Here is a 72,089-nt window from a genome sequence, read left to right as displayed (position 1 = left end):
CCGGTATTAGACCTTCCCAGCAATGGCCCCAAACCCCTCAACTCACCCGCAAAGAAGTAGAACACCCCCACAAGTGCAGAGTCTTTCTTCATTGGGCGTAATCCAGCCATCTGCTTTGAGGGAAATAGGGGTCTGGAGGAGGAGGATAGAGGAGCATGTTCTTGTGAACTTGTGAACCTGAGGAATGCACACTGCGGCACCTTCAAATCAATAAGCAAATAAGCGAAGACAGTTCTGCTGATGGGCTTGTTTTTGTGATTAGGTGATTAAAGGTTTTCTTTATATAAATTTTGCAAAACAAAGAAAGACAGACACACAGGAATAAAAGTGAATAAGGACGAAAAAGAAAGTTATTGGTTCATTGGCTCATTTTCAGTGCTCGGTGTCAGGGAAGAAGAGTTCGTCCTCATACTCTGCGAATTCAGGCGGGAGTAGGTCACCTAACAGAGAAGAACTTCCCTCATCTAAGTTGGTGTCCTCCTTTATAGCCAGGTTGGAGATCTCTGGCCACAATTCTTTTTTCCCATGCCAATACGCCAATGGGTCATCATGAACATAGACCTCTGTTGAGTCATTCAGATAGTCCTGCACCATCGTCTCAAGGTTCTCCACGGTTCCTCCACTTTGCTTACTTTTTGCTGGGACCTTTTGAGAAGCAAACCCAAGCTGAGTTAGCCAATCCTCTTCTTTACACAATGTTACTGTTGTGTCTGGTGCAGATGATCCGGTTGCTGGTGTCTTTAATGGCTAAGAGGGAAAATCACTCACTTCTGCCACAGCCACAGGTGCAGAAGTGGATTCTTTTGATTCCGGATGGCCTGCTGATGCTGATGTACCTTTTTCCATCAATTTCCTGCCATTCTCTTTCAAACCGAGTGGCTGACACAGCTAGCCAACATTTGTACTTTGTAACTTCTGCGTCATCAAAAGGAAAGAATACTCTGCCTGCCAGTGCCTTTTTGTACCGTGGATCCAGAATAGTAGCACAAATGTAATGCTGTTCTGTGTGGATCTTTTGAAGACGTTCATCGCAAAGTACGCGCTCTAATAATTTCTCCACCAAATCAAAAGCTTCTTGCTTTTTTTCATCTTTTTGAAACGTAGAAGACACCGCCTTCAGTTGGTGCTCTAGCATGCGCAACAATGGGATAGCTTTTCCCAAATTATAGTCCTCCCTGCTGACTGCACGCGAGAAGACCTCAAAAGGACGAAGCATGTCTGTCAGGCTTTGAACTAGCTTCCATTGCTCCTCATGTATCCTCAGGTCCTTCATAGCTGCACCCTGTGTAAAGAAATACTGATCGACTTCCGCACACTGCTCAAACAGACGCTCAAGCATGTAGAAGGTTGAGTTCCAACGTGTTGCCACCTCCTGGATGAGTGCTTTCACTGGCAGTTTACGTTGATGTAGCAGGCCCCTCAGATGCTTCCGGGCCTTAAAAGAATGGCTGAAATGTGTGCACATTCTTCGGCAGGTGGTCAGTAACTCGCACACTGGACTTTCTTCACTCAAGAATTTTTTTAACAACCAGATTTATACAGTGCGCCAAACACGGCACTCTGAAATAGTTACCCATATCCATTGCCTTAACTACATTGGCGCAATTATCCGTGGAAACATAACCAATCTTGCGTTTTCTTGGGGACAGCCATTGAAAAACGTTTGAGTTAAACTCCTGCAAAATGTTTTCTCCTGTATGACTTTTCTCCATGCCAAACATGGCTAGTGTTGCATGTTTCTGAGTAGCTTTAAAAACGTTGTCCAGGTCAACACCTGCCCTTAGCTTTGCTGTAACCCCTTAAAAAGAGACCCAGTGTGCAGTGATGCACATGTAATCAGTGGCTGCGCAACTGATCCACATGTCTGTTGTCAGATGTATAGTGTGAACAGCACTCTTCTGCAAAGCTGCCCCAATCACCTCCAGCACATCTTCATGTAGTGCTGGAACCGCAACTCTGGCAAAATAGAACCGGCTAGGAACCTTCCATTTAGGGCAGAGCGTTGCCACTAATTCAAGAAAACCAACCCCTTCCACAAAAGAAAAAGGGAGAAGGTCCAGAGCTAGCATTTTAGCCAGCTTAGTGTTATACAGACGCGGCATTGGGTGGTTGCGTTCAAATGGCGCATCTGAAAACAACATGCTTCTAATGGTGGGCTGGACCATGATTTTACGGGATGGTGATGATGATGAGTTCTTCGACCCAGTTACGCTCGGTGATGATGAACTTTTTTGCATTGGTGTCTCACTCTCTCCCACACTCTTAGTGTGACACATATATCTTGCAGGGGGTGTGCAGCTGTGAAGAAATGTTTGACGCTTCTTCCTCCTTGTCATAATCAGATGAAACATCAACGGATACAGTTTGTTGACTTGCAATTTGGGCTTCATTGATCTCCTTTAGGTGCGCATGCCATTTGACAGTGTGCTGTCTCTCAAGATGACCTCTCTGGCCTCCGGTACCATAGTTGGTACCAAGCTTACCACGACTAACTGCAAGCTTACAAATGGTTTTCCCTTGTTGTGCTAACACTAAAGAAGTCCCAAACTGCGGACTTCAAATGTCTGTGGGGGGCGGAGGAGGCGATACTGGTCATGCTAATGCCAGATGAAGTGGAGGATGTGTTTTGACGAACTTTACTATGTTGTGCACTTGCAGCACCACTAATTGAAGAAATGGAGGTCGAGGTGGATGGAGGTCCCTTCTGGCGAGAAAATATGGAAGCGGTAGGTGGTGGTGTACCAGTTAACTGCATTGGTGGTGGTCCCATTGCCTCGTCGACAACATCACTCTCAGCAGATTTTCGGGCTAGGGTAAAAATGTCTGTTTGCTGCATGCCCGCTGGGGCTGCAGTGAAGTCTATGATGACTGCGTCGTCGTCGTGAGAGTCTTCATCACACCAGTCTCCTTGGTAAGTGGCGCCACCTGCTCCTTACTGGCAACTTTCTTGCTGGAGGAGCTATGGGGAACTTTTTTTGGGGCCATCAGAACAGCAGGTCGCAGTTGCACGAGTTGCAGAGTTGTCTTGTCTGTGACCTCACGTGACGTCGCGTGACGTTATGCTGCACACACCACTGCAGGACTTCTTCCTGGCACTGGTGGTTCTCTTGTGCACCTAAAAGAAATGGAAGACAGAGGAACATCGGTTATACACCCCAAAAAGTCGAAAAACACACAAAAATCAGCACAATCCCATGCCATCCATGCCCTCAATGATGTTTAAATTCAAGACACTCTCACGCAGCAGCTGTACTGCAATAGTATAGATGTCTCCCTGAGCACATTTTTGTGCTGGTCCTCCAGCAAGTTTTCTCAAAATAAGTGTTAAAAAATCCAAAAATTAATTCATAAGTGCACACGTGTACACTACCGAGAGTGACTCGTCAGAAACTAGCCGAGAATCATTTCCCTGATGAAGGCGGGAGACCCTGCCGAAATGCATTGGATGTCATAAATTGGGAATTGTTATTATTTGGACATTAATAATGTAGAAGTGCTAATAAAGATACTTATGAATTAATTTAGGATTTTTGAACACTTATTTTGATAAAACTTGCTGGAGGACCAGCACAAACTTGTGCTCAGGGTGACAGCTATACTATTGCAGTACAGCTGCTACGTGAGAGTATTCAGTACGTTCCAGGCGGGGAACGATACCCTGGTTGCATGGAAAAATACAAAGCTTTGGACTAAGCGGTGCACAATCCTACACCTTTAAGCCTAAATTCAAGACACCCCACAGAAAGACTTGGCCCATGCACCACTCACTACCCCTGGGCATAATGGATGAAAGCTAGGCAAAATAGGTGCAGGCCTGAGAACACTGCCTGCCTTCAAAATGGCCCCTTGCCCCCCAGCACATGGCCAGGGCCTGCCTGTACCAGAACTCAAAATGGCCCCCACCCACATGGCCAGTCCCCATCAACACCCCAAAAAATCGAAAAACACACAAAAATCACCACAATCCAATGCCATCCATGCCCTCCATGATGTTTACATTAAAGAGACCCAACAAAAAGATTCAGTCCATGCACCACTCACTACCCCTGGGCAAAAGGCCCCAACTGCAGCCCAAAAAATCGAAAAACACACAAAAATCAGCACAATCCCACGCCATCCATGCCCTCCATGATGTTTAAATTCAAGACACCCCACAGAAAGACTGGGCCCATGTACCACTCACTACCCCTGGGCATAATGGATGAAAGCTAGGCAAAATGGGTGCAGGCCAGGGAACACTACCTGCCTTCAAAATGGCCCCTTGCCCCCCAGCACATGGCCAGGGCCTGCCTGTACCAGCACTCAAAATGGCCTCAACCCACATGGCCAGTCCCCATCAACACCCCAAAAAATCGAAAAACACACAAACATCACCACAATCCAATGCCATCCATGCCCTCCATGATGTTTACATTAAAGAGACCCCACAGAAAGACTCAGTCCATGCACCACTCACTACCCCTGGGCAAAAGGCCCCAACAGCAGCCAAAAAAATCGTAAACCACACAAAAATCAGCATAATCCCATGCCATCCATGCCCTCAATGATGCTTAAGTTCAAGACACCCCAAAGAAAGACTATGCCCATGCACCACTCACTACCCCTGGGCATAATGGATGAAAGCTAGGCAAAATAGGTGCAGGCCTGAGAACACTGCCTACCTTCAAAATGGCCCCTTGCCCCCCAGCACATGGCCAGGGCCTGCCTGTACCAGCACTCAAAATGGCCCCAACCCACATGGCCATTCCCCATCAACACCCCAAAAAATCGAAAAACACACAAACATCACCACAATCCAATGCCATCCATGCCCTCCATGATGTTTACATTAAAGAGACCCCACAGAAAGACTCAGTCCATGCACCACTCACTACCCCTGGGAAAAGGCCCCAACAGCAGCCCAAAAAATCAAAAACCACACAAAAATCAGCACAATCCCATGCCATCCATGCCCTCAATGATGCTTAAGCTCAAGACACCCCAAAGAAAGACTATGCCCATGCACCACTCACTACCCCTGGGCATAATGGATGAAAGCTAGGCAAAATAGGTGCAGGCCTGAGAACACTGCCTACCTTCAAAATGGCCCCTTGCCCCCCAGCACATGGCCAGGGCCTGCCTGTACCAGCACTCAAAATGGCCCCAACCCACATGGCCAGTCCCCATCAACACCCCAAAAAATCGAAAAACACACAAACATCACCACAATCCAATGCCATCCATGCCCTCCATGATGTTTACATTAAAGAGACCCCACAAAAAGATTCAGTCCATGCACCACTCACTACCCCTGGGCAAAAGGCCCCAACTGCAGCCCAAAAAATCGGAAAACACACAAAAATCAGCACAATCCCATGCCATCCATGCCCTCCATGATGTTTAAATTCAAGACACCCCACAGAAAGACTGGGCCCATGCACCACTCACTACCCCTGGGCATAATGGATGAAAGCTAGGCAAAATGGGTGCAGGCCAGAGAACACTGCCTGCCTTCAAAATGGCCCCTTGCACCCCAGCACATGGCCAGGGCCTGCCTGTACCAGCACTCAAAATGGCCCCAACCCACATGGCCAGTCCCCATCAACACCCCAAAAAATCGAAAAACACACAAACATCACCACAATCCAATGCCATCCATGCCCTCCATGATGTTTACATTAAAGAGACCCCACAGAAAGACTCAGTCCATGCACCACTCACTACCCCTGGGAAAAGGCCCCAACAGCCGCCAAAAAAATCGAAAACCACACAAAAATCAGCACAATCCCATGCCATCCATGCCCTCAATGATGCTTAAGTTCAAGACACCCCAAAGAAAGACTATGCCCATGCACCACTCACTACCCCTGGGCATAATGGATGAAAGCTAGGCAAAATGGGTGCAGGCCTGAGAACACTGCCTACATTCAAAATGGCCCCTTGCCCCCCAGCACATGGCCAGGGCCTGCCTGTACCAGCACTCAAAATGGCCCCCACCCACATGGCCAGTCCCCATCAACATCCCAAAAAATCCAAAAACACACAAAAATCAGCACAATCCCATGCCATCCATGCCCTCCATGATGTTTACATTAAAGAGACCCCACAGAAAGACTCAGTCCATCCACCACGGAGTACCCCTGGGCAAAAGGCCCCAACAACAGCCCAAAAATCGAAAATTCCAAAATTGTAGTTGCAGCAACTGTAATGCCCCAAACAAACTTACTTGTGAAATTTCTAATCCAAAAGTGATCCAAAGAAAGTCAAAAAGGCCTCAAATCCAAATATCCAGCAGCATCCACAAAAAGTAATCCTTCCAGGTCAAGATCCAAATGAAAGTGACCAGGACATGAAGAAAGCACTGGGAGGAGCCTGCTGGACAGGAACAGGAAGTTGGAGACTGTGGGGCACTTTCTTCCTCCCACCCCCCCACCCCAAAATGGACTCCTTGCAAAAAAAAGTGCAGGCAAATGTCAACCTGAGGAATTATTCTGATAAAAATCATCATTTTCTGAAGGTTTATGCTGCTTGCTGGTGGATTTCTTGTGCAGAATTGCAAATTTTGCAATTTCGCGAGTGTGCAATTGTTGCTGCCTGCCGTATCTACGTGTTCGCAATTGCGAACTCTCGCGATGCATGCTGTGCAAGGTGGCAAGCCGCAATGACGTAATCGCGGTCGCCAAACTCCCACGGGATCCCGCAGCAAGATCCAAAATGGCGCAGCACACGCAAAATATGGAGAAAAACAACTCTGCAAACACTGAATGACGGTAAGTGAACGCCGCGCGCCGCAATATTGTATCACCAAGCAAAAAAATCAGCTGCGTGCGAATTTGCGGCAAATTCGCGAGAGTTCGCAGATTGCAAATTTGCCGAAAATCCGCAAACTCCGCGAGAGGAACAAATATTACGCCCATGCTTACCAAGTACTCATGCAGCAAAGTAGGCCTTAGGGCATGGACTGCTTCAAACCCCTATACACTATGCATGCAGTGTTCTATGCACCAGAAAATCTGTCTTTTATACCTTCAATTGCCCAGCCTGTATCTTTACACTTCCACCAAACACTCTGTCACTGCTGTTTCAGTATTGTAGTGAGCCATTCAGCAATATGTGCTTATCTATGCAATGTGCTAATAGTGAAGCAGTTATAAATTCAGCCAGGCACTCTCCTTGCAGAACTGTAATCCTTTAGTCAGTACCCAAGGACTCATGCAGCAAAGTAGACTTTAGGGCATGGAGTGCTTCAAACCCCTATACTCTATGCATGCACTCTTCTATGCACCTGAAAACTTGTCTTTTAAACCTTCAATTGCCCAGTCAGTATCCTTACACTTCCCCCAAATACTCTGCCACTGCTGTTTCAGTATTGTAGTGAGCCATTCAACAGTATGTGCGTATCTATGCACTGTGCTAAAAGCGAAACAGTTATAAATTCAGCCAAGCACTATCCTTGCAGAACTGAAATTATTCAGTCAGTACCCAAGTACTCATGCAGCAAAGTAAGCCTTGGGGCATGGACTGCTTCAAACCCCTATACACTATGCATGCAGTCTTCTATGCACCTGCAAACTTGTCCTTTATACCTTCAATTCCCCAGTCTGTATCCTTACACTTCCACCAAACACTCTTTCACTGCTGTTTCAGTATTGAAGTGAGCCATTCAGCAGTATGTGCTTATCTATGCACTGTGCTAAAAGTGAAGCACTTATAAATTCAGCCAGGCACTCTCCTTGCAGAACTGTGATCATTTAGTCAGTACTCAAGTACTTATGAAGCAAAGTAGGCCTTAGGGCATGGACTGCTTCAAACCCCTATAGACTCTGCATGCAGTCTTCTATGCACCTGAAAACTTGTCTTTTAACCCTTTAATTACCCAGTCTAAATCCTTACACTTCCACCAAACACTCTGCCACTGCTGTTTCTGTATTGTAGTGAGCCATTCAGCAGTATGTGCTTATCTATGCACTGTGCTAAAACAGAAGTTGTTATAAAAGGCAGTCTGGCCCTCTCCTTGCAGAACTGTAATTATCCAGTCAGTACCTAAGTACTCATGGAGCAAAGTAGGCCTTAGGGCATGAACTGATTCAAACACCTATAGACGATGCATGCAGTCTTCCATGCACCTGCAAACGTGTCATTTGTACCTTCAATTCCCCAGTCTGTATCCTTACACTTCCAGAAAATACTCTGTCACTGCTGTTTCAGTATTGTAGTGAGCCATTCAGCAGTATGTGCTTATCTGTGCACTGTTCTAAAACTGAAGCTGTTATAAATTCAGTCTGGCACTCTCCTTGCAGAACAGTATTCATCCACTCAGTACCTAAGTAGTCATGCAGCAAAGTAGGCCTTAGGGCATGGACTGCTTCAAACCCCTACAGACTATTAATGCAGTCTTATATGCACCTGCAAACTTCTCTTTTATACCTTCAATTCCCCAGTCTGTACCATTATAGTTCCAGCAAACACTCTGTCGCTGCTGTTTTGGTATTGTAGTGAGCCATTCATCAGTATGTGCTAATCTATGCACTGTGGTAAAACTGAAGCAGTTATAAATTCAGCCAGGCACTCTCCTTGCAGATTTGTAATCATTCAGTCAGTACCCAAGTACTCATGCAGAAAAATAGGCCTGAGGGCATGGGCTGCTTCAAACTCCTATACACTATTCATGTAGTCTTCTATCCACCTCCAAACTTATCTTTTATACCTTCAATTTCACAGTCTGTATCCTTACACCTCCACCAATCACTATGTGACTGCTGTTTCATTGTTGTAGTGACCCTTTCAGCAGTATGTGCTTATCCATTCACCGTGCTAAAAGTAAAGCACTTATAAATTCAGTCATCCACTCTCATTGCAGAACTAAAATCATTCGGTCAGTACCCAAGTACTGATGCAGGAAAGTACGCCTTAGGACATGCACTTCTTCAAACCTCTATGCACTATGCATGCAGTCTTGTATCCACCTGCTCTCTTGTGTTTCACACCTTCCATTCCTCAGTCTTTATCCTTACACTTTCACCAAGCACTGTGTCACTGCTCTTGCACTGTTGCAGTGACTCATTCATCAGTGTGTAGTAATCCATTCACTGCATTAAAACACTAAGGGGCAGATTTTCAATAACTGGCGCATCCCCAGGTATATGCCAGTTATTGTGTGCCATGGCACCACCACCATGGATGCGCCGCATTTACAATGCGGCGCATCATGGGGCAAAAACGGCACAGATGCGTGACGCATCTGTGCCGTAAAGGCGGCACATTGCTGGAGTTGCGTCACAAGCACAACACAGCTCCAGCAATGCACTGGGGGCCCTATGCTCACAAGGCTGTGTCAATCCTTACACCTACTTCCAGCAGGGGCAGGATTTTGATGCAGCATGGGCCCAAAAGTGACCGTGTGAAATTTTGTAGATTTAATTCAGCCACTTTTAGGAGGCGTTCCGGCGCCGGAACACCCTCCCCCCCCCCGTCCAGGAACGCCTCCTTCTGGCACAGGGCTTTACAACGTGACGCATATCCCAGATGCGACACATTGTAAATACCCCGCACCATGGCATGTCTTTTGCGCCGCCACTGCATCACAAAGTGACGCAATGGCGGCGTAAAAGAGGTGCAGGGGGGTTGTAAATCTGCCCCTAACACTTACAAATTCACCCAGGCAGTTTCATCAGCAGTGCACAGGGAATCATAGACGTGTAACATATTTATGTACATATGTTACATTCAAATGCTTTGGAAGTACTACAGTATACTGTAAGTAAACACCTTATAGACTTATGCTGTAACACTTACTTATAGTTCTGCACTTTCACATTCATCATACACTACTAATGTATTCTTTCATTCATTTTTGCACTACACATTAATTCAAAAAATATTTACTTACTATTATATTAATGTAGCTCTTTTTTTGACCATTTAATTTAGTTCTTAAAATAACTTTTTTTTGTCTTTTTGTTAGTTTAGATTTTTTTTTATTTTTTTTAAGTTTAAAAAAAAAATGTTTAAAGGACAAAAAGGAACTGTGCAAACAAAAAAGTGTCCAACGGGAGCAAATAAACAAAAAAAAATTAGCGGCGAGAGCAGTGGTGCTCCTGTTTGCACCGGCTAATCAAATCAATTGATCGCTCCCAATAGCACAATTTCTCTTTGCAAAATTTACAAAGAATAATCAAGTCTCCAAAATTGGGACGAATGTCCGGATATAGATTGGATGGTGCTGTGGTTGGTGCTGTTGAAGTGCTGGGAACAGTAGGTTTAGGGTCGCCCCGCAGCCTATTACATAAAGCTCTCGCATAATTGCGAGGATGGTGGGTCTTCACGTGAATAACCATGCTAGCGGTTCCAAAGGAATACTTTTTGGTTGGATCTCCTCTAGATAGTGTGGTCCCACACACCTTGCAGGTGACCTTCGCAGCATGTACCTTCTTCTCTCCATCTGGAAAGGTGCAACATTTCCAAATTAAAGCTTCTTTTCTTTTTGGCTGTGCCTCCTCAGCCACAAATTCCTCTTCTGAAGAGTGTTCAGAAGAATCTTCTTGCTGAAGTGAAGCCATATTAAAGTTCTCTTCTAAGACACAGGCGCTCCAGAAAAGAGATGCTTCCTCTGTGAAAGTCAAAAAAGAATGATTAAAATGGGCGGGGTCTTTCAACAGTTGGAATAGGAAGTATTATGAACCAATCAAATCTCTTGATTTGGAGTCACATGGCGTGCGCATACGGTACGCTTACGGTGCGCGTACGTACGACGTAACGCCGCGATTTGTGTGATTGCATTTAAAAGTTATACACACTTATCAAAAGTTAAAAAAAACTATTTTCATGATAATCTCAGATAATGTCTTATCTTCAAATTTATATTAAATACATAGATATATCTTTTTGAACATTAAGAAACTTTCGCGGAGTACGCGTATGGTGCGCCATACAAATGTATATGACATCACGCGGAAGCGCCGATGCGACGTGGAACGTCAAGACGTATTCGTAACGTATGCGCGGGTACGCGTACAGTACGAGTACAGATACAAAGGATGGTGCGAGCACCGTACGCGTACCGTACGCTTACCACAAAAAAATGCAAACAAAATATATAGAATTTAATTTTAATATATTTTAAAAAAACAAAAATTAAAAAAACATTTTTGAATTGTTTTTTATTATTTTACATTAAAAATATGTAATGTAATTTAAAAAATAAAATAACGAAATAATTATTACAAAAATGTAGGAAATTAGTATAAAAAAGAAATAAATATAATAATTAATACATTAAAAAATTGTAATTTACAAAACCTATGAAATTCACTGAAAAAACATAGGTTTTAGGCACGCTATAGTTAGGAATTCGCTTTTAAAAAACCTTAGAAATTCACTGAAAAAAACAGGTTTCACATATGTTATAGTTAGGAATTAGAATTTAAAAAAACCTTAGAAATTCACATAAAAAACTATAGGTTTCACACATGTTATAGTTAGCTGGACATTTCACTCATACTGCAATCCACTCCTGAAGATGTCACATATTACATCACCCATGATATGGTCAGTGACATCACTCATGACATCACTCACGACATCTCAAATCGTCCTAAGTGGGATGGCTATGCCCAGACATTGGTCCCTTCCTCACTGTGCCACTGGATTCAAGCTAACCTGGCTGAAGAAGAGTGACATACCATGAAACCGGTCCCAGGATGCTTATTCCGGTCCAAGCAGGACCTGGCCAGGACTTTTCCCATGAGGCACAGTGTCTAGACTGATTTGGATATGGCTGGGTCCAAACTGGGGTGGTGTAGTAGGCAAAAGAACAATGGATATAACCCAGATCCTTTGACTGGGGGAGAATGTTGCATTGTCAGCATTCTGTCCACCATTTGTTTGCTGCAAGACCTAGTAATAAGGCTAGTACCTCTATCTCTTTGATCCCGTTAGGCTTTTTTCCATAGACCCTTGGGCAGTGTCTCTTCAACTCTGCTTCAATCTGTAACACACCTGATGTAACTCCATCTAACTTCCACTGTGACGCCAAGACACACCTAGACAATTCAATACAGGCAGTCACAGTTAGTTAACCACTCTCTAATGTCTTGCCGGCAGTTCAGGCACCACACCACGCTTCTCCTGGTGCATGCCCTTTACACACATCCAATAGATTTGACACACTCTCTGACTTGGACTGACTTACAGGCCCTACAGCAGTCTTAACATCTGCCACTCCTTGTATTATATCTATGAATGACAATCCTCCAGTGACACCTGCTGTCACCCCCTCTTCAAGGACAATGGCAGTCACAATGCATACTCAGCAAATGCACTACAGAACTCTTTCTGTCCTTATCCAGAACCTGGCAGCCCTTAAAGGGAAGATTAATACCGGTTAATGGAGTGCTTTCGTCTTCAAGTTTGACATAATCCTGCTGTAGGAGACCCAGCTCATTGTAGCTCTGCACTTTGAGGGGTATGACTGTTAGTCAAGTCCTGCAACTCCCTCCACTTGTGGCTGTGCGGCTGGTGGACTAGCTACCTCGGTTAGTCTAAACCTTAAGGCAGTTGTCACTGATCAAATGCAGCACCTCTTCTTTTTTAGCATTAACAATTTGCGTACCGAAGAATAACATGTTTTTTATCTGTTAAATTTTCATAATAATGCATTTACCAAAACTAGGCATACACACTACAACAACCTATTTAATATGATATCTCTAGTGCAATCCAAGTCCGATAACTGTGCTTCTCAAGTTCATTTGTTTCTTTGTGGTGATTTGAATGCTAAGATTAATGGGGGTCTTAAGTCACAAGACTCTAATACAAATTGGCACTACATCATTCAAGATGCAGGAGGTGCACAACTTTGTAAGTATCTTAATGCTCGTGACCTGGTTGACCTTCTTGAAAACCTAGTGGGAGCATGCAACACATTGACGTCAAGTGGAGGGGAGGAAGAGCCTTCCTTAAAGACTATATGCTTGTCAGCCCTGTTTTTTTTATCCTGGTTCTCCAAAGGAGAGATCTTGCTTACATATAGGGGTGATGACAACGCTTTGAGCGCCTATATGTTCTTACCGCTTAAGGGCCCAGCCCGCAACAATAACCTAACCTTCATTACACATTACTCCTCAGACGGCCTAAGACTAGTTTGGTGCCTGAAAAATCCTAAAGATTCATTAGCTTCCTTACTCAAGTCGCACTTAAATACATTTCTCTACTGCCTAGCAGAGAACGTACAGGACCCTATGGCTTTACATTATAATAAGCTAATACACACAATCAGGTATTTCATGTTTAAGCCAATTCGTACTTCAAACTCTGACACAAGACGATTCGACGTGATCTGTTCCCAGGCAAATAAGAAGCTGAAGAAAGCCCTACATGGAAATTGGAGTGAAATCTGCCTGGCACGCACCGAGTACAAAATTACACTTATAATCTTGAAGAGGGAAGTATATAACCTAGATTTGGAACTTTTGAAACTTGGCTCCCTAGATAAGTACAAGAAATCTTTCTGGGATTTAGCAAAGTTAATTTGATCCAGGAACTCACCCATCAATCCCCTTTTGGGAAACAATATCTCGGGTGCATACTAGGTTACCCAATTAGTCTCTATCTACCACACTGAGGAAGTGCCAACTATGTCGGCTACCCTTCTCAACAGAATGCAGAACTCTTCCCCACTTTTATTAACTTTGCATGAAGTCGAGTTGGCCATCCATCACAGTAAAGGTGGGAAAGCCCCAGGCCCAGACGGAGCACTGATGGATTTGTTGAACTCCATGCCCGAAAAAAGACCCACGATGCAGGGTATCTATCCCCTGACTCCATGGAACATTTCTACTCCCTGAACGAAGACTCAGCTAATTCTGGGTCTGAGCTCTCTAGCAACAGTGAAGAAATGGAAGATGACAACCTTCCACGAGTAACTGCAGTCCACAGGAAGAGAAGAGAACACAAAAGAGAACTAAGAGAGGGTCAGACTAGAGAGGGGGGAAAAACAAAAACAGGAGAAACATAGATGAGCCAGACAACAAAGATGAACTGGGGTGGGATTACTCGGCCACACAGCTTGTGGGTTCCGGTGGTCCAAACACAGAGGAGAGAACACCCAAAACTCATCAGGGGGTCAGGAAGAACCAAGAAAACATCACGACGAACTCCTGGAGCCTTCCCTGGTTATCATATTTCAATCATTAAAGACCATTCGGGAGAACATCAAAAGCGAGAATCAACAAGCAGGAATGGCCACAAAAAAACTTCAGGGTACCATGCGCAAAATTGGTAAAACCTGTACACAAATTGCAGATAGACTGGGCATGGTGGAGAAGCGCACGGAGGACCTAGAGACCACAGTGGATACATTAAAAGAGCAAGCATTCTCCCAAGACAATACGCTAAAGGATGTCATGTGGAAGCTGGAAGGGACCGAAAATAGGCAACGGCGGAACAACCTAAGACTGCTTGGAAACCCAGAAAATATTGAGGGAAACGACATAAGGGGCTTGACAATAAATCTCCTGAAAAACTAATTGCCGGAAATAGCACACTGGGACTAGGATAAGGAAGTACAATGGGTGCATAGATTCCCTCTTTCATTTCCAAAGCGACAAACAAATGCACAGGGCTACCCACAGGTGGTTTTAATCTACTTTGGAAATTTCTTGCACGGACAGGCAGTCTATGATCCGGTCAGACCTAATATGAAAAGAAAAGGAGCAAACTTCACGTACTTTGCAAAGCCAGACTTTGCACACACCACAGTCGATAGAAGGTGGAGGCTCAGACAACTCATCATTCCTTTTAAAAAAAAAGCTGGGGCTGCGGCTTTTCTAGAAATCCTGCTAAACTGAAAATTGTTCACCAAGGAGGGATTTCGTACTTTTCTTCAGAAATACAAGCCCAGAAGCTGCTTGAAGAAATTCTAGCAGGCGGGAAGGAACCCAGTTAGGCCAGCTCTATAGCTCAGGGAATGTGAACCTTTTGTGAGGAGCCGGGCGGGGCAAAGGGGTGACATTAGAGTCTGGAAAAATCAAAGGACTTAGTAATCTCAATCAATGGTTAGAGAGGTTACAGGCAATACCGGAATGAGATTATTGTTGGTAATTAAAGGCATCATACTTTGTATCAGTAACTATATTTTTGATGATGACTATGACCAGTTATTTTTTCTAAATTTTTGAGGGGGTTTCTTTCTCCTTTTGTTTTTTCTCTTTTTCTCTCCTTCAGGGGATACTCTTTCTTTTTATTCTAAATCTCACTGGAGGGGTCGAAAACAGGATGGGAGGATGGGGTGACAGCTGTCACACAGGCTCAGGATTGGGTCTGATTGCCACAGAAGGGAGGTGGGGGGGGGGCGTTGGCCGAGCAAACAGGCATGGAAAAAGGAAGGAAGCCATAGTCGGGGCAAAATCTACAACTATATTTCAGATGGGACATTCAAATAGGGGGATGTCTATAGGAATGGGTAAAGCACCAAAGTTAAAGTGGGTCAGGATCTAAAGATCATGAATGGCTAAGTTAAGAATATTATCCCTTAATATCTGTGGTCTCAATGATCCGAAGAAAAAGGCAGAGAACCACGATAGGTCTCAGATCAATCGGGGCTATTATCGTATGTCTCCAGGAGAGTCACGCAGAGGGGTCTCAACTGCATCTCCTGAAAACTCTTGGATACAGATTGATAATAGCCACAACACAGGCAACTAAAACACGAGGGGTGGCCATATTGGCAGGAGGCTTCAAATCATGAGATCAGCTGCCGACAAGTTAGGGCGATGGGCAATCACCGAATGCCAGTATGGCACCGGGAAAAAAGTAACTATCTGCTCTATATATGGGTGCGTTATGGACGATCCAGACCTATTGGAATTTATCTCTAATGAATTAGTACACTGATCGCTCCCAATGATTGTATGCAGCAATCCTAACCTAAATCTACCTTCTGACTGGTCGACGGGGCACAATTTTGTATACCGGGGGAGGAAACCAAGGGTATTTAGAGCATTCCAAGAACTATGCAATACACACGGGATGTTGTATTATTGGCAGTCTAACCACCTCAATAATCCAGGTTTTACTTTCTTCTCTCACCCACATTCTAAGCTTGCTATGCTAGACTATGTACTTGCCTCCCATACTATCATGTCCAAGTGTCTTATAGATAGATTGCCCAGGGTCCTGTCAGACCACAATCCACTAATCTTAAGTATTGACACCGAGGGATACAACAGGGCCACAATAGATGGACATTCGAAAGGGCTCTACTAGTAAATGAAAAGTACTGTCAACTTATGGATAGGTGGATACCAGAATTTCTAGAGGACAACTTGGGAAGCGCACCATTGGAAGTGGTATGGGATACACTTAAGGAAGGAATTAGGGGAGAAACCCTCAGATTCTCGATTAAAAGCAACCAGAAGTCGAAACAAAATATGAAAATTTTGCAGGAGAAATTAGCAACAGCTGAGGAAGGACTTATAAGAGCAGTCCAGGGGGACATGAATATTGAAGGGGCTTTACGAGATGTAGCCATAACAAGGAACAAAATAGTAGAGATCTTTACTGGAAAAGCAATAAGTAAAGCCACATTAAATAAGGAGAAAGTATATGAATTAAGTGAACAAGTCGGACATCATCTTGCAGTCCGAACAAGACAACAGAATATGGCTAACATGATTAAAGAGATCAAAGATCCTAATAACGGCCTTAGGCAAGACTCCAAAGAGATAAGGGAAGCTTTTCTGAACTACTATCAGGACCTATACACAGAAACTAGCAAAAACCAGGAAAGAATTGAGGAATATCTAGATCTAGATATGATGAATCAGCTCCCACAAGCAGATCAAGACAGCTTGGCATAAATACCCCAATGGGTAGAAATTCTTCTATCAATAAACAGTCTATCCCCTGGAAAAGCAGCTGGGTTAGATGGAATACCCATAGAATTTTATGCTAAATTTCACAAGCCATTAAAAGGAATTATAACCGATCTAATGACTCATGTTTTCCAAGGAGGGCGGCCACCGGGATCTTGGGCTAGTGCCAAAATTGTGGATTTTCCAAAGAAAAATAAAGACTCTACAGAATTAGAGGCCTACCGCCCAATCACACTAATAAACAGTGATTCTAAAGTCTACTCTAAATTGTTATCTAGCCGACTAGCACCAGTCATACATAGGATCATTTCAACCCGACAACATGGATTCATTCCAAGTAGATCTACCACTGACCATGTTCAGAGGGTAATTACACTCTTTGACATAGCAGAAGTAACCGGAGACCCTATGGCACTTATATTATTAGACGCAGAGAAGGCCTTTGATAGGGTCTCCTGGCAATATGTATGGATGGCTATGTCAAAGAGTGGAATTGGGGAATAATTTATAAATGCTGTTCGCATGCTATATGTCAACCCGGAAGCCGTGAATATGATTAATGGGAAATGTCAGATAACATCAACGTGACTAGAGGGACAAGGCAGAGGTGTCCATGTTCCCCCCTATTATTCGCTACATTTATAGACCCAATTATCCGTAGACTGGAAACCAATTTGGCCATAACACCTATTAAAACCCCAAATGGAGACACTAAGACCCTAGCGTACGCAGACGATATTGCAAATGTTACAAGCAATCCAAGTGAAGCAGTTAAAGTAATGGAAGAGGAAGCCAGTCATTTTGGAGAGATCTCTGTCTATAAACTAAACCAAGAATAAACCCAGATAATCATTAATAATAAAAGCACCTATAATGACGTTAGGATAGTGGAAAATGTGACTAATTTGGGAGTAAACATCACCTCTAATTTAGATAAACTGGTAAAAATCAATATGGACCGATTCATGAAGCAAACGGAAAAAAGCCTTAGCAGATTGCATAATCTACATCTAACCATAATAGGGAGATGTAATGTTATTAAAAAGTTATTTTTCCCCAAATTTCTAAACTTTTTTAGAACTATATGTTTAAATTTTGACCCACAGATCTTTAAAGAGATATTCACTCACTTCATTTGGGGATATAAAAGGTCGCGAAGAGCCTATAGATATATCACCATCCCGAAAGAGAGAGGAGGCCTCGCCGTGCCTAATTTCAAAGTCTACTGGTGGGCTACAATACTAAATTATAGCAGGGTGCTACTGGGCCCAAATAGGGACCTTGGACAAGAGGGGGGGTGCCAACTCCTCAAGAACTTATTCTCGATAATGAAGCAGGAGATCATCATACGATTGTCATTTCAAGAAAGTTTTCTTTAAAACATTAACCGGCATTTATACCGCATGGAATCATGTACCTAAAATACTTGGGTTCGGACGGTTCTCCTACTATGCGACTCTCCTTAGAAATAACAACCTTCCAGAGATTTTCACTGACGCATTTAAGAAGAGATGGGTCAGATTGGAAATCACTCGATGTGGCTCCTTTTACGCCCCAACTGGCTTTAAATAATTCGAAGAGTTAAAATGTGAATTGAGTTTAGAACTTCGAGACTTCTTTAAATATTTACAAATTTGAGATTTTTTAATGAAAAAGGGGGGCGGAAGAGCAACATTCCAGAGAATCCAGACAATTGTATCAGTGAACTAAAACACTACAGTTAAAATTGGGGAAATATATATTAGCTTAGTTTCTGAACTTCCTGATGATCTGGATAAACATACCCAAAAATGGCAGAACAAGCTAGATACAACTGAGGGCTCAATTCAGAGGGCATTTGTACACTCCCAATCATTATTAATGTCAACCAAATTGCAGGCCCAGTATTTCAAGTCATACTTTCAATTGTATTATACACCTAATAAAATAGCCAAGTGGAGCACGGGCAAAGGTACGGAGTGCCCACGATGCGCGCTACATGAAGCAAATATAATACACATGTTTGCTACATGCTGCACACTTAGCACTGTCAGACGGGAGATCTCTACATTTCTATCACAAATCTTTGATTCAAGAATAGAAATCTCAACAGTTGAAATAATGCTAGGAGCAGATGGGGACATCCGACCGAACGGAATGAAAGGGCTCTTATTTGTTTCAATGGCTGTTTACAGAATATGTCTGGCATCGGCCTGGCTAGACCCGAACCCACCAACCTTCCAACAACGGCGGGCACGACTGCTAACAACATACAGCCTAGAGATAGCTATCTATAGTAGGAGGGGACTGAAAAAAAAAAGGGAAGGGATTAGAAATTTGGGATCCCCTTACACGATGGATAGAACGTCCCTGATCAAAATGTGTACCTTTGAAACTGTGATGAATATTATTGAAATATAACATTACATGCATAATACTATGGATACACCTGACTATGTATATATAGAGTGAGATGCCTGTACGGGAGGGTGGGGGGGGTTGGGCGGATGGTTGTTAATAATGTTAAAATATCTGAATAAAGAATTGTTTAAAAAAAAAAACAGAAATCCATGTCCGAAATATGGGGTCCCTTCAACACAAATACATTTATTACTTCTCTATCTACTACTATTCCCCCCTCAGGGTCTACTGCAACAATAGTTCCCATATTCAAAAATGGTGATTATATGTCGCCCACATGCTATCACCCTATCCTATTTACTGAAAGCACTATTAAAAGTTATTTATGATCGCTTGGTCGAAGGGCAGTTGATAAGGACATACTCTCCCCTTTTCAATTTGGATTCCGGCCAAAACTAGGAACCAACAAACAATGCCTGAATTTGGCTCGGATTATTTCTAAATATACTAAGGTCCTGTGCTCCCCTATTTACTTAGCTTTCATGGATATAGGCACCACCTTTGACTCAGTGAACAGAACAAAACTCTGGCTAATGTTGCTCGATCACGGCATGGATACCCCTCTGGTGAATTTCTTGTATTCCCTGCACTCAGACCTTTCAGCCCGGATTCGTTTAAAATCCTCATGGGCAGCTTTCCTCTGAATTCCCTCTCAAGAGTGGCATGAGGCAAGGATGTATACTGTTACCCTCCTTATTTATTTTATATGTCAATGGAGTAACAGTCCATTTATACACTTCTAACACAGATATACCCAGAATCTCAGGCTCCCCAATTTCCGCATTGCTGTATGCTGATGATGCAGTATTACTAGCCCTCACCACAAAATCACTGGGACATCAGATGGGCTGCTTCATTTCCTTTTTGCACAATCTGAACCAAATTACTAAATATTCTAAGTCACCTGTGTTAATTTGTCCTTTGGCCTGGGCAAATTAAGTCTAAATAAAATCAGTATTAATTGGCATGGTTTGACGACCGTTGACAACTTTTATTTGGGATTACATTTTAGTTCATCAGCATCATGGAATCTCCATCGTGCTCGGGCCAGGGTTAATTAAATAAAACAGTGGGTACAGTTTGCAACCTTATTGGACAGCAAATTAGGGGACTGTGGATCCACCACTGAAAGTTCATAACTCACAATGCATTAGTGTAGCCGTCTATGGAGCTGGAGTTTGAGGTTTCTGTAAAGGCTGTTCTCTTCAGGCAGAGGAAAACCACTTTTTGCAACAGTTGCTGAGTTCACCGCCGTCCACTTCTAGTCTCATTAAACGCTTTGATTTACAAAAGGGTTTATAAAAGATAAAATTCAGCTGTAGCCACTTTTACTATTGATTAGTATTTAGTTGAACGCAGCCGCTAAGCTCTGTAGGGACATTATATCTGATTGCCTGATGCTGGATAATGCACGCTCCATACCCTGGCTGAGTTACATATGGGACACTCTTGGTTCCCTTGGTATATCCTGGTGATTCCCCAAACACAGTTGCATGCCCAAAATTGGAAAGACAGAGGTGAAAACAGTATTTAAGGACCACAGTGCAAACATTAGGTTGAAACACGAGTTATCCAAACCCTTAGTGTTACATTATTATAGTCTCCTATACACAGACAACCCCGCTTTGTATCAGTCTTTAGACCTGTCAAGATGGGAGAGGTCACTTCTTTTCTGCTTCAGAACGTATTTTTCAAACACTTTTGAGACCTTGTGGGGAATACAGTCTCCTCCTGCCCCTGTGATGATCATTCTGCACAATCTCTACTGCACTTTATGTTATTCTGCGAATTGCACAGCCTAGCACAAAAACACGTTTGATACCCTTGTTACTTAGGGTAGATCTCTGCTGTTGTAGATCAGCCCTCTTTCATTTACAATTACTGTGTTCACCCGAAATTATTTTCATTGTCTGTGCCTTTTCTTAAATCTGGACTTAGGGCTAGACACTCAAAGATGGGCTAGTCTGCTATTTGAGGTTTTTGTTTTCTCTCTATCCCCTCCTCATGCTTTTTAACTACACCTACTGCTTATAACTCAATGACCTCTGAAATCTAACTTCTACTGTCACTTTTCGATGTGACGATAAACCCTAAAGTCCCTGATGCATTTATTTCCAATTGTTTTTAATGTATGGGTATTTTTTAACTTTTATGTGTGACTACAGCTATGTGCAATATTTCTATGTACTTTTATGGCCTATTGTCATTTAGATCGAATACAGTTATTAAGTTGAATTGAACTAAATATAAGAGGTAAAAGGACATCAATTCAAACTTCACTATTTTGGTTATATGTCTGTTTGTGTTCTTAATTTTCCTTGCGTGGTGGAAAGTGGACATTTGACCCAGATAAATGTTGCAGTGATTGTCATATCTGTTTCATTAATCAAATTGTTTTTCTCTTTCACAGTTGTTAGAAAGATAAGATCAGGTGACATCTCTGTTCAATGGAAGACATGACAATGATTCTGCATAAATTGAGAAAGATGGTGACTCCCTTTGTGTGAGAGAGGGAAGATGGAAACCTCCTCTATTCAAGATAGAGTCGGGCCTTATGGACTTTACGCCACCAGGGCCTCTAAATTAAATGTTGCTAGTGGACCTGCAGCCCTCATTTCCACTAACTTAAGTAGCCCCTTTAGACCTGTCTCAGGCCTGCCAATGCAGCCTGAATGCACTTTTAAGCTGCCAATTCGACTTGGCAATATAACTCCCTTGCCAAGCGCTAAACTTTCCTTTTATTGCACACAAGTCACCCCTAACATACGCCCTAGGTAGCCCACAGGGAATGGTGCATTGTAATTAAAAGGCTGGACATGTACTTTTAAGTTTTACACATCCTGGTAGTGACAAACTCCTTTATTGTTTGTTACTGTTGTGAGGCTTACCTGTCCCATGGGGTAACATTGGGTTGCTTAATTACATTGAATAAGTGCTAACTTTTGATTTGGAACACATAAGCATTTCATATTTACCATCTATGAAATTGTACATATTAATCCTCTCTAATAGGTAAGTCAGATTTTAAATTATAATTTTGAAAAGTGTCACTTTTAAATAATGAAAGTAAGAGAAAGTGGAGAACCCAATACACCCTTGGAGGCTTGGGAAATGTATCTATAAATAGGTAACTGTGCCTACAAGGGATTTCATTAATAAAACTGGACTACACAATTTTGAAATTGTCAGTAAATCCCTGCCGGTGACTTACAGTTGAACAATCAATACATTGGTTTGTTAGAAAGTTGGCATTTTCTACCATCTACCATATGGTGCCTACAGCCTCCCCTGGGTCATATGACTGGGTGTAGTTGGCAGCTAGGACTTTGGGAATTCTTCCCAGACAGTAACACAATACATAGATTAAGTGTGCCTGAATGGGCCATCTGCTGGCAGGATGGTGGAAGGTTGAGCTGGGAACAGCCTCACTTGCAACAGAATAGGCTGTGCTCTGCCTTCTCTCAAAGGACTTGTCATCATTACATTGTCTCTGCAGCCAGCTTGGAGCCAGGGCAGGGGAAGAAGGACATTCAAAAGAGGGCACCAGGTATAAAAATAGGGCCCTGAGACCCACTCTTCAATTCACTTTCTGGACCTGCAGAAGAACTCTCAGAGGACTGCTTGCTTCTGTAGCCAGCTCTGCACTCTACAAGACTACTTTGGCCATGGCAGCACCAGTCCATAGAGGAGCACAGTGTGATGATAAAGCATGTCACCTTTGGGTAGGTGAGGGCCTGTGCTCCATGTTACTAAAGCTACCAGAGACCTATTTTGGTCTGGATCTGTAATATAGCATCAATGATCTTTAGTGAACAGAATACTTTATTAATATTGCTAGTAGAAATTCCACCCATTGCATGGAAAGTTATATTAGTCATTCTGATACAGGCCTAGCAGCCAACATTGCAGTGTGCATGGTATTTAAAAGTGTGACATGAATACATTTAGTTACCATCTCCCTGTAGTAACCCACTCAAAACCATTTTTGTTGTGAAAAGTTCTGGCTGTCCTATGAGAATACTAGAGTATAGTTTAAATATACATTTTAATATCTCAGGCTAGAGAATTAATTGCACCATAATTTTTATTAATCACTTAAGGAAGCAGGCACTCTTGCATCGTAAAAGTCATTCTTATTAGTAAGCCTAAAGTTTTGAAAGAAAGGAAAATAAAGTCAAGAAACCATCGAAGTCATGACGACTCACCTGATGTATCACTGTGACATAATATAGCCTTATAGCCCGCCGTAGCGGGCTATACCGGCTATTTAAGGCCCGCTGAATCGTTAAAGGCCCGAGCCAAAGGCGAGGGACTTTAACGAGACAGCGGGACTTTAATAGCCAGTATAGCCCTGCTACGAAGGGCTATAAGGCTATTAGAACATTCTGCCACTAGAGGGCAGAATGTTCTAACAAAGTAAACAAAGGGTTCTCGAAGCTTGAGGGGATATAAATCCCCTCGAGCTTTGAGAAGCCTTTGTAGAACATTGGAATGTTGCTCTGCGGGCCTTTGCCGGCCTGTAGAAGCAGGGAGCACTCCATTGTCTGCAATGGAGCTACCAACATTCCAATGTTCTAATAAATCATAAAGTCCGTTTCTCCCTTCCAAACTTTTTGTAAGGATTCCCTGCAATTTCCACAAAAATCTATACCCAATCAGAGGCCTACCCTTAATTTCATTGGTGCTGCATTAGTGCCCTTTTACTTGTTAACTGATTGAAGCCAACAAAGCGACGCATATTCTCTCATTTATCCCCAACATTGCATGTGGTGTATTTTCTAGAATATATTCCAGAGTTCAGTTGTTCCTGAGACGCTTTTGATTTTCTCTTTGAGTTATTTTGTCCCTCCTCAGTGCCCAATTGCCCCTCTAGATTGGTTCTTCGGACCACAATGGAAGACTGATAATACACTTTCTTATTGAGACGTCTCTATAAGGTGGTAAACACAAGCAGGTCCACTGAGAGACCTGTGCTAACATTTGGGTCAATATTGTGATGCAGCTATCAAACTACCGCCTAGTGCAGCAGCTGGACTTAAAGAGGCAAAGCAAACAATGTGGAAAGTAGGTTTTTCTGAATTTGTTTTCTTTTGGGTTGCAATAGTATTTTACTGGAGGGCACCATTAGTAGCCCTTCTGTATCATCAAGAGGACTTACCACACATCTGCTGCAATGGTGCAAATGTGTGGTATCACCGGTATCATACATGTTATCCCACACCACAGAGCTATTAATGATCACCATTGGCGTATAATTAATGTATTGTTATTCAGCAGTTCTATAGCTCACAATGGTTGAAATGTTAGTTAGAAATATGATCAGCTTTTCTCTTAATGAGGAAAAAACATTATCCCTTTTTTAGAGTTCTTCTAAGTGCTCTGTTTATCAGTCATAATAAATGGAACCCCTTGGCTGGTTCTGTATAGTAACTGATGCACACATTAGTGCCAGCCTCAGCTACTGCAACACAATGATCTGTGATTGAGAGGTGACATGCCTGACTCGCTTTCAATTCTCATTCACGTTATCTACTATCTGCAGATAACAAATTAAAATGCAGGTGCTCCCAGGGCGAAAACCTAAGTTACAGCATTGTTTCAAATACATTTGCATTCTGGCAACAGTAAGCGCGCTAATGCTGCAGTAAGTATGATGTATCGCTCGATCAAAACATGTGTTTCCATGGTCTGAATTTCGAGACAGAAAACATGATTAATGGTGAGATTTGCATTCTGTGTGTCCCAGGCATCAATATTTCAGCTTAGGTAAACAGGGGGTTGCCTAATTTATTGCTTCTCAATATAGATGGGTTGTGGAAAGTGAATTCCCCTACGCCACAGAAATGACCTTTCGGCTTTGAAAATCTATCTAGTTGTAGAAAAGCAAGTTGGTTAATATTTTAGAGACATTACATTACATGTCAGAGCCTTAATTGTTGTATTTCTTTCTCGTTTTAAATTTAGTTAACAGTTCCTTCAGGTATTTGCTGTTATGCATTATTCATCTTTTCTCCTTCACACTGCAGTCGATCAGTGCACTGGAAGGTTTATACATTGGCATTAGGATAGTTTCTCGCGTAATAATGCAAAATAGAGTCAGCAAATTAAATTGAGAAAACATGTGTAAACATGTATTCTCTTTAGATTTGACATTTGGATAAATCTAGCCACCCAGGATTCATAATACCCACAAAATATAATATTGTTTCATATGTCAATCCAAAAGTCAGACCTATCAATTTCTACTCTACCATAAGCTCCCATATGACTGTGCTTTTCTAAGCGTATATACAATGTAAATGGACATTGTTGGCAAAGACCTAGGCTGGTGAATTATGACATCCTTTCTCAATCGTTGAGTTCATGTCTTCATGTCAATCAGCACAGATATGCATTTTAACCCCATATGTCTTGTAAACATCATGGTATATTTCATTTCAGTGCTGATATGCATGCAAACTTGCTGGAGAGCTGTTACCATTTTTAAGACTCGCTTTAGACAGATGTCAACACAACAACCATCAATAGAACAACAATATACAGAGAGGAGCTTTGGGCCAGCTGACATTGACATTGATTGTGTTGGTGATCCTCTTTTAGCCATTGCAATAGTGATGTGTCAATCATATTGTGGACCAGCGCTTGGCGTTTCAATGACATTTACTCCCAGTGCAGTTAGCAGCAGCAGTTGGTAAATAAAGCAGTTTGACTCAGTAATTGCACTTACCCCTCGTACATTGAAATACATCATTTCACTGTTTATGCACTCTTAACATTTGGTGCTGTGAATAATTAGTCATGAACAAGGGCACTACAAGAGGGCCAGTCAGAGGTGCATCTGTGGTTGTCGGGACGTCACATTGTGAAGCAGGTCCTTCTAATAATCGCATAGTATCTCACTAATTGCACCAGATGGTCATGTCCCGCTGCCTTGGCAGGCACCGTTGAGCAGAAGAGGAGTGGGATCTTCCATGTTGCTCCACAGCCTGCATCTGCTTCCTCTGTGCTCCAGCCCACTGTCTCTTTGCCGGCAATGTCTTGCAGCAGTCACTTTGGACCGAGTGCTTCTTCCAGACCCTTCTCAATCAGCAATGAATTGTGCTATTTTTCTTTCTTCAATGCAGCATGTGAGACTGACAATCATAAAAGTTACACTTTACAATCTAATTGTAATAGATTTCACATTACGTGCATGAACAATTAGGCTGATGGGATATCTGTCACTTTTGTAAAGGGGCAAATATCCCCAAAACTCTAAATCAGGTCCTATGTTATTACCAGACATCAGGTTTCTATTAGTACTGTAGGAGTCTTTGAAAGCTTAGTATTATGGTAAGTTGTGCCATGAGAACAAAGTAGCTGTCCTCCATTAAGCTTATAAGTAAATTCTGTTGACAACCCATACAAACAGAATTTGTGCATGCATGATTTAGTATATCCACCTTTCCTGTTTCCTCACTGTGGACTTTTCACCTTACTATCAACCATATTTTTGGTGGTAATATGACTCTGTCCAGTGTGATGCTGCCATTGGGAGCCTCTGAGTGTATGCTTTATTGCTGAAACTGTACTTCCACATTCACCCAATTAACTTATATAGTTTTTGTTAGATCTGTCATCCTTAGGGTGGCCTTTCCCCTAATTTTTTAACTTTTGCCTCTCATTTTTGCTGATTCATTTGGTTGGCCTTAGGACTCTGAGCACTTTACCACTGCTACAGAGTACTAAAAGTCATGTGCTTCTCCCCTAAACATGATGATATTGGTGTATACGTGATTGGCATATTTGTTGTGTTGGTAAGTCCCTTGTAAAGTGGTATTACATATATCCAGGGCCTGTACTTCAAATGCTACTAGTTGGCTGCCGCACTGATTGTACCACCCACAGATGCAGTCTTTCAAACCTGTCTCATGCCTGCCACTGCAGTGCCTGTGTGTGCAGTTTACTGCCACTTCGACGTAGTTTTTAAAACTACTTGCCAAGCATTTAACTCCCCTTTTATTACATATAAGTCACCCCTAAGGTAGGCCCTAATTAACCCTAAGGGCAGGGTGAAATGAAAGTAAAAGGAAGGAAATGTACCTTTATGGTATGCATGTCCTGGTAGTAACAAACGGCCTATTTTGTTTTTCACTACTGCGAGTACTACCCTTTTCATAGGCCAGCATTGGGAATTCCTTAATACACATTAAGGTGTAATTCCTTATTCGAGAAGAGTAGCTTTTTTCATTTTGTAATGGTAATGGTTTATACTCCTTACTGGTGAAGTTCGATTTAACATTACTGTTTCAGAATTGCTGTTTTTAGAAACTAGACATTTATCTGTACTTTCTGCTCTTTGTGCCTGGCAGCCTGTCTCCAATACACGCCTGGGTTGGGTGACAGCTGCACTTTGTGCATTCTTTCTAGACAGTCACAAACACAGGAAGGTGAGGCTAATCTACATCCTGTGAACTCTTCTGCATTCCTCTGCATTCTCTTGAGTCTTTCTGGGCAGGGAGGAATGTGAGGGGCTGACACTTACACTTCAATAGGTAGTATCCTGTCCACACACAAAGCACTGATATAGCCCTCAGTGTTAGCCTGGCAGATGGACTTGGTTGAAAGGGATCATTGTGCACTTCAGTGAGATCTTTTGAAGTCACCCCTAAACCAAAAGCACTTTACTGGGTCTCTGACTCCGTAAAATCAGACACTTCTTGATCTTGAACGGAACCTTTGTCAGAAGGACTTCTGTGATCCTTAAAAGACTCAATTGTCTGCTTTTCTGGAAGGACTGCTTTTCTCCTTTTTGCTGTGCTGCCTGCTGCTCCTTGACTCTGCTGGAAGGAGAGTTGGACTCTGCCTTCTCTCCAAGTGATCTCCAAGGGCTTGCTGGCTTGCCTTCTTTTTTCTGTAGTCTCAGGGACACAAAATACTTCCTACAATTCTTCTCGTGCCCATCAAAGAAGTTCTTCAGCAAGACCATTCTGGGTCCTGTAGCCTGCTTGCTGTTCATCGCAGTTCGCTTGGAACTTTGGATTTGCACAAGTGCCTCGTGACCTCAAGCAACCATTTGACCACTTTTGACTTCTAAGTACTATTTTTGCACTTAATCTTTAGAAGTTCATATCTTGAATTCTATTGATTGGATTTTTGTCATGTTGGTCTTATTTTGCTCAAATACAATAGTCTCTATTTATCTAAACCTGTGTGGAGTCTTTTTGTGGAGTTTTTGTCTTGTGCTACCTTGTGTGTGTGTTGCACAAATACTTTACATTGCCTTTATAGATACGCTTGGCTGCACTGTTCCAAGCTACCACTGGGTGAGCACAAGTTACCTTTTTGTGTATCTAACTTACCCTGACAAGAGTGGTGCCTCCTGCCTTGCCTCGGTGCATACTTCAGTCAACCAGGAATCCCATTTCCAACAATTTTCAAATAAGGCCACGGTAAGTTGGTTCAAAAAGTGTACTAGTGCATGGAATTTAAATGTCGTAAAAGGCTGCACAGTGTATTTACACCACCCACTCACAAAGTTATGGTTCCAAAAAGCACTTCAGTGCTTTAGTTCCAATATAAAATTACTTCAGTGACACATGGGATCGAAAGTGCCTTTGCCATATAGAAAAAACTGCTTTTATATATTATCTGAGCCAATCTTACAGTGTGCATTCAGAGGTGAGTATTTAACTCTAAGCCTGTGTGAAATGTCATTATGTGTATGTGGGAAAACAAAATAGGGCTGGCTCTAATCAGCAAGGCTGAGCCTATATCATAAACAACAAGAGGGGGTGCCAGTGCTGATAATAATAAATAAGAACTGTAGTGAATCCTCCACTAACTGAAAATCAAATTCAGAAAAGGGAATGCTTCTTAATCGCAATTTTATTATATATTCAAAGATATTTCATAAAATCCATTTGTACATTTGGAGACAGTACATTAAAGGAAACCAAAAATGCAAAAAGGACACATGAAAAAGCAATCAATATGAAGCGAACCACCATTCACTACTACAATCATATCACTTTCACCATACATTCAGAGACATGCAAACTGCTCTCACACATACCATATGTACATTATCTACAACAAAGAAAACGAAAAACTGGAACTGCCTTAATATGAACACAGTATTTGCAGGGTGTGTTGAAAACTACCAAAGATTTTACAATTTCAAGCAATCTTATCACATTAAACCAAAGATAGACAATATTCAACAAATGGCAAAGTAATGTATACAAAATTGTAACTCTTAGATCCGTTGGCAGACCAGTAAGAAAATGGGCCTACGCGTTTCGAATCTCCTGTATTTCTATGGAGATTCTCATCAGGGCCTCATGCAACACCTAAAGTTGCTAACCGTGGTCCGGGACGAAGGAAGTGAAGGAGAGTTACCAAATGCTCAAAAGGGGGAGCGGGGTGTCCTAATGCTGGTGGAAAATAGGAACCGGAGTGGGGCCAGTTGGCCGGCGGAAGTTAGGCGTCGTGTCTGGTAAACTTCAAGGAATTACAGGGTCCTTAACATCGAGGGTGAAGGAGGCTTGCCTGTCTTTAATCAGGCAGAACGCGGCAATGGAGGCAGCGTCAGCACAAGCGAGCGAGGGTTCGGTGTGCAATTTCCGAGTGATCAGTGCGCGAGTGATCAGTGCGTGACGAGACGCCGCCCGGCTGCCGGGATTCGAGACCTTTGCCTTTGGAAATTGCACACCGAACCCTCGCTCGCTTGTGCTGATGCTGCCTCCATTGCCGCGTTCTGCCTGATTAAAGACAGGCAAGCCTCCTTTGCCTTCGGAAATTGCACACCGAACCCTCGCTCGCTTGTGCTGACGCTGCCTCCATTGCCACGTTCTGCCTGATTAAAGACAGGCAAGCCTCCTTCACCCACGATGTTAAGGACCCTGTAATTCCATCCCTTTACGTATCTCTTTGGAGCTACCATATATCTATAGAATGTATACATTTTTGGTGTTTTTCAAAATAGAGAACATTTTTGCATTCAAACTTGTTTCCTGTGTTTGTGAGCTGTTATAATTGTATGACAGTGGAAGCAAATTCTCGAATGTGGTTACAAAGAGTACCTACTCCCATCCTTTAGTTATATAGTTTGGAGCTATTGGGAAACATATGGCATACGTTTATCCATTTAAAATGTTATCCTCATATTGGACCACTATTTTCACATATCATTAACTTCCCAGGTCATCCCACTGTTATGTAATGGTCAATATCGAAAGAGCATAGATTTGTTAGACTGACAGACAAGCACTCAATGTCCTCTAGTGAAAGTAACATCTTTTGCATGTCGCCACTTGTCTGCATACACCATAATTTTCCTTTTGTGAGCCAAGTTTTAAATAGTGGTTTCTTCATCAGTACTTGATCTTCTGCTGGTCCTTTGAGGGAACATGGTCATCATGGCTCTCCTGAACATCAAGATTGCAGGGATTTTACCTGTGGTTCAGTGAGCATGCTGAACAACTTTCTTAAGAGTACTCATGAAACGTTGGACAAGGGAGGGGCGTGGCTTGGGCACCGATGGTGGAGGTCGCTTGAGCGCTCGGCTCCGCGATCGAGCCGCCATTAATCCTGATCCCCGGGCGATACGGGCACCCCGACCCCCAGATCGTTGAGTGCTGCGGGTGCTGAACCGGTGGTGACTTTGGGGACCTGCAGTGAGGCCCGATCGAGGTGAACGAAAGTCTACGAGGCGAGCGGCGCGGAGCTCAAGATGGCGCCCGCTCCATCTCCGTGGTCCTGAAGTAGCCTGTGGACCCAGGGCGACTCCGGCGACACTTTCTCCTTCCCTCCCTTCCCGGAGGAACGACATCAACGGCGACTACTTGAAAGGCTGGTGACACCTGTGAACTTTCTAAGCGGTGCTCATCGAGACCGCCGCTCAGTCGAGCCCTGAACACGACGTACAGCCACGGAGGGAAGAGGGAGCGGCCCGACAACTCGCCTTCCTCAAGACGACACCGATCGCCACCATCTTGGTCCTGGGAATCGGCAGCGAGTGGGCCTATTCGAACCAAACTGGCAGAGTTCTGAGCCCTGGCCGGACACCGGAGGACAGCGAGAGTGGCTGGGCGCAGATCGGCCTAGACACAAAATCTACATAGGCCGAATTGGTGGTCCGAAAGGCCTGCAATTGATGTCGCAGGTGACGGCATCTTGCGGAGATCGAAGACCCCGGCTGCGCACTACTGCCTGACAGTGACCATTCTCCCCCCACCCTCCGGCCCATTTGCTTCCAGGGGATGTGCTGTCGGCCTTCGCCCGGCCCATTGCTGCTGCGGCCTAGTTGGGGAGACGGTTCGTCGAGGACAGATTGATTGACCCTCCTCTTGACTGGACGGCCTTCGGGCCCACCGCTGGAGACCGCCGCAGCCATGGTGAAACCGAAGAGCACTAAGGGTGGCTCCCAGGCCGCATCAGACGTGGAGGCGCCTGATAAAGAAGTTCGGTTAGACCCGGAGATGTCGGAGAGTCCACACATCCAGCAACAACTCGATCAGATCCTGGCGGCGATCACGGATACGCGGTCGGCCCTTCAGCAAGACATTGCCCAGGTCGCGACGAGCCTGGGCTTGCTTAGAGCGGACCACGGTAAGCTCTCGGACAGGGTCAAAGAAGTGGAGAGCTCGGTGGGAATCTTGGGACCAGCGCAAAAAAACTTTGGCTGCCGCCATGAAGGACGCTCTGACCCGCATAGATGCTCTGGAGAGGAGAGCGGAGGACGCGGAAGGGCGCAAAAGAAGAAATAACATTCGTGTGGTGGGCTTGCCGGAGAAAATCGAAGGTGGGGACATGGTGGCCTACTTGGAAGACTGGCTCAGAACTGTGGTGGCACCTGAGGGGCTTTCCTCCTTTTACACCCTAGAGCGGGCGCACCGGGTGCTGGCTAGGCCGCGCAACAGGGCCTACCCCCACGCCAGGTGCTGGTGCGGCTCCTACATTTTTGCAACAGGGTTCTACTCCTCAATGCCGCCAGACAAAATGGTCCATACCAGGTGGCAAATAGCCGGGTGAACATTTTTGCGGATTACACTTATGAGACCCAGCGGAGACGAGCCTCCTTTTTGGCGATCAAGCGAGAACTGAGGAGCGAGGGCATCCAATATTCCTTGCTTTTTCCGGCGAGGCACCGCATCATCCTGGATGGCACCACCAAATTCTTTGATACCCCGGACAACGCATGCAATTGGCTTGAACTATACAGAGCTGGCAAGGATGGCCCTGGGTCCTCCCTCTGGACTACCTCGGAGGTAGACCTACAACGGAGGTCTAAGAGGATCCGGAATCGCCGAGGCAGACCTGGCCGACCCTCGAAAGTGGAGACTGCGGCGGAACGGCGAGGTGTGCTGGAGATGGTATCCAGTTTGTCAGGCTCCCAGGGTGGACCTATAACTGAAGATTCGGAGCCGGGCGGAGATAGGGGTCACACGGACACGGAGGACTCAGAGACTGATAGTGTGAACCTGCCGGTGATAACTCCAGAGACAGCGGAGGGCCTGCTTGATGGCCAAGGGTGATCCCGGGTGAGCCGGTTTCAATGGAGGGGGATGAGACTATGTGGGAACAGCTGGGTGACTGAACGTGGGGTGAGTTGGGGACAAGCCATTCATTTAGCCCTCATAACTTAGGGCTCGATCGCACTTTGGTAGCTTTGAGGTGCGGAGACCCCCTATCGACGCCCGACCCCCTTTTTGCCCTTAACGCATACCTGCGGTGGCTACCGTCAGGATAGTTTTGGGTTCTTTTGTGGGCGCAGTTTGGATGGGAACTAGATGGCACTATTTGGGACCTGTTCTGGGGAGGGAGGGAGAGGGGATGTGTTGGGGGGGTTGTTTTGTTACTGTGGGGGGGGAGGTACGCCGTCGGTGCGGGGCATTCACTGTATTTACCAGTACTTGAGCATTGCTGGAGGAGGTTTGAAGAGGTACCATGGGACAATGGCTGATCTTTCCACACTAAAGTGCATAACCTGGAATGTGCGCGGGTTGCATTCCATGTCCAGGCGACATAAGGTCCACGCTTACTTGGTGCGTAGAGGAGTGCAGATTGCGCTATTACAAGAGACACACTTAACAAAGACAGAGGGGCTGGCATTGCAGCGTTGGTGGAGAGGGCAGTTATACAACACCACATACTCAGCTTATGCTCGGGCGCGCTGATCTGGGTGCGGGCCGGGGTTCCCCTGCAGGTAACTAAACACACAGTGGATCCGGAGGGAAGGTTCGTGGCCATAGCTGGTAAACTGGGGGGAAAGGACCTGAACATATGCAGAATCTATGCGCCTAACGTGGACCAACTGGCCTTCTTTGCAGCGCTGTCGGGCTCTCTGGCCCACTATCTATCGGGGCCTCTCTTGATCGGGGGGGACTTCAACTCGGTGGTGGACATTGATCTCGACAGATCTCATCCTCCCCTTCCGGACTCCCCAACCCACGGGATGGCTAAAGGGAGACTGGAATGGCAGACTAAATGGGGACTGACGGATATCTGGAGAGCCCAGCACCCCCGCACCAGTGGCTATTCCCACTTCTCCGGCATGCGCGAACTGCATGTGTGGTTGGATGGGTTTCTGGGATTGGTAGAACCAGTTTCCACGGCCGTGAGGTCTGAGTATCTGGCGAGGACTATCTCCGACCATAACCGTCTACTGGTCGACTTTAGGTGGCTACGGGGAACACCCTGTGTTCCGACTTGGAGGCTCTGCCCCGAGATGCTTGAAGACCTGGTGTTCCGGAGGGAACTGGAGGACAGGATCACCGCGTACTTCCCGGAGAACGAGGGAACGACTGCTACAAGGGCCACAGAATGGGATGCATTTAAAGTGGTATTTAGGGGCTATTGCATAACGAAGAAGGTGGGGATGCGACGGGTCCTACTGGAAGATTTTAGTAAGGCTGATCGGAAACTCTGTGAGTTGGAGCTCCTCCGCCCCGGCCACCCGGAACTTCAACAACAGACTGCGGCGGCGAAGGAAGCCGTAGGTGTTGAAGTTGAACGGCTGCGTAGTTTCGATTACAAGGCTTTTCTGACCAGGTCGCTAGCTGAGGGTGATAAATCGGGAGCGCTTCTGGCTTGGCTGGCCAACCGTACGAGGCTTACCTCTCCCACGGTAGCTATGCGGGACGCGGAGGGTGTAGAGGTCTACACCCAACCCGAAATCCTCAGTTGCTTTCTAAGCTACTATGAAAGTCTATACCGAAGTAGGATGTCACTCGGACACTACCCACATTGATGTTTTTCTACAGGATTTACCTATCCCCGCTCTGGAGCCTGAACAGGTGAAAGAACTGGGGAGAGACGTGGAGCTAGGGGAGATCTGCAGCGCCATAAAAAAAGATGGCAAGGAACAAAACCCCAGGCCTGGACGGACTTCCAGTGGAGTTTTACTCCACCTTCATTGATCTCCTGGCCCCGCGGCTTTTGATAGTCTACAGAGAGGCGAAGCATCTTGGACGTCTCCCGGGTTCGATGCGTGAGGCCCTAATGGTCCCCTTGCTCAAACCCGATAAGGAGGGCAACGACCCGGCGTCATACAGGCCGCTCTCGATGCTTGCGGTCGATTATAAGATCTTAAGTAGCATCCTGGCCTCAAGATTGCTGGGCCACATGTGCTCCCTAGTGCATAAGGACCAGGCGGGCTTCATCCCTAAGCGTAATACCACGATGAACATATGCTGTTTGTTCCGCCTGCTGGAGGAGGACCATGGTGAGGCCCCTCAACCCATGAACCTATCAATCGACCTGGAGAAGGCCTTTGATAGCTTAGAATGGGAATACCTCATAGGGTGCTTGGTTGTTTTGGACTAGGGGAGGGGTTCTTGCGCTAGACTACGGTGCTATATGCCTCGGCGATGGCTAGGGTGAGATCAGGCCCGCTGATTTCCCAACAGTACCAAGTGGAACGAGGCACGAGACAGGGCTGCTCACTATCTCCGCTTCTATTTGCGCTTGCATTGGAACCCCTAGCGCTATCGATTCACATCGGAGCCCATTATAGAGGACTACGGACCTTGTCAGGGCACCAGGTCATTTCCCTCTATGCTGACGACCTGTTGCTTTTCCTGGAGGATGCTGGAGAGGCATTGGCCGGGGCTGACACAGTGCTCACTGCCTTCGGTGAGGTGTCGGGCCTCAGGGTGAACTGGGCGAAAACTTGTTTTTTACCGGTCTGCGGGGGAGAGCCCCAACTCGACACCCCTAGAGAAATCAGGTGGGCGCCTAGCTGCCTCAAATATCTGGGGGTTTACGTGTACCACAGCCCTGCTGACATCCTGGAGGGCAACATTTCCCGATGCGTCCGGGCACTGAAGGGTAGCATGTCCTTCTGGGCCACCTTGCCCCTATCAGTGGCAGGACGTATAGCATTGCTGAAGATGGTGGCACTTCCTCGACTGCTACATTATTTACGGACGCTTCCAATCTGGATCCTACCGGCAGTCTTCCGGAATTTGAGCTCACTGCTAGTGGCATTCCTCTAGGGATCGGGCCGCCGCAGAGTTGCGCTTAGGACCTTAATGAGACCTAAAGCAGAGGGAGGGCTATCTGTACCGGACTTTGAAGCTTACTACTTGGCCGCCCAACTGCAGACCTACACCCAGGAGATAGCTCAGGAGTTTTGAGGACCAGAGGAGGAGCGGGGGCTGGGCATTCCCCGACATGTTCTATCCTATATTGCGCTGCAACAGAGGCTGGCCCTGAAGGACCTCACACTGGAGGAACGCACTATTAGATCATGCTGGAACCGGGTGCAACGCAAGTCGGGAATGAACCACCCGTACGCCCCGGAAATCCCTCTCGGGATGCTCACTGCATTACCGCATGGAGGTGATTGGTCACAACTGCGGGCTTGGGAGGACGCGGGCATACAGATCATAGGTGACCTTTATGAAGATGGAGTGTTACTGCGTTTCTAGGCGCTTCTGGACCGCTTCGACATTCCCCGGGGTGACTTTTTGCTCCATGTGGCGGTCATGAGGGCACTCCAAGCGCACTGGCAGAATGGTTTTGAAGAACTACAGACGTCAGCGGTATGTCAATATGTTATGATGGCGGCGGGAACGGTCAAAGCGGTAACGTGTTTGTACTCCATGATGGTCAACGAGCGGTTGCCTCCGTTGGACACACTCAGGACCCGGTGGGAGACAGACATAGGGAAGGACATCCCGGAGACCACGTGGGCCCAGCTGATGCGCTGGGCCTGGAAGAGCACACATAACGCTCAGTTCCAGTTGGTCCACTTTTACATATTACACAGCGCCTATCTGACCCCGGAGAAGATTCAGAAATACTTCGCCTTTGACACGGCGGCCTGCCCGAGGTGCCGGACGATAGGGGCTGACCTTATTCATATGCTGTGGTCCTGCTCCGCTCTGTCCTCGTATTGGACGTTGATAGGGGATACCCTTAATAGGGTAATGGAGAGGTCCCTACAATTTGACGTTGCGGTGGGGATCTTACACTGGTTTCCTCATACTCCCAAAAACAAAGTCACCAGCAAATTTATCGATATGGGGTTACTCCTGGAGAAACTGGAAATAACTCGACACTGGAAGGCACCAGTTGGTCCAACGGGCACAAAATGGCGCAATGAATTTCTTAAGTGGGCTGAGGGAGAGAGCACCCTGCGATACCAGCTAGCGAGGCGGCAGCAGAATGAGAAGACGCTAGAATGAGCACAGGCGTGGGAGACATTGGTGCAGGCCCTGCGTGATCACAGCACACCCAGCGACACTGACAGTGAGGCCGATGAGCGGACTGCATCCCCGTAGTGCAACAAAGGCACGGTATTCCTGTCAGGATGCGTAATGTCTCCTACCACACGCTCTTAGCACATTGACCAGGACATCGATGGCGGGGTGGGAGGAGGGCGGGGGATAGAGGACGAAGGGAGCATCATTAGCTTCCTATAGTACTGTTTGATTATTGTACTTTCTGATTGGACATTAGGCCTCTGGGAGTGTTTTATTAGTTGGAAGGGGGAGGGAAGGGTTGTTCTTTGTTTGGAAAAGCAGAAGTAAAACCTTAACTTATACCTGGTCATATTTAGAAGGCCACTGGCCCCGAATCATCGTTTCAACATTAATTGCCGCCCGACCCCCGGGTTGTGGGCTGAATGGCCGTGTAACACTGTTATTTCATTGTCGGTGATATCACCGCCTGCCTTATCACTGACCAAAGTGTAGCTATTACTAATTGCTGCAATAAAAATATATTTACAAAAAAAAAAAATGAAACGTTGGACAATGCCATTGGCTAGTGGTCAAAGAGGTGTGCTCTTCTGATGCTTCACATTAAGATGATTGAAAAAGTCTCCTAATTGTCAACTGTTGGAAGGTGGGCCGTTGCCAGAATTCAAGATTGCAGAAACCGCCCATGTCGCAAAGATGCCATCTAATCTCTCAATGACTACTTCTTGAATGATAGATGAGAGATCTTCTATCAATGTAAAATAGGATTATTCATCAACAATTACCATCAGATGATGTCCATTGTCAAGAGGACCAAAGAAGTCAACAGCAATTATTTTCATACATGCTTTGGCAACTTTATCATGTTTGAGGTGTGTTGAATGATTTTTGATGAAAGGCAGTTGCATTGATGACAGGCCTTCATGTCTCTTTCAACTCTCCCATTGAGATGATGAAACCAGACTTGATCTTGGAGAGCTGTTTTTCTGGCAATGTTTCCACAATATCCTTCAAGGGCTACCTCAATTATATGTTGTTGCAGACTCTCAGGAATAACAGTACTTGAACCTAGCAGGATAATGACTTCATGAGTAAAGGATAGTTCCTCTTTGACATTTTTAAATTTCTGGTATTCAATGTCACTGGTAAAAGTTTGAGTGTAAGTGGTCGAGTATGCTGGTTCCAAGACTGATGTGTAATAATGCCTTATAGTTTTAATATGTCACTATTTTGACTCATGGCAGTGACAATTTGTTCCAATGAAATGGCAGCTGGTGTGCTTGATTTCACATGAAATTCATGTAAGCTTTATCCATATTGGAAGGGGTACCATGGCACTGTAGAGGCACTCATGAGAAGTAGTCAGCAGGATTTTGATATTTCCCTGGAAGGAGCATGAGATTGTAGTTGTATTTTTGTATTCATAGACACCAACATTCAATGTGAGGAGGGATCTTGGCCTTTGGATTGCCAAAGATGGTCAACAATGCTTGATGATCCGTCACACTCGTAAAATGCTTTTCATATTAGAATATGTGGAAATGTTCACAAACCCATACCACTGCTGCAATTTCTTTCTCAGGTTGTGAATAAGCACACTCAGTTTGGGACAAGCTTCTGCTTGCATATGCCATAATGTGTCTTCCAGCATTTGGATGTCTGCTGTGCTGTGCAAGGATTGTGCCTAATCCCACCGGGCTAGCTTCAGCAACGACTTCTGTATGAAGCTTTGGACCAAAGTTAGCCTTTTCAGTAGCATTCTCAAACACTTGTTTGATTTTCTTTAAGCTTTTCTCAAATTCATGTGACTAATGAAATGAAACATTCTTTTCTGTCAAGTCTCTCAATGCAGCACTAACTGCGACAAATTCTAGTATGTATCTTGAACAATAGCTGTCCATGCCAAGGAATGAACGTAACATGGAAACATCTTGTGTGGGACTGGCAGTGGCAACATTTTCATTTAACTGCATCGGGTGTCATATCCTCATCAGAAAATATAAAGCAAAATTATTTTAGTTTTGTCTTATGGAATTCACAGTTATCATTTGATAGACCTCCTTTGTTTTTTATCTGTTTTGCTGGTTTAGATGCTTTGGGCACTGTGCCACTGCTATTCAGTGCGACAGTGCAAGTACTCCCTATGTTAAATTGATGTATTGATTAGTTACTCCATGATTGGGTTATTTTATTTATTAGTCACACCCTAGTACAGTGCACCATGTGTGCCCAGGGCTTGTAAATCAAATGCTGCTGGTGGGCTTGCAACACTGGATGTACCACCCACAGAAGCAGCTTGTAAAAGTGTGTATCAGGCCTGCCACTGGAGAGCCTGTGTGCAGTCTAGTACTGCCATGTCGACTTGGTAAGTGCACTCACTTGACAGTCTCTAAATCTTCCCTTTTCTTCATATCAGACACCCGTAAGGTAGGCCCAAGGGCAGGATGCATTGTAAAATTATAAGGTAGGGCATGCCCTGGTGTGTGAGGCATGTCCTAATATTGAATTACAGCCATTTTCGCTTTTCACTATTGCATGGCTACCTGTTCCCCATTGACCAGAATGGGCAGTTTTCTTATAATCCTAACTGACCCAGGGAACATGGTAGAAATTAGAATTTAGTACGCCTGAATGACAAAAATACATCTTTTAGAGAAGTTAGTTTTAACATTCTGGGTTTGAAACTACCACTTTTAGAAAGTAGGTATTTTCTTGCCTAACCATCCAGCCTGCCTCAGCTAGCTTGTATATTGTGTGTCTGGTTTTGTGAGTGACAGGGGCTGGGGGATTCCAGGAGACAGGGTGAGTCAGCACAAAGCTGAATAGACCTATCTGCATGCAGATGGGTGGGAGGAGTAGCACCTGGGCCTGAATAGGGCTGTGCCTGCCTTCCACAATGCTGGCTCCACCTCCTGTGGTGTGTCTGATGACCCTGGCCCACCCTGCCAAAGGAAAGCAGGAGTCATGTAAACAAAGTGCTCCAGGACTGCACAGAACTGGTTGGGACTAGGTACAGGCCCCTCTGCCTTCAGAGGACAAAGGATATTGCAGTATAAATATGGGGACCCAGACCCCAAGACTTTAGATCACTTCTGGAACAATAAGAAGAACCTCTGCCAAGGAGACGAACCAAGGAAGCTGTAGGAGTTGTACTGCTCACTACCAGTGTGATGTGTTGCTGGTTTGGCCTGCAGTGGTGTCTTCAGTGCCAAGGAGAGGAGAAGGAACTTCTAAAGGACTTTCATCATCTTGCAGAATATTACTCCAAGGGCATGATTTGAGCCTGCCCCCTGACCGAAGTCTCAGGGATACCAGACTTCACCCCTTCTGTTTACCTGCATCTGGAACTTGCTGTTCTAGCTGCTACAGAAGGAATTCTGCAACACCGACACCGGCGAGCGACGCCGTAATCTGCATCGAAGCTGTGAGCGCTGCTCTGACGTGCAACGTACACCCGATGCCAGCCGCCGTACCCCATCGACGCCACCGAACGACATCCTATGCCTGCCATAGCCGTAAGCGCTGCTCTGACTTGCGATGCCGGCCCGATGCCTGCTGCTGTACCGCATCGACTCTGAAGCCGACATCATTGCGGAGCCGATCGTCGACGTGGGTGGTTACGAATCCATCGACATCGTGAAATCGTACAGAACCGTGGTTTTGGCGCCATCGTGATGTCACCTCCTCTCTGTTCAGGAACCGACACCTCCCCTGCCTGCGCAAGCATCCAGGACACCAACGCATCATCTCCCCCGAAGCAAGTAACAGACACCGCAATGCACCAACAAAGCTGCACCTCCCGAACGCTATGAGCTGTCTTTGTTTTCACTTTTCCCAAGTACTGTTCTCTTTGGGTCTGTTTTGACTCTGGGCACGCGCCGTACTTTGGGATTTCTTTGACCTTGATGCAGTGATAGCTCCAGTTGGGGGTTTCTGTTGATAGAGACTGCTTTTAAGTGAGTAACCTAGTTTTGAACTATTTCTACCATCTTGAAAAATTATTATTGAGTACAGTATTGTGGATTTTTTTTGTTTATGGTCTTGTGATAAGTCTATATAAAGAATACTTATTTTTTATAAAACCTGTGTGGTGTTCTTCTGTAGTGTTTTCACTGTATTACTGTATGTGTTCACAAATGCTTAACACACAGCCTCAGAGATGAGCCTGTCTGCTCGTGCCAAGCTACCAAGGGGTTGAGCAGGGCTTATCCAGTAGTATAAACCCCTTTCCCTGACTTAGAAGCAAGGGTCCCTATTGGATCAAAGGTGCATACCATTGCCAACTAGAGACCTCCAGTTCTACCATCAGTATTGAAAGTTAAACCTACATCAGCAAGTAAACCACACACTTGTGTAAGAGCTTTATAATGCTCCTTTTGTGCAGCTCCAAAAAAACAATACTTCATCACTATAATTGAAACCATTCATGACACGCTGTATGATATGTTAAATGATTTCTTGAATAAGCTCTGCTACTGGTGACACACCAATACTTAGGGTCTGATTTGAGTTTGGGGATGAGTTTACATGATGGATAGCCCGTCCACGCTATTATAAGTACTGTAGGATATAATGGACTTGTAATAGGGCCAATGGATATCCGCCACGTTTGTGATGGAATAACCTGTCCACCAAACTTTAAATCAGGCCGTAATCCTTTAAATCTCAAAAGACCAATATGTGTAGAAAAGGTTGTAATGTATCTGCAATTCTCCTTGAGTTCCAACGGATGACATGCTTTATAGAAATCAAGGCAAGAGAAGAACTTTGCATCATTCAATTGTGTTATCATGTCGGCAATGTGTGGACCTGGGTGTCCAGTTTACAGCTCCTTCACTGCCCTTTTTGGGTACTACCACTATGGAGAAACCCATGGCATTGGATCAGTGGAAAGCTCAATGATATCATGTTTGAGAAATGATTAAAGGTCTTTTTCAACAGCTTTTTGTAAATGAAATGCAACTCATCTGTGTCTTTGAGCAAGAGGACCGACATTCTCAATAATGTGTAATTGTACTTTCATAGTCTTGAGATTTCCTAACCATTGAAACAGTGAAGGGAACAGACTTACTGCTTTGTGATGAGTATTAGTGTTATAGTTCACTGATATCGGTCCCATAATTTTAGTGACTGTGCTGAAGCAGGCACTTTATGCCATACCTTGAAATACATGAATAACAGTGCTTGGTATTTTGTTTTCCTGCTTTTTAACATTGCTACTAATGAAGTTTGACTTTTTAATGATGTTGATGCTGCCAATGTATACACTTTAGTTTTTGATGGCATAAGTCGTGGCAATGGAGATAGTTCATTGTATTTCTCCTCAAACATAATGTGTGTTGATGCACCATTGCCAATAATAAAAAGGTATTGAGCAAATGTTTACTTTTAGTGTAATCCTTGGAAAATGTTTGAATGACTTTGGTGCTTTTAAATGTCGACTTTTCCTTGACTTGTGTTTTTCTTCTCATGCCCCCTCAGACCTAAACTGGAGGCCTCAAACAGAAGTGGGCCCAGTTAGGGGCCCCTAAACTTACTTTCTGACGGGATTTCCATGTCAGAAAGCCCGGCATGGAAAGCCTGCCAGAACCGTGCATCATAATCCAGACTGTGAAAAAACACTACTTGCCGACCATAGCCACTTTGAAATCCAGCCGGAATGACCGGCTGGTTTCACTTCCGACCGCCTAAATTATAATTAGGCGATCTGAAGTAAAACCAACAATACCGGACAGAAAACCTCTGACCTAATGTTGGAGAATTTCCGACTAAGATTGTAATCTCTCCCTATGAGTTTCTCTCAGAATTTGTCATCTGAATTAATCTGAGAGGCACCCATCAACAACTCTGAGACATATAGCTTCTTCTTCATGAAAATCATTGAACTTACAGTTTAAGATCTAGCTAAACATTTATAACATTATAATTTTGTATAAAAAAAGTAATTAAGTGGAAATTAAATGTAACAATAATTATAAATTAATTAAGTGTATTAAATTATTTAAAAAAATATTCAACACTTTCAAATATTTCTATAAAAAAGTAATTGATTAATTACTGTTTTACTTTTAACGTAATTGTTCATTTTAGGTGTTTTAAATGGCTTTATAGTTAATAATAGCTTTTTTAAATATCTATATTTTGTTGAATAGTAATTGTGAACCACTCAATATCCAACATGTTCCCAGTGTAAATTACTGTTCATTTACTAATACTAATATTAAATCCCCAGTGTAGCTTAGATTGGAGTTTGATACAAAATGTTACCACCTTATTGTCCAATGCTTTCCCCAATTTAAGTGAGATATTAGTGGAAATAGTAAATCGTAACCACTTAATGTCCAACACACACCTCAATGTAGCTTAGATTGGAGTGGGAATAGGAAACCTGTGCCACGAATTGTCCAAAACCTCCAATGTAAGCAGGTTTGGAATGGGAATAGTAAATCTTAACCCCTTCATGTCGAACAGTTTCACCAGTGCATATTTCCTTGGAGTGGGAATAGTAAGTTTTGACCCTTATTTGTCCAAAGACTTCCTAATGTAGCTGAAATTGGAGTGAGAATAGTAAACCTAAACCCCTCATTGTCCAACACTTTTCTCCATTTAGCTTAGATTGAAGTGGGAATAGTAAATCTCACTTAGCACCTTATTGTCAAATGTAATCCCCAATTTAGCTTAGACTGGAGTGGAATAGTAAATCCTAATCTATTAATGCCCCACACTTTCCCCACTGCAGCGTAGATTAGAGTGGGGAGAGTATATCTTAACCCCCCAGTGTCCAACTTTTTTGTAAATGTAGCTTACATTGGAGTGGAAAAAGTAAATCGTAATCCCTTAATGTTGAAGACTTTTCCCCAATGTATCTTAGATGTGGAAATAGTAAAGATTAACACTTTAATGTCCAACACTTTCCACAAAGTAACTTTCATTGGATTTGGGAATAATACAATGTAACACCTCAATGTCTAACCCTTTCCTAAATGTTCATTAGATTGTTTGTGGGAATAGTAAATGTGCACCCCTCAATGTACGATTTTTTCACCAATGTAGCTTAGATTGCCGTACGAATAGTACATTTTCATCCGATCCATGTTCAACACTTTAATAAACACAGCTTTTATTAGAGTATGAATATTAATCTAATATTAAATCTAAAGTTTTCATTGTTCAATATGTTATATCCTCACTGTGATATTTAATGCTACCCAGCCTAGCTCAGCCAGAGTGAGAGATGGTATCGGAATGTTGGTGTGACTGTGATGAATGGAATGCCTGGGTGCCTGTGTGGATGAGTGGTGACAGATGGAGATGAGCTGAGCAGCAGGGAGGCTGCTCCTGGTGGGGCTGGAATAAGGGCTGGCAACTGAAATGTGGACTGATGTACATTTTTACTTGGAACCAATAAATAAGTCTTCAATTTCCTGATGGTGACCTGTGTCAACCTGTGTGTTAGGGCACAACATATTTTGGCGACGTCTGGCCATGGACTGAAGCGTTTTTCAAGAATTAAAAGCTGTTTGCATACGGACAAGGATACAGAAACCAAAAGCAACTACAAAAAACTAGAATAACTACAAGAAGCAAGGTTAGAGCTACAGGCAAGCCAGCCCCACCAGTGTCCTTGTCAACGGCCGGACCCAACCATCATTGTCCAGCCTGGAAATGCTCCATTGGACTTACAAAAAGGATTAATGAGTACGTGGTGTAAGGTATACTACTGCCACATGTGGGTGATTCAGCCACATCGTTTTCCTGTGGTCCATAAATGATGAGAATGGCACCATATGTTCTCTAAAGTCATCTTTATGGATATTCCTTATGAGTGTTTCGCTTTTATTGCCGTCTGCCCTGGATTAGGAGATTTCTACTCTACGCGTAGTGGCTGCACAACGTGTGTTAATATTCTGAAATCCCTGCACTGTCGTGTCTCTGCAAGTCTTACTCGTCAAGCAATTAAGGACATTTTCTGTGACTTGTTCTCGCTGCCTGCAACAAGTGGAGATCATCAAGGTGAGACTAATGCATATTTTAAATATTTTTATCACGTGAAATGACTTGCCTGCACTGAGGCACGTGGATCTGTTGCACATAGTTTTGATTGTAAATTGTGACATGAGCCGGTTCGTGCACATCTTTTAACAATACGATGAACATACTTGTATGTGGTTTTCCCTGGGTTTTTACATTTGTGGCAGCAATGACAGTTCAACTGCATCAGAGAATTTAAAAATGGAATGTGCGAGCACACGTACCTTCATGGGGGTTGCGTGTTGTTTCTTCTGTGACGTCCTCCCATCACAATCTTGGAACTTTCAGCTGTGACGTTCGTGGTAGTTTCAGCTCTGTGTTATGTCTTTGGACGTTTTGGTGCATGAACCACTCTGCATCAACGTATTATAGCATGCCTCCATCTTGGGATTGTATGCCTCAGTATACTCGATTTGGAGCGTGGTTCCTGTTTGTTTTGCCAACCACGAGTTCAACAAGAATTTGGAGGTATATGGTAACCTCACTGTGCCCTGGTCGGGTGCGGCCTAATTCTTCTTTCTGGGGTGTTTCACGAAATGGCGCGACATTCGATAGTAAGTCGTTTTTTGTTTTTTTTTACTCAGCGCTTAGCCAAGAGTTGTGTTTGAACACATGATACCTATCACTCTAGAAGTCTACAACAGTGATTTGGGTTACTAAGGCGGCTGCAGTTTCAACCTGTGCACAGTAAAGGCTCTACCACAAATTTAACAGGGTTATGCAAAGTGTACATTTAGTTGACAATGCTACATGTGAATTTTTTCTTTGGCTCTCAGTGCTCCTAGTGAGCACAATCACAGTCGAGGAGCAAGGGATAAAGTCTTTTGGACGCATGGTGAGTTTCCACGGATTTCATCTACGGATAAATTCATTCCTGCTGTGTCGGGCAGCAAAATTTACTTTAACTGTCTGTGTCATGTGGACTTGGTCATGTCTTCTCACATCAACAAGTTACAGGCAATATGACATGCTAGTATGTCAAACAACAGGAAAAGAATACATCTGATTTATGCTGTGTATTGTTACTCACTTGGGACTTTTGGTGGTCATGGTTACTACTGGAACGTGTATTTATGTGATGCCTTAGTATTATTTGTGTCTACAACGTATTTACTTGTTTCTTAAGTGGGGCACTTCACAAGTGTGTGCCCAGAGTCTTTCTTCTCAAGTGAGAGGTGGCTCACCGGCTTGGCTTACAGTTTATAAATGCACTGCAATGGGAATTGTTTTTGTATGATTTATGGAAAATGTTTGTGTTTCGTGATGCCACAGTTTACGCTTCACTACAGATGGGTGGCCCATGTATTTTAGTGGTGGTAGTCACATTTCTACAGTTTACATTTAGTGACCTCTACATGTGGGTAGGCTTATGAGTTAGTTGCCATCTACACTTGTTTATGATGTTAAGTTCGACTCACTTGGGACTTTTGGTGGTCATGGTTACTACTGGCACGTGTATTTATGTGATGCCTTAGTATTATTTGTGTCTACAACGTATTTACTTGTTTCTTGAGTGGGGCACTTCACAAGTGTGTGCCCAGAGTCTTTCTTCTCAGGTGAGAGGTGGCTCACCGGCGTGGGTTACAGTTTATAAATGCACTGCAATGGGAATTGTTTTTGTATGATTTATGGAAAATGTTTGTGTTTCGTGATGCCACAGTTTACGCTTCACTACAGATGGGTGGCCCATGTATTTTAGTGGTGGTAGTCACATTTCTACATTTTACATTTAGTGACCTCTACATGTGGGTAGGCTTATGAGTTAGTTGCCATCTACACTTGTTTATGATGTTAAGTTCGACCCTTATACTGGATTGGGTTATGGGTGTTAGCCCCATTTACTTGTTTTACGGTACATCCCTACATAGGGTGTGTGTTTATGGGTTTTAGCCCCATCTTCACATTTTACATTATGTTGCATTATTTGTGTATGTTGTCATGCGCTGCACGTTTTGTCTACACACTGGGTCGGATGTGTTTGTAAGTCGCGTTGTGGTGCACGTCTTGTTACATTTTGTGTGTAAGTCGCACAGAGCCTCACGTGTTCTGTGTAAGTCGCCCTGCGCTTCATGTGTTTGGTGTTCTGTGTAAGTCGCCCTGTGCCTCACTGTGTACACCCTCTGAGTTGTTCACCATGTGTTACACGAGTATTTTTCGTGTTGATTTCACCCTTTTTGCCTGTTTTTGGTTTGGGTGTTTGTCTTGGGGTGTGGTCCATCCTTCACTACATTTGTTCTAATTGTTTATTGGGAAGGATAAGGATATTGCTTTTGATTTATTCTTGCCTGTCAATATTTTTTACGTCCTTCAGATTACACAGTGTTCCTACTCTTGTGAAGTGGTATTTAGTTTTGATTCCCTGAGTTTGAAACTTTTCTTTGTCTGTACATATTCTTGTATTATTTATAGTCATTCTCATATCTTCCCATACTTTCCTTTTTCCTTTAAAAGGAAGGGGATAATGTTATATCCTCACTGTGATATTTACTGCTACCCAGCCTAGCTGTCTCCTAGCTGCCCAGCCAGAGTGAGAGATGGTACCTGAATGTTGGTTTGACTGTGATGAATTGAATGCCTGGGTGCCTGTGTGGATGAGTGGTGACAGTTGGAGATGGGCTGAGCAGCAGGGAGGCTGCTACTGGTGGGGCTGGAATAAGGGCTGTCAACTGGAATGTGGACTGATGTACATGTTTACTTGGAATCAAGAAAGAAGTCTTCAAACTCTTCCCGGCTACCTGTGTCAACCTGTGTGTAAGAGCAAAACACAATATTACAATGTACTTTTTTATTCAGGTGTATCATAATCTAATGAATTTTACATGGCAAATAACATATAGGCAAGTACTGTAAATGTGTTAAAAATATTTGTGTTTTTTTAACTAATCACACTTATAAAACGTAAACATTATTTAAACTTTTTTCTATTTTTATTAACCATATAGTTTTTCATATGTATAATGTTTTCTCAAACATGATTACATTTTGACACATTGGACCTCATTACGCTGGCGATCGGACAAGTTTCCGACTGCCATAATTTCGTTCTTGAGATGGTCCGACAAGCAGTCGGCCGTCCAGACAGCCCAATTACCATATAACTGCCTGGCGGGAGATCGTAGACATCCCTTTTTCTGTTGTGACTTGAGCTGCCATCCTCCACCGTGCCCTTGCCAGTGGGCATGTTTCTGATGGCCTTCGCTATTTCATCCATTGTTATGTCCTGTTCCTCCTTATCAGCTGATTCTTCTAATAGATGGAGAAAAAGCAGATTCTGAAAAAAGAATATCTCATCTGACATCTCCATAGTTAAAGAATATAGCTTTTTTGTGTTACAATTCTTTATTGAGAAAGGGATTAAAGGTGCATAGCATGAATACCTGTCATCCTCCAAACAGGTACAGCAGCTACATACAAGGATAAAAAGGATGAGAAGGTACATTGTATTTAGCGATGAGAATTGGGGGGGTATGGCTATTTAGGGAGCAAGAGGCTGGGAGGGGAGTATGAGCTAGGGTTCCCCAATGGGAGCCCATGTACAGTTCTAGATAATATCAAAAATCTTGGAGTCGGGACAGGTGTCTGCAGGTGGTGAGGTATCAGGTATCCAGTGCCCATATTGCTGATATCTAGTCGACTCCCTAGGGGGTGCTATCTGTGGGGCCCTTAGTATCACCTGTTTGCGGGTTGGGGGGACGGAAGGGGAGTAATCCGGAGAAGAAAGATTTGCATGGCAGGTAGCAGAGGATTTGGACCATCAGTAGTGTAACTGAAGCCATGCACCATAAGATACGTGTAGAGTATGAGAGCGGGGTAGGTACTAGAGTGTGCAGGAGATAAAGAAAGAGAATTAGTGGGGGTTGGTGTCAATTTCCTATGGTCCTGCTTTCATTGGTGTGGTCATAGGTCACTCCAGAGATGGGTCTGGGTTGTGGGGGTGGGGGGTGATGTCAAAGCCCAGCTCACCTGAGTTTCTGTTCAGTTCTGATGGAGGTTGAAGACAGTCTGACCCCACCCTGAAACTGCTTGTTCCAGCACACTAGTTTTAAAACAGTGCACTAAGAACCAGAAGCTCAAGGGAAGGGGGGATAGTGGATAAAATAAAAAAAGAGAGACAACACCGTTCTTGCGTTTCCACTGTAGAAGAGCTGCTAAAATCTGCGTCCCTCTCTGACTTCTGTAGAAACTGGTGCCTAATGAAACATAAACAAAGAACAGATAAGTGCAACCTATCCCTAAATGTGTTCCTGAATAAACCTTAATCTTATTAGAAATTCTCTTCTAAAAGTACCTCTTGGATCCTGGTCTCAAGCTTCCAGGTTTGGAATGTGTTACTGTTCTGGGATGTGCTTTCTATTACTGTAAAACTTCTGTAAAATCAAACGAATATCATTATCAGAATTACCAACGTCTAACATTCACCTTAATATTACTAAAGCCTAAATTCTTAATAGCAAACTCACTTTTCACACATTTTCAGACTTTTTATAAAACAAATACTGTACTTTTACATCAAAATACAGAAGGTAATTTGTGCAAGTCCTTGATTTACTGTTTGCCTTGCTGTCAATGGTTTCCTCTGTTTGATTCTTAAAAAAGTTCCACAAAGTATTCTTGTAACAAAGGGTTTGAACCACAAAGTTCGTGGGAGATATCTTGTTCCAAATTGTCTTTACATGAATCCAGAAATCGCCCATCAAGTTCTTTCAGGTAATAAAAGGTTTTGCACTTACTTGTTGCTGAAAGGGATACTGCTCAGTCTAACCTTGACCTCTTTCTCTTTTGAAGGTCGATTGCAGTGGACAGAAGAGGGGCTGAGGCAAGAAGTAGCTGGAAACCAGAAGAAGGAAGAGCCAGAAGCTGCACCCGTTGAAGTCAATGAAGGTCTGGAGAGAGCAGGAGTGCCAGCGCCGAAGGATCTCTTCTCAGGTAAGTAGGAGGTAGATGAGCACAAGCACTGGGTGAGGCTCAGGGGCTGCCTTTTATAGACAGGGCTGGGTGTGGTTCGAAGAGCTGGGTGTGGTTCGAAGTACTGGGTGTGGTTCTCACAAGCAGGTGTGCAGAGCTTCGGTTATTATGCTAATGAGTTGAAGGAACACATGGCCTAGGGAAGAGTGTTCTAAATAAGCCTTGGTAAAAGCAAGGTCCAATGTTTTCTAAATAAGGCTTGGTAAAAGCAAGCTCCAATGTGCAAACAAGACAGAAATGTCCAAACTTGTCAATACATTGAGCAACATACACAGAAGTCTTAGGGAGGGGCTGAGATAACAAGAAAGGCTTTCAGTAGTATGTTTAAAGAGAGCTATTACAGAGACCACTAGTGCAATGGGAGGGGACATGCTCTTTGAGGTGCACAAACCCTAACAGGTGAGTAGCTCTATCTGGTGGTGTTGGTGGTCTCTTCCGCTGTCATTAGGGTGGAGGGGGAAAGGGCTTGTTTGCTAAGGGTCTGTGAGTCTGCGTGTACTAGGGGAGGGTGGGGAGTAGGGGGAAAAGAGAGTGGGAGGGGTTGTGGGAGGGCGAGATCATCAGTAGGGTTATAGGGGGAGTATGAAGAGAGGAGATGGCTGGTAAGGAAAGGCACGAAGCAGTAGTGGGGGAGTGAAGAGGGGGTAGAATATAGTTTTAGTGCATGGGCAATTGGGGGAGTGTATAGGAAGGAGGGTGGAGGGGGGAGGAAGGAAGGGGGTATGTAAGAAGCCTGCATCGCGCGGGTTAGACAGTTGTACAAGATGATGTTGCTCATTTCAGTCCGTATGGCTATGGCTGTGGAGGAGTTATGGGATGGATGGGGGATGGGGCATCTGAGACACCTGAAGTAGGGCTTCCACCATCGCCCTCTTCATGCAGGAAAGGTGTCCACATTTGTAGCAACAGATCAGACCATTCTTGCACACTTATGAGAAGCGGTATGGATCATGGCCACTATCCAGGCCTCCTGCGACAGAGGTGTTGGTGACCTCCACTGTGGGAGGATGCAAATCTTCGCTGTGGCCAAGGCTGTGTGGAATGGGTGTCGCTGCAGCCTCAGTAGCACCGGTGAGTTCCATAGTTCATGGAGGAGAATAGCTAAGGGGGTGAGCAGCAAGTGGAGGGGAATGGAGGTGCTGAGAACCTGTCCTACAAGCAACCAGAAGGGTTGTATCGAAGAACATTCACATATGATGTGAGTTGTATCGCAGTGGGTGTTTGCACATCTCCATCTGTGTGTGAAAGTAAACCTGCTCAGTTCACTTTCATTGAAGTTCAGTGCCAATCATGTAGTGTCTTAAAAAGGCAGAACTTCAGTCGGGCCTCTCTGGTGCCCCTGTCCAGGATTTCTAGGGCATCCGCCCACTCATCTTCTTCATAAGGAACTAGCAGATGGGCTTGCCATCTGGCATAAAGAGCTCGCTATAGGGGCTGCAAAAAGAGGTGGGTTGAGAATGTACCATATAGTCCTTGACATCTCCCCTTTGTGTAGAGATAGGACGTCACTGGTGGAGCCTGCAAGGACCACGGGCTGGGGCCCAGGCCCCCCTTAGGCACTGTTGCAGTTGCATGTAACACCAGGATTGCGTTGTAAAAAGGCAAAACTCCTGCCTCACCTGCTCAAACGATAGGGGTCTCCATTATAGAGAAGCTGGTCAAGATTGTTTCAAGCCTCTTTCTTCCATTAGGTCCAGGACAGCACCTGTCAATTGATGCATATGCTGACATTCCCCCACAATGGAGCTTTCTCATGGAGCCATGGGTTTGTCTCTGGTAAATTCTGTGCGTGCTGACAGGCCTTATACGAAGCGCATAATACTGGGTGGTTGGGGTCGCATTAATAGGTGCCAGCCCTGTGTAAGACCGAGAGGCCTGTGTCTGCTGACAGTAGGTTCCATGAAAATTGCACACATTGCGGCAGGTCTGGGATCCCGGCAGCATATAGGCGAATTGGGAGAGCTGGAGGGCAAGGACATAGTGCTCCACTGAAGGGAGGCCCAGTCCTCCACTAGAACGGCGAGCCTTCAGTTCAGATTGTATTGTATTGTATTGTATTGTATATTGGATTTATATAGCGCTTATCACCGAGGGGTCTCTAAGTGCTTGCCTTGGGAACCCGTCCTGGCTTTTTCCTGTGAGAAAGCCCCTACAGGGCATCCCCAAGATGAAAGCCAGGCATCCCGCCGCGGGGGGCCATTGTGGAGATTAAGCAAGCTTAATGCCCACAGTTGCAGAGTGTGAACCCATGAATAGGTCAGGCACCGAAGCGAGAATTATCGAGTCCGTGGACATTTTGAGCTCAAGACCCTGCTGCGTCGGGAATTGGACCCTGGTCCCGGGTCTGACCTCTGCTTCAGGGTCTGCCTGCTCTAACCAGTGAGCCACACTTCTCCACTGATGGAGCTAGTCAGGGTTTCGAGGAGCTCCATACAAAGGATTGTGTCCCGGAATCAATGAGGCGAAGTGTAGCGAGAAGTACCTGCATTCTAAGTGTGTATATGGAGTGGGGGAGGGTTACCATCCACACAGCTTATACTCTCCCCCACATTGAAAACACCAGCACAACCCACTTCTCGAAGTTCTGTTTCAACTGAGCAAGCAATGGGTTCAGATTGCCCGCCCACCATCCCCACCATACCTCTGTTCACTAGAATCCCCAGGTATTTAAGACAGGAGGGTTGCCAGGGGAAAGGGTATCCATGTATGTCCACTTTGAAGGTGCCAATCGAGATGGGAAAGGCTTCGCTCTTGTCCCAGTTTATTTTATTGCAAGAGAATGATAAGAAATCGTCAATGATGTCCAGCAGGGATGGCAGGAAGTGATGCAAATCTGTGAGAGCGAGAAGAATGTTGTCTGCGTAAACGTAGAGTTTGGAGACGCCGGTGGGGAGGGAAATGACTGTGATGCTGGCCGAGTTATGGAGGGTAGAAGCCAGGGGCTGCATGGCAAGACAAAGAGGAGCAGGGAAAGGAGAGAGCCCTGACGAGTCCCCTGGCGGATTGGGAATGGTTCAGATAGAAACCCCCCAGCTGACCTGGGAAGTGGGGGATTCATACAGGAGATGCACCTCAGCAATGAATTGGTTACCCAGGCCGAAGCTCTACATCACCTTGAAGTGGAAGTTCCATTCGATGCAGTCAAACTCCTTTTTTGCATCAAGGGAGAGGGCCAGTGCGTAAGTACGGAGATCTTTGGCTGACCAGAGAGTGTGGGCCAAGGTGCAAAGATGGTTTCTGGAGGAGCGTCCAGGCACAAAACCTACTTGTGTGTGATATATTAGAGAAGGGAGGACTTTGTGTAGATGGGAGGATAAAATACTGGACAAAATTTCAATGTCACAGTTTAGCATGGAGATGGGCCATTAGCTGCTGCATAATAGGGTGTTTTTCCCAGGTTTGGGCAAGATGGAAATCACTGCCCTCTTGGAGAGGGGGTGCAGGGAGGATGTCTGTTGGAAAGTAGTCTGTAGAGTGTCAACTATCTCCTGCCCTGACCACTAATAGAATTCTGCCGGGAAGCCGTCTTCTCCAGGGGCATTATGGTACGGCAGTTTGAAAATCGCAAGCGCTATCTCCTCTTTGCTGAACTCCCCATCCAGGAGCTCTCTGCCCTTGTTTGAATGGTGGGGGAGGTCCACCTCTCTGAAGAAAGTGGTTAATTTGTCCTCCCCGGCTGATTCTCCTGGAGTGTAAAGGGATTTGAAGAACAAAGCAAATTTGTTTAAGATGTCTTGGGGACTGGTGAGGGTCATGCCTCCTGCTGGTTGTATGACAGGGATGTCCATGATTGCTTCCCATTGATGGAGCTGTGCCACCAGCAGTCATCCTGTAAGCAAAAACAATTCCCAACAGGTATCATGCAAAGACAGTTTCAATAATGTATGCAATATGCATTACACAAAGGAAGAAAACAAGGAGTCATTTGAATTTTTTGAAAAAAGGCAGTATTATTCACCAAGAGGCAGAAGGGAATGGTCTTTCACATGACAATACAGTTAAAACAGCACTGTACAGAGCAGATCATGTGACAACCCAGTGGCACTTGGTGCAAGGTGCTATATACAATTGGTGATAGTGAAGGTGCAAGTGCTAAAGTGAACAGCGTGGTTGACGCATGGACTAAAGTATTTACATCAAATAATAGCTCCACAAAAACAAGTGGTAATCACTTAAAATAAGATTTGTCAAAAATTGAACAGGAGCACAAAATGTGATATGCGTCATATGATTCAAGCTGTGAAGTCGACGGCGTTTCAATCCCCTTTAGTCGGGATCGTCATCAGGACAGGGTTGTCGATGGAACCAGTGAGTGGTACCCAGGCAGGGTTCAGCTCCAGCATTAACTGCTCGCAGCTGCCCACCAGAAGAGCCCCAATTGCCTTCCGCCGCCCTGATTCACTCAGGCGCAGCAAATCCCGCCAGCTGATCAGATACAATCAACGATCAGCTTTCGACTTTTGAGCGACCGCTTGGACTTCAGCTACCCACGCTTCCCTGCCAGGGGCAGGGGGGGAGTTCTTTGTTGTGGGCTTGTCCGGTCATGGTACAAGAGATGTCCATGTCCGGCTGTCCGATGTTATCCAGGAACAGGCGCAGGTCCTCCGGGTTGTGTAAGTCTTTGGATATGCCATCTTTGGTAATCCAGAAGCGTGCAGGTTTGAAAAGGCCATACTTAATGTCCATTTAAGTAGACAGGCTGAAAAAAGATGAAGGCCTTGCGGCGGTCATTGGTCTCCTTAGAAAAATCTGCTGCCATGTGGATTTCATGTCCTTCATGTGAATGGGCATTGTGAGCCATCCACTCAAGATCTCCGTCAGCACAAGACTGGGCTACAGCAACGCACTCTACGCAGAAATCCCAGCCAAACACGTACAGCGACTACAACGCATCCAAACGCCGCCGCCCGTCTGATCGTCAATGTCCACCGCTGCAGCCACATCACCCCCCACCTGAGAGACCTACACTGGCTCCCCGTCGACAAGAGGATCACCTTCAAGCTCCTCACCCATGCACACAAAGCACTCCACAATGCCGGACCAGCCTACCTGAACAGCAGACCCAGCTTCTGCACCCCCACCCGCCAGCTCCGCTCCACCAGCCTCGCCCTCGCCGCTGTCCCCCGCATCCAACGAACCACCTCCTGCGGCAGATCCTTCTCCTACCTCGCCACCAAGACCTGGAACACCCTCCCTACCCACATACAGCAGACCCAAGACCTACATGCCTTCAGAAGACTCCTCAAGACCTGGCTCTTCGAGCAGCAGCAGCACCCCCACCCCATAGCGTCTTGACCCTCACGGGTAAGTAGGGCACTTTACAAGGACTCTGATTGATTGACAGTTGGACCTGATTCCCACAGAAGAAGACAGACAAGGCAGTGGTTAGAGTTCAGTTTCCTCTGGGTCTGGGATGGTTGCACAGATGCAGTTCTTAGGAGTCAGGGGGAGGTGCACGTAGGCTGTTGTCGAGGTGCCCCACTGCTCTCCGTAAAGAAGGACTGACAAGATGTGGCTAGAACACAGATTAACACCAGGGCTCAGGTCGCGCGAGAGGAGAAGGCCGTGATTGCTTTTTGACACCTGGAAGTCACAGGAGTAGGGTTCCCTTGGGGCCCTGAGGGCACGGAGTATGGATACCGGGATAATAGGCAGTCTGAGGATAGTCAGGCTGACACTGACACTTGAATTGCCTTGCCCCTCTCCAGGTCTGCTCACGGGCAGGCAGAGATGTGAGGATTTGCAGATTTTGTGTGTGTGCCAGTGGATAGATGGTAGGGCTGCCAAAGGCTGGTATGAAGGCAGGCATTTCAACGTCAGCGTCCGTTTAAGCAGGGTCTCTTAGGCCTTCCTAGGATGAATGTTTTGGGTGTGCCGCCGCCATTCAAGCATGTCGTGGAAGGGCCTGTGGGAACATGTTAGGCCCGCAGGCGTTCCTCACCCCTCTTAGTACGTCCCGTTTGGCCTGATTTCTTGATGCAAGAGACGCAGGTCAGGAAAGGTGGAGATTGGTGGCTGCTGGGAGCGAGTTGAGGATGAGGGAATGAGGAAATATCACCAGGCCTCCATGCCCCCCCAGTCCCGCTCCTCACCTCCCTAGATACGTAGAGGCTCAGGTTGATGCCGGTTTCCAATGGGGGGAAGAAAACATCTCTTCCAAGCTGTCTGTGGCTGTGTCGTTGGACGGGACTATCTCTTGGTGCCTTAGGGTCCCGACCCGTTTTGCGATGTGATCCGGCGCCACGCGTGGACCCAGTGGTCCATTGATGGGTGAGGTGGGGCTTTGCTAAAGCAGCTGCCGCAGTCTAGAGTTATACCACTGCCAACCAGTCCTGCCGGTCACAGACCCCAGGTATGCATGCTGCATGAAGCAAGGGGTGGCGCTGGCAGTGGAATCTGTAAGCGTAGGCAGGACTGATTCTGCAGATAGGGGCCCTGGCTTCTGCTGAACCTCTAGGCCCTGGGTTTGCACCCCTCCATGTGCCTCTGGGTTCCTGCCCAACTTGCGGTGTGGTCTGAGGCCGTGCTTGGGCCCAGTGGTTGCTTGTGAGGCAGGGCTCTGTCAAAACCGCTGGTGCAGTGTCTGGTTTCACCACCGCCAGCCGGTGCTGTGGGTCACTGGCCTCAGGTGCATGTGCAGCATGAAGCAATGGGCAGGCCTAGGGCAGTGAGACCTGGAAGTGGGTGCGGGACCGAACCTTCATGCAAGGGCTGAGCCTTCTGCTGTTCCTCTAGGCCCGGCATCCGTGCCCAGCCGCTGGAACTTCAGGGCTCGGACGCACTGCTGTGGATCCCATTTTCCCCTGGCCTGTTGGAGCAACTGGCAGGAGGGAATGGGTGCACTGTGATCCCCCAGCCACGTCGTGAAGGACACTGCTTCCGTTCGGGGCCTGTCTTGAAGCGGACCTCACAGCTTGGGCGGCCATCTTCACTCGTGGCCAGACCACACTCCGTTACTAAATTCTTAATGTCTTTGTTTTATTTGTCCAAGTGCTTTCTCTGTAAATGATGAGAACATGGAGGTAAGATCCATGTTGGCTTGTTTGAGTTATTTAAAGGTGGCTTCTGTGAGATACCATAGTAGATTTCTGTAAGAAGTGCAAAATGCTGCTCTAGTTGATAGCTGCTCCCCGTGAATTCTTTCCATTGCATGTCTGACTCCATCATTAATTTAATCTTTGCATGACACTCAGAATGCTTTTGGGGATCCTATAGTGCCCTCAGTGGGTATTATAGAGTCGTACAGATCCTGTAGGAGTATCCTCTTAGCTGCAAGATCTTTAATTTTCCAGACTGGCTTTCTCCAGGTCCCCCCTAGTTGGCTGAAGGGTAGTTAGTTCTAGTTCCAGTGAGATAAAATACAGTTGACAATTGTGTTGCAATATGAGGGATTGGGAATCAACAATGCAGATATGAGAAATAAATACATTCTTGTCTCTGTAGTATGGGGATGAGAGTAGAAGCTGTATTCTTTGCCTTTCAGATTTTTGAGGCACTACAGATGATCCTAGAATAAGTTGGAAAGCGCCATCCTGCTCAGGATGCTGTAGTGTAGTTCCTGTATTCCCAATATGCTCTGCGCATTGGAATAATATATCCTATAGATTAGACGTAGGACTGAGGTCGAACAGGTATCAATCGAATATATCAAACTTAAATAGTGGGTGCCAGCTAGCTAAGAGGTCACTAGAAACATTCTCGAATTCACAAGAAGAGATTAGTTTCTGACAACCGCATAAACATGACAACTTGGTTTCCCAAAAATAAGAAATGTATCTCTAGAGTCATGGAAACAATAGATAAGTATTTCACTCAGTCAATTGTGCATGCTTCATTTCAACAGAGGTGCAAAGAAATAGAGAGACGGGCGCTTCCAATAAAATGATTTATTGAACAGTCTTCTTTCTCATGCAAACAAAATGAACTGCTACAATCAATTTGCAAGCTGTAAAGTATAATACGTACAGCAAGAACAATATTATGACATAATACTGTAAGAGCATTGTATGGTTTCTAGGCCATATAAAAATACATACATAAATAATATTGACTAATAATACTCAACTGGTGTTTCTAAAATATGCCTACCCCAATGTACCTAACCTAAGTCTAGTACGCAGGAAGAAGTAAGTATTGTGTAGCATAGGTTTAGTTGTTTTTGCCAAGAATCTATCCAAGATTTCTCTTAGGTTCTAATCAGCTCCATACCTTAGTTTAAAATGAAGGAGGTCTGGTATCTCTGTCTCGAGACTTGATTTCCCAACACCCCGCAAGGGGAGCTTGGAAACACTGGAGCTGGATTCTCCGCGAGAGAAAGGACAGCTTCTCGATAAGTGCGTCAGCTGGAGGGTCGGCTTCCTTTCGCACTTGCTGTAGCGAGCTGCGTCGGGCAAGTAGATAGTCGAACTGCTCAGAACCACCGTGTCTTGCTAAAGCAAGTGAAGGCATATTTATACCTTGAAGGTGTTTAGTTTGACGTAAAGTCGTTCATGATAACTTCAGGAAAGAACCCCTAGGGAATAGTAGTTCTTTGCAAAGTACATGAGTTCTAGGACAAATCAATATTCAAGTAAGGGGAACTTCCGTAACTGCTTAAGCCGATTTTCCTAGAAATTGTTGTGACGTTTTATACGGGTGGAAGTAGCCATGCCTGTATTTGGTGTGCATGGGCTATGTCTAAATAAGGGATTGATTTCTATGCCTATATTAGGGCAATGTGAATTGTACCTCTGTAAGGGCAAAAATCGGGAACATTTACTCAGAGCCTAAAACGCCACACAACACCCCCTCCACTTTATTATGTACGACATTACTACGTTTCTAAACACATTAAATTGTATCTAAAAGTGATGTGTTAAAACCCCACCCAAAAATACATAAAAATGCATTCGTAATGGTTGGTACACGAAAAGAGCAATTGTACTGTACGCATTTTAAAAGCAAAGTTTTATTCAAAGTATATAGTATGACATTGGAAACGCTATCCGAATGAATCACGAAAATACATTTATGAAATGCCTCTTAAATACAGAAGAAAAAGTCGAGACCATATAATGGCAGATTATATAAACTGGTTTAATGTGGACAAGGTCAAATATTGTCTTATGGAAGTTTTTCAGTGAAATCTAGTTCTCTATGAATATTTCTACTTTAAGCAGAGTACTTTGTGCCAAAAGGGAAAAAATATACAAATTTTGAAAAAGGGCTGATCATAGAGAAGAAAAAAATAAAATGGAGTTCCAAAGTTAGAAGCTTGTTTTGAAAAAATGAAAGTCGAATTCAGAGTCTCTCAGAACACCGTGTACCAATTTCAAAAGTCAGTGTTATTGTTTGGAGAAAACCTCAAATCTTCTAAGCTGGTAACGAACTTGTCTACGACTGTAGGTGAAAGTTGGACTACCTCGTTAAGTAGATCAATACCACATAGATGTGAAGCATCGCCATCAGAAGCGTGGAGAAGCTTGGCTCAATGGTTAGAGCGGCAGACCCTGATGCAGAGGTCTGGTCCAGGACCAGGGTTCAATTCCCACCTCGCTGGCTCTTGGACTCAATCTCTCGGACCTGATAATTCTCACCTCGGTTCCTAGTCTAATCATGGGTCCCACTCTGTGACTCTGGGCAATAGCTTGCTTAATCTCCACAACGGCCCCAGCAGCGCTTGGATGCCTGCATTCACCTTGGGGGTGCCCAGGAGTGGACATCTCACAGGAAAGCCAGGAAGCGTTCCACAGCGGTATGAATACAGCGCTACAAGACCTCTGTGTAGAAGGCGCTATATAAATACAAACACATCTACATGTACATCAGCGTCAGTCGCATTAGCAATGTTCGAAGTAGATGGTGCCTGTTGCATCATGTATCTCACTGTCAGCATGTTGCGTCTGTGAAATCACAACGAAGGCCAACATCAGGATTGGTAGCCGCTAGAGACAACACAGTGCATGAGCCGTTACTGGTTCAAGCAAAGCATCAACTTCCATTGGCAGGACTGATGGGAGTGTCAGACAGATATCTAGCACGCATTCTTCTCCACATAGTAGGCATCGCAGAACAGGTAAGATGCAATCTTGCCATATTGGTCTGAACGATAGGAACCACGTGGTATTCAAATCTCTTAAACGAGTAAGTCCCAGAATCTGTATAATGTTCTCATGACACTTCATTGCCAAGAGGGTGTTCTCGAAGGTGATCTGGGTGTCGATGGTGATTTGACTTGCCATATTGGAGCAAAATAGGCAAAAATAGTATCCCTGCAATGAGTCTCAAAATGAGAGGCATGCTGCCAAACACTGAGTGCACGAAGTTTGGAAAAAATACCTAGAACTGCTTCAAAGGGTACTAACAGTCCCGAAAAAACTGTCTTAAATACATGTCCAAACCACTCATATCAGACATGTTTAAGATACGACCTAACATTCATGAGAAATGCATAGGGCAGTTTTTCGATAAAAGGGCATGTATCTCTGCAGAAGTCCTTGCAACTTGCAGATCATATGTCTCTTTGGACGAGGTCAGTGGCACAGTTTTTTGTAAAAGAATGGCTTTCATTCTGCTTAAAGTATCAATTTGTATAGAAGAGATGTTCAGTGAAGGCCATAACTGCGACTCCCCGTTTGTCTTGGTTTTAGGAAACAATACTTTCATACAGCAAGTGACCATGGCTGACACAGTTACGAGATAGGCTAAGCCTGGCAACATGCCACAGCGGCTGTGATCATTCAACATAATATGACTTCCAGTAGAAAGCTGCCTAAAAATTGAATGTATCACTGCAGCTGTAGAACCTTGCAGGTGGCAGGATAAATTGATCGAGGAACCATCGCAGGCCCTGTGTAAGTTAATACCCTGACATAAAAGTGTACCGCTTATTGCGTTTTTGCAGTTTGTACCACTAAGATACACTTCTTTTCCCCCACTCCAACATTTGTGTATATATGGTAAATCCCAGGATGTCTTGACGTATTCTTTACCCAACCTTTCATATACTCCTGCTGGTATATGTTTTAAACAATACTGAAAATGGAAAATTGTCACAGGCAGAGTGATTGTCCCATGTATTATTCACTCAGTTGCTGTCTATTCAGAAACAGTTAATGGTAATCTTTCCAGTTTTTCAATGCTCAGCACCGTATAGTCTGCTCCTCTTTGTGCCAAAGTGATGTGTTTATCTGTAATGTTAAATTCAGAAAACAATGACGTGGTGTTGATTAGATGCCATGGCACATAGCCAGAAAGAAGATTTTGTAACGTCCAGCCTAAAAGCATTATTGAACGCAATTGTGATTGACCATGTTGTAACATGACCAAGTCCTGTTCCATTAAGTCTATGGCAGAGGATACTATGCTGTCCAAAGAATATATTCTGGATGACAGAGTTGTTAACCCATTGTCAACTACAGAGAGAGATTTCTCTAAATTAATACAATCAATTTCTCATATTCGTTCTGCAGTCTCCGCTTGAATCGTTTTCCATGCTTCATTATACATGGCATAGATACCGGCATATATAAAATGTTTATGACGTGGTTTTGCAGGTCCTTGTAAGAAGTCCCTTAAATCAACGCCATGTTTAGGTAAAGATAAGTGTTGTTTTACGTCTTTTAGTGTAGATCTTTGTAGCCACTCAAGGCAAAGGTTCCCACACTGTATGATGTTACATCTCCCTGTATGTTCTCTCTGGACATATCAGGAATCTATCTTGCCAGTTGTTTGTGCCTGTGGGCCAGATTAACAATTTTTCCCAATTAGGATCTGTTCTGTTTTTAAGTAAAATAGTTTTTACGTCAACCACCCGCTCTGAAGAGTTACTGCTGTCAGGTGTAGGTGTAGGTACTGACGGTTTGTTTAAATCTTTTATCTTAGCTATTCCAAGACAAGATGTCTATTGAACAGTGTCATTTAAAACATTATTCGTTCTGGGATGGTGCAGGCTCTAAATAAAGCTTCCAATCCCTGTACCTGCCGGTCTTTTGTGCCCCCGACAGTTTTTGTCTCAATGTTGTCTTTCCAAAAGTCAAAACTTAATGTAGACAGCTGAGCATAAAAGGCTGCAGAATACATTTGCTTAGTATTAGTCAACATACCTTTCATTCCTGTCTTATTAACATTTTTAAAGTAAAATGCTTCTGGATTTGTGACATTATAACCTGAAAAGTATGGAAATTTGTCATAAAATGTTTTTGAGCTACCCTTAGGTGGTGTTGGGCAATGTTCCCATTGATTATAAGTATAAATATTTCTAGGATTTGCAGATTTATGCAAAAAATTATGACCATAGTGATTATACAGTACATATGTTCATAATCTGATGAACCTTCTAAGTATTCATGATTTGTAAATTTTGCAGACATTTCTAAGTCTGACATCAGTCTTGAAGTCCCAATCATCAGAAAAGGTACTAGATTAAACAAAGTCACTCAAGGAAATCTTGAATTGGTGAGGAATCTTCAACAGCTCTGCCAAACCAAGAATGTCATATTAAGTTCTGTCCCAAGCTATACCACCTGGTATAGGAACAGCTGTGATGTTCACTGATGACAAGTCTCTTTGTTCACGATGAGATGATTTGTGTGGCTTGAGGAGTAAGTTGATGTTCTTACTTACTGTGTCCTTTTTAACATATCTTCCATTGATCAGCATTCCCAAAGAAAATACAAGAGTCAACCAAAGTAGAAGAAAAAGTACACTGAACACAATCCAAAGCTCAACCCATCGTGAAACCAGATAAGTCTCTTCTAGTTGATGAAAAAGTTCTGTTATTTGTTCTTTAAACATTTTTTTAGCTGGCGTTGTTTCAGGGTCACTGGGATCCTCGGAAAACGTATCAAAGTTAATGAAATAGCCAGAGGCAGTTCTGTCAATTGTAGGTATTGCATCAGGATTATTTGGAATTGCTGGATCTACTTGATCACTTGTCATATAAGTTTAGTCAGATGCTATTTCATTGTAGACAGGCGTTTCTTGACGAACTGTTATTTGGGTCTCAAGAGGCACAAGTTCCATGGCTTTGTTGCATAGTCCTTTATTCTGTACTGCAGAGTCTTTGAAGGTGAGGAGTCTCTCAGTTTGAACCTCTTGGATAGTAGCCAGATTTGGTCGTCTGCTACATCTCTGGAACCCACTTAGCCTACTACTTATGATTGGTCACATGATGTGGTTTTACCAGGTCGATGGATACAAACCTGATCTCCTTTCTTCCAGCAAGGGGCGGTAGTAACACTGTTCTTGATCCGTGGATGGCTAGGACAGGTACTGGCTGTCTGCAAGAAGTCCCAAATTCCTTCTTGTCCGCAATCTTTTCTCTGACTAGATCCCCAATCTTTGGAATCCAGGCAGGCCTTGCTGGGACGGGTGGTTCCCCTTCAGTGGTCGTTGGCTTCTGCAATGTGTTGCTTTGACTTTTCCTTGTTTTATTTAAGTCCTGCAAAACAGCCAAACTGTCTTTGATATCAAAAGTTTTTTGTTCTACCACTGAAGTGTGACAAGCAAGGTCCTGGACAATCATTCTAGTTCCAAAAAGTATTTCATATGGAGTGATAACCCCTAGAGAACTTCTTGGCAGATCATTAAGACTACGTTGGACACTTATTAGATGTTTGACCCAGCAGTAACCCGTGCCTAATACCCTAGCTGTTATAGATTGCTTTATCTCCCATTTTTTTCTTCACACTCCCAAATTTCCCTCAGGATGTAATGGACCAGAATACCGCGATGCAACACCCAGATTGGCCATGGCCTCCTTGTAAGCTCGAGACCTAAATGCAGGACCCTGGTCAGAATGTAGCGTGCCGACTGCGTATGTGCCGATAAAGACTCGCAAATCTTTTATAACAGTTCGAGCGTCAGCCAAGCGCTGAGGCCACATCCAAATGAATCTGTCCTAATAGTTGTGGGACCGCATTCGTCCATAGTGACGTCTGCGTGTAGATAGTCTAATGCTGTCCAAGAATGGTGTATGTACTGGGTTGGCTATACTGTAGTCAGGTATCTGGCGGCATTCTCTGCTGCGATCTCTGTTGTTGTTATGGCAGTTAATTGCAAATGTGTGAATTTGACCATTCATCCCTGGCCACCAGTATGTCTCCTTTAATTCTAGTATAGACTTAGAGATTCCTTGATGTATCAGACCCTCTCCCAAATTTGCTTTGTGTATCAAAGCTACTCTACGTCTCCTGTTTGGAATTACTCTATCCCCCACTCCTGGGATTTGAGCAAAAGGAACAGAGTTGGCATTAATTATGTATGAATATTTGAGTGGAAAATTTTGAGGTAATGCTGCACCGCTGCCTTTGCTTGTGGCATTGACAGCTAGCATTATTTTGCCATCTATTTTCATTTTTGAATGAGTGATTGCAGCTATGGAAGCCGTTTGCACAGCTGCCTTCGTGGCTTCGTCAGCCAATGAATTCTTTGCAACGTGAATGCCATCCCGTTGATGACTCAGTGTATGGATCACATGAGTTTTTTGTAGTTCTTTTTGTAACTGAACTATTTGTTCCCAAAGCAACTTATGCTTGATTGTGCCACCTTTTGCATCTTTGAAACCGTTTTGAATCCAGTTCTGCAAGTATTCATTGTAAGACTGAACGCAGTAATAAGAATATCACACTATGAGTGTGGGGAATTCGCGATCAGTATTTTCAAGCGCCATCTTGAATGCTTGCAGTTCAGCTCGCCGAGCTGTACAATGTCCGAGAGATTGCGTTTTTGCTCCAGCGACCTTTAACGATCCCGCACGCAGCACTATACGCTTGTTTACCCCCAATTGCGGGCTGTGCTGATCAGTCTGTATAAATTATACATTCGTACTGTTCCAGAGGCAGAATCTCAGTGGGCAGAGGACATTCTTGTTCGTATTGTAGAAATTCTTGTGTTTTCAAATAGGGGTCAAAAGCGTATTCAATATCTGTTGTAGCAAGAGAATTAACCCATTGTATCCATCTCTGATGTAAAGCCTTTGCATTTGGAATGCTCGCTTTTGTCACTGCCTCTAAGGCAGGTACAGGAGTAATGACCATAATGCGTTTTCCCTGTGTGAGTGCTCTCTCTTTTGCTACTGCAGTTTGAACCGCTGTCAGAATTTTTTCTGTAGAAGTGAATTTTATTTTACCTTGTGTGTACAAGTGTTATTTATAAGTCATTGGTACTTTTTCTCCTTCATTAAAGGTTAAGTACATGAATCTGCATCTTCCTGGAATGATTCGGATTACAAGGTTGCGTATATTTACTAGGGGTGGGCAGAATTTGCGTAATTGCGTTACGCAAATCTCCGCGAAACGGTAAAAAATCTCCGCGAACACGCAAAAATTTTGCAAACATGCGGAATTGCTTGTTCGCAATGTTTTTTTCCTGTTCGCAATCGTTCTTTGCGTGCTCGGGGGAAAATATCTCGCGAACATGCCCTTTGAGAATGCGAACAAGCAAAACATTTTGCGAAGTCGCGGAACACGGAATTTTGGGCAATTTCGCGTTCTCCGGGGAACATGAAATTACCCAAATTCCACAAATTCCACAAGCGGAACGGAATTTACTGCCCAGGTCTAATATTTACGTGAGTCTGTAAATGCGTTGTTGCTAAATGTTTGTTTGCACTGAATGCAAAATGTCTGTGTGTTTTGAGTCCAATTAGTTGTTTTGAAATCAGGTTTGATTAATTCATAGAGAGGTTTAACCTTTTCTGCGTAGTTTAGAATATAAGTTCTTCCGAAATTTTGGAAACCTAGAATTGACTGTAAGTTTTTAGTGTTTTTGAAGGTTGGAGCAGCGCACATTTTTCTAAAAAGTTGGCTGCCAGGTTTTTGCCTTCACTTGATAACTCATATCATAGAAAAAGGACGTTGAGGTGGGCAAGTCTCGATTTCTTAAAATTGAATTTATACCCCTCAGAGGCGAAGCAAAGTATTATGGTGGTCACCCTGTTCAAGTGCCTATCCAAGTCATCATCCATTAGATAGATTTCATCAACATATGATAATGCCTCATCATCATACGTTTGTAGTAACTTTGTTACTCTTGCTGAAAATAACCTTGGACTATTTTTGAATCCCTGGGAGAGATGACAGAATTGACGTTGTGTCCCAATATTGAGAAAGCGGTCAAATACCTACTTTCTGGTTCAATGTTTTTACAGAAGAAAACATTAGAAATATCTTATGTCGATATATAACTTTTACGCACAATGTTATTCATTAGTGCTGCACTGTGTGCATTTTGTGCTGCAAAAGTTTTACAACAGGAGTTTAAATGTCTGTAATCCAAAAGTAGACGATATGTATTGTATGGTTTGAAGACAAGAAACAAAGGATTATTCATTAACGAGGTGCATGTTTCAATCACCCCTTGGTATTCTAGTTGATCTAGGATCTCTCTGACTTTTTTAGCTTCTTGCTTAACTGGATACTGCCTTTGTGCAGTTGGTTGAGTTTGTAACTGGATTTTATGTTGAGGAGAATTCTCATCCCATCCTACATGATTTGTATATAATGCAGGAGCCTGATCTACCGCCCATTCCCTGGCATAGGTGTATTTTTTATCAATTGGAATGTGATTGGAGAAGGCTATCATAATGATGTCTTCGCCATGTGAGCACTCCCTGACAAATTCAGGTGGCCAGTCTTTTTCAGCTAGAAGAAAGTCATAACCCTTAGAGAGCCGGTCCTAAAAGAGTGCTCTTGTTTTCATAGTAATATCCCCCTCCATCCGGAGTGTTACTTCATTAAACTTATGGGGTACACTAACCCTGGTATCTGCAGTTTCAACTTGGATGTACTCATTTAAGTCCACTGTCTCCAGATGATCCTTCAAGATCTTGCGATCTATGGTTACTTCTGCTGCGCTGTCCAACATTGTCTGAGCCCACTCCCCGTTCTTGACTTGTGTCCTCAAGATCCTTGGCATGTCTGATTTTTAGACCTGCTACCTTCTTTTTGATGAATTGGGTTTTCTTATTTTTTGGAACGTGTTGATCGTCTTTGGACTTCACGCGTTCTTCTTTATTTTCTGATTGTCCTCTTGTTTCTGATTTCTGTGAGGAAGTCTGAAAGGTACGAGAGGAACGTGCATCAGTATCTTGATATCTATCAGGTTTTCTCAAATTATCCCTATTCCTAATGTTATACCTCCTTTCAGAGGGCTCCTTTTGAGGAGACCTTCCTCTGGATTGAGAACGCTTCTCTTTAGAAGTTTGTTTAGTGTTTTCCCACTTCTTTTTAGGAACAGTGTGAGTGTTTTAATAAAGACCTTTTCAGGACTTTCAGTTAGCTGTGGTTTAACTGGTTTCCCACCCAAACTATCTCTAAATAGTTCTTCTTAGGATTTTTCAATCATTCTGGCCAGTTCATATGGTTGCTCAGTTCTCTTAATTTTTGGTGGATCGCCACGGATGCTGCCTCACCTATAATATAAGCTAATATTGTTCTTGAGACATGTTTTAAATCTTTCAGTAGTTTCATACCTAGGGCCCTTATTTATGAGGCCTTGCGTCAGTTTTGCGCCGACGGTGCATCACTTTTTGTGACGCACCAGCGGCGTAAAATATGCGCCTTGTTGCGCCATATTTAAAAAGTGACGCATCTAGGTAGATGCAACACTTTTTAAACCCCTGCGCCACATTATACCTGCGTCAGGTATAATGTATGCAGAGGGGGCGTTCCCCGCAAAAAGCCTCGTAATAGTGACACAGTGAAATCTATGAGATTTCACTGCGTCACTTTTAGGATGCTGTTGCGTCAAAATCTTGTGCCTGCCTCACAGCAGGCGTAAGACTGACGCAAGCCCTTTCACATGGGGCTTTCCCCATGTGAAAGGACGCATTGCTGGAGTTGTGTCACTTTTGTGACACACTCCAGCAATGCGTCACTTTTGCGCTTACAGATACGTCAGAAATACTGACGTATCTGTAAGTCCTTGCGACATGATGCGTCATACATTAAATATGACGCATCATTGGTGTGGCAAGGAGTGCGCAGTGAAAAGTGACGCATCGCTGTTATCACGCAGCGATGCGTCACTTTTCATAAATGAGGCCCTAGATTTAAAGCAGGCTCTGCCCCGTATTAATTTTGAATCTGTTTCAGGACTTCTGGTATTACCACCATAGATGGAACACCATGTGTTTTTGTGTAGATTGCAGCAAAGACTGTACCCCAAGTGTCACAGTCCTCCAGGTGTGGTGCGATCCCCATTGGTAAACAGATTGTTAGAGTCCTGTGTTTCTCATGAGGGGTAGTATCAGAAAATACTGCCTCTATTTGAGTTATTTTCTGAGCTATCCAGAATGGAATTTGTTCCTGTTTTGCGGGCAATTTACCAATGAATGACTGTATAGTCTGTGGTGTGATGTTATTTGTGTTCCCCTGGTAAGGGGTGTGTTGTGGAATCCTAATAGGAGGTTGGACTGTTAGAGTCCGCAAGACATATTGAACCAATTGGCTATGTATTTTGATTAGTTGTTTCAGTTGAACTAATAGTTCCATACCTGACATTTCTTCAATGGCAGGGTGTGGTGTATAGCTGGCTAAAATCGGCCATGTTGCTCCTGCTCTACCTAGTGGACCGAGCCTGGTAATGTGATTTTGATATTGTAGGGTGCCTTTAAACCAGAGCGCATGCTCTTGGTATGTCAGTGGAATTTTAATATCCTCAAAAGGAGTGTATTCCGTTGTATGTTGCTCTTCTTTGTGAAGTGAAGCACATGTGTTACTGGATTTGCTTCAGGGAAGATAATCCTCTGTATGCTGATATTCATGTGCCTCTATTAGTCAGAGTCAGAGTCAAAATCACTTTATTCGATTATTTTAAAATCATAAAAGTATGCTATACCTATACATGATGACTTTCAGAATTATATAATATATAAAAACGATTTGATAAAAACAATACAGTACATGGATATAAAATCAGCGGCCTATATACATGGTTCTATGAATTTTTTTTTTACAAAAGTATTCATTATAAAATAACAAATATTTTCTGAATTTGTAGCGTTATGAATTCATTATATACATGGGAGTTCATTTATGATAGCTGTGGTAGTTAAACATTTTTCGGTTCCAATGATGTATTATCCCTTAGTCTGTTCCGTCTAGCACGGATAGATGCTATCAAAAAGTTCGCAACCCCAAACATCACTACTGGGGACTCCATAAGTTGTAAATATAGCAGTGCAGGTTTTAACTGTATAAACTACTTATCCCTTAGCAATGGTACAATATACTTTTTCCATCCTTCCACAAAAAAAGGGCAAAACAACATGAAATGTATTAGATCTTGGTCATAGAAACTACCGCACTTACATGGTTCATTCTCCATTGGTCTACACCACTTCACGTAATAGCACAGCAAAAAATGTGCCTGATTAAAATGAAATGTTGTTAAAAGCCACCGATGGTAGGGTCCAGTGACAATGGTCAAGTAAGGTGGTATGGACATTGTCGTAATCAGTGAATAATGTACCCTTACTGTTGGCTTAACAATTTCTCGGGCTTCACGTTCTAATTCTCTGTTACCAACAAAATGTTTCTTTACCCAAGGAATATCATCCTTGCTTAGGTTTTCAGGGTTAAGGTATAATTCAGGCCGACCCAGTTGCATTGCTGTGGCTTTGATAAATGACAGCCACTGGATATCCTTTGCTCTTTCCCGTCCCATACAGTCCTTAATGATCTTCTGGTTTAGTGTAAGGTTTGGGTTCAACCATGTTTTGATCCAAAACAAGAGTGGTGCCATGTTAAGGGTATCCTCAATGTAACCCAGCCCCAGATCCATATGTGCTGCAAAAGATGATGTGGAGTGGGGCAGCCCTAAGAGTGAACGCAGGAATTTATTTTCCTCTCTCTGTATTTGGGCAGAGTCTTTATAGCCCCATATCGCTGCTCCATACCTTGCTATGGCTATAGTTTTAGCTCTATATATAGCCAGTATGGCCTCTGCTGGTTTCCCACCCAGTCTTTTTGCGAAGCCTAATATAGCAGCCGACGATCTTCTCACGGCAGCTACTTTATTAGAGACTTGGGGTGCCCAGGAGCCCATGTCATCAAACACCACTCCAAGGTAGGTGAAGACTTTAACTCTTGATAATACTACGCCATTACAGGAGAGTGTTTTAGTATTATTCTTCCCGTTCCCCAGGGACATAACATGGGATTTCTCCATATTTACCACAAGATCTATATTGTGCATAAAAGCCCCAAAGGAGTTAAGAAGATGTTGTAAGCCGATGGAGGTCCTTGATATCAGGACTGTATCATCAGCATACAATAAAACAGGCAATGCCCCCCCGCACCCCCCATGTGTGGGACATCAAGGGTAGCTGTAGCCAAGGTTTTTCCTAGTGTGTTGATATAAATAGAAAATAGCATAGGGGGCAAAATGCACCCCTGGCGCACACCTCTACCCGACTTAAAGCCAGCAGTGCACTTCCCCTCTTGTGTCATGCGTATGGACGCTTTCAGGTCTCTATGGAGTTCTGCCAGGAAGTTCACAAGGGCCCGATCCAAACCCAGATCCAAGAGCATTGTCCACAGCTTTGACCTATTAACTAGGGCAGAAGCTGTGGACAAGTCCATGAAGGCCAGGTGAACTGACCCCTTGGATGCAACAGTATATTTATTGATTATAAGATGCAGGTTTAGACACTGATCTTCTGTGCCTCTCCCAGTTCTGAACCCATACTGCGCATTACACAAGATATCGTTGTTATTAGCCCATGTGGAAATTTTTGCCAGAATAACTTTCCCTAATATTTTAAAGGATGAATCAATAAAGGATATCGGCTATAACACCTTGGATCCCCCCTTTGGCCCTTCTTAAAGACAGGGATTATAATGGACCGGGACCAAGATGTAGGCAATCTAGTGTTATCTGTGCAGGCTACATTAAAGACATTTGTAAGGACGAGGGACCAAATATAGGGATTGGCTTTATACATATCTGCCGGCACCCCATCTGGGCCCGGCGCATTATGTCCCGCCATGTCATCTATAGCCTTCTGCACTTCCTTAACTGAAAAAATCAGAGGGGGCTCTGAGCGCTCAGGTATTTTGGGTGTATAAGGCTCCACAGCGGTATTACTACCATAGATTTTCTCGAAATGGTCCAGCCATTGCCGTTCTGTGATATTAAGCTCTAAAATGTCATTTTCTTTACCATTAAAAAGAGGCGTATTAACAATCGACCAAAATTTAGCACTATCCCTTATTGTTGGTCACTTCCATGATCTCCGGGTTGTGGTCGCTGAATGTTGCATGTATAGCATTATAAAAAATAACATTACGTAACAAGCCTAGAGATACAAAAATGAAGTCTATTATAGTATTGCTGCCCCTAGCACTATATGTTGCCACTCTATCATTAATGTCAATAAACTCTGGCTCGGACAAATCTATGTCTGTCAATAATTCTTCCAGGGCAACCCCCTTTGCCGAGTGTTCAAAATGAGAGTGGGGCAGATAATCCGCATCTACATAGGCTCCATATTGACAGTGCAAATTACATAGATGTGTATTAAAATCTCCAAGAAGGATGAAATGAACAAAAGTGGTTTGACCCTCTTTATAATCAGTTAAAAATTTAGCAAGTAAGTCAATATTCTCATTACCATAAGTGCCGTGTGGGGCATTATAGAAGTTGACATACACAATTTTATGCTTGTTAGGCATAGTTACTACCAAAGCCATATAGTTAGTGGTGTTTAATACCTTAATGACCCCCATATGTCCAACAGAAATTAGAAACAGGAGCCCTCCTCTATCTCTCCCTGCGCTTGAAGCTTGGGCTGCTAGGAAGTATGATACATAGCCATCTATCCAGAAATTACATTCAGTGTCCCAAGTCTCCTGTAAAGCTACAACATCACAGCCCTTGATCTTCTCGAGCCATATTCTATCTTCCCTTTTTGAACGAAGACCAACAATGTTCCAGCTCATAAGTTTCACAGCTTTCCCTCTTACCTCTATGTTAGTGGGGCTACATTGTATCTGTTTTTCCGAACTCGCAGAACAGGTCAGTCCATCGTTTTCATCTAATTGTGATAGGGCTGTGAATATGTTTGATCGCTCCAAGTCAGGTCTGATTACTGGTGCGAAGTCTTTAATGGGTTTTGGAGTAAAGTCTGGTGTTTGTGTCGCCCAAGATGATAGACAAGTGTTGTGTCTCGAGG

This window comes from Lissotriton vulgaris, chromosome 8 (assembly GCF_964263255.1).
Source record: "Lissotriton vulgaris chromosome 8, aLisVul1.2, whole genome shotgun sequence".
NCBI classification, from domain to species: Eukaryota; Metazoa; Chordata; class Amphibia; order Caudata; family Salamandridae; genus Lissotriton; species Lissotriton vulgaris.
The sequence above is the reverse complement of the archived record's forward strand: the minus strand, read 5'-3'. Positions refer to the sequence as shown.